The 72,089-nt window shown below is 38.6% G+C and overlaps 3 protein-coding genes, 1 long non-coding RNA gene and 1 pseudogene across 7 annotated transcripts in view; 3 read left to right on the top strand and 2 right to left on the bottom strand.

The window, feature by feature from the left end:
* LOC130733792 (pentatricopeptide repeat-containing protein At1g73710) overlaps positions 1 to 2,315 on the bottom strand; it is a 10,013-nt gene extending 7,698 nt beyond the window's left edge. For all 4 annotated transcript variants that reach the window (XM_057586050.1, XM_057586049.1, XM_057586051.1 and 1 more), the window contains exon 1: positions 1 to 2,315. This exon is cut by the window's left edge and continues 833 nt beyond it. In XM_057586050.1, coding sequence (XP_057442033.1) covers positions 1 to 2,150 — 2,150 coding nt within the window. In that variant the 5' untranslated portion in view covers positions 2,151 to 2,315.
* Positions 2,316 to 3,944: 1,629 nt separating this feature from the next.
* LOC130733790 (protein OPI10 homolog) lies at positions 3,945 to 6,034 on the top strand. Its single transcript, XM_057586048.1, has 2 exons — positions 3,945 to 4,284; positions 4,374 to 6,034. The coding sequence occupies exons 1-2, from the start codon at positions 4,182 to 4,184 to the stop codon at positions 4,844 to 4,846; spliced, it is 576 nt and encodes a 191-aa protein (XP_057442031.1). The 5' UTR covers positions 3,945 to 4,181; the 3' UTR covers positions 4,847 to 6,034.
* Positions 6,035 to 6,900: 866 nt separating this feature from the next.
* LOC130731632 (FBD-associated F-box protein At4g10400-like) lies at positions 6,901 to 9,280 on the top strand. Its single transcript, XM_057583907.1, has 2 exons — positions 6,901 to 8,161; positions 8,257 to 9,280. Exon 1 carries the CDS (start codon positions 7,032 to 7,034, stop codon positions 7,923 to 7,925), a length of 894 nt encoding a protein of 297 aa, XP_057439890.1. The 5' UTR covers positions 6,901 to 7,031; the 3' UTR covers positions 7,926 to 8,161; positions 8,257 to 9,280.
* Positions 9,281 to 13,566: 4,286 nt separating this feature from the next.
* On the top strand, positions 13,567 to 21,998 carry LOC130733789 (uncharacterized). Its single transcript, XR_009017637.1, has 2 exons — positions 13,567 to 13,826; positions 21,342 to 21,998. It is a non-coding gene; the product is annotated as an uncharacterized LOC130733789 (long non-coding RNA).
* Positions 21,999 to 22,303: 305 nt separating this feature from the next.
* Positions 22,304 to 59,386, bottom strand: LOC130733788 (aldehyde oxidase GLOX1-like; annotated as a pseudogene).
* Positions 59,387 to 72,089: the final 12,703 nt, after the last annotated feature.

Below are 72,089 nucleotides of genomic sequence, written 5' to 3'. Positions count from 1 at the left end.
CCCATTTCTTTCAAATTTTCAAAAGCCAACTTGGCTTCAGATACCAAGCCGAGATCTGCAAAGAGAGTAATCATACTATTACAAGCAACTAAATCAAGACCTCCTTCCATGTTCTGCATCTTCTGGTAGATGGCTTTCGCTCCGTCTAAGTTTCCAACTTTACAATAGGACTTCAATAGAGCTGTTAAGACAACTAAATTTGCTGATAATCCAGATTCTTCCATCATGTGGAAGTATTTGAGTGCCTCTTCAAGACTACCATGCTCTGAAAATCCATCTATTATAGATCCATAAACAATCTCATTTGGTTTCACTCCAGCACTTAGCATTTCATGATACACACTTACTGCATCAGACAGCTGACCAAGACGAGCATAGCATCCAATAACAGCAGAAAAAGTTTGACAATGAGGCTTAAACCCCATTTCCTGCATTTCAACTATGAGGTCCCTTGCTTGGTCCACTAAATCAGCACCAGATAACATTTGAATAAGAGAATTATAAGTGCTATCAATAGGCCAAGTCCCGTGGTTTTTCATTACCTTGAAGAGAGAAACAGCTTTCTCATACAGTTTTGCCTTGCCATATGCTTTGATCATGACATTGTACTCTAAGATGTCCCTTGACTGTCCTGCCATGTCCCTTTCCCTATAAAACACATTCTCCGCTTCAGCCCAGAGTCCCTTTTCAGCAAAAGCATCCATAATTGCAGCACATATAATTGATGATGGTTCCCTATTTAATTGAAACTTACGCAGCATGTCATTTGCTTTATCAAGAGCCCCTTCATTAATATACATCTTGACAATACCAGGAAGAGAATGCACATCAACAGAAACAGAAGATTTGTCCATTTCATCAATTAAGGCTTCCACAGCTTGAACCATGTTCTTTGCGCATAAAGCACTGAGAAGAGCTCTGTAAGTTACAACATCTGGGAAGAGCCCAACCTCTCTGATCCTTCTATAATAATCACGAGCAGCGTCAATATTCCCGGCTTTAGCATACAAAGACAAAAAAATGTTATAAGTTTTTGTATCAGGAGATATACCCTTCTCTTCCATTTTACCAAGCAAAGTTTCAGCTTCCGACATGTTACCATTACTTCCAGAAATAAAGATCATAGTGTTAAAAGTGTATGTATCCACAGCCACTCCCGATTTCAACATATCAGCAAAGACATCAGCAGCGTCTTTTAGCCGCCCGGCCTTGCCATACAAATCTATCAGGGTATTGTAAGTGGAAGCGAGCCGCGGTTTCTGGGGAGCGCTCTCTGCATTCGATGAAGCCATAGTATTAGAAGCAGAAATTCTCCCACCTATCTTAAATAGCTCAGTGGAAAGAAAATGCTTGAAACTAATAGGTATTGTTCTAGAACCACTGGCAGTACTAGTAACAGTTAAAGAATCCAAATCAAGATCATCTAACTCAACCTTCCCAGCACACCAATCCTTGTAAAACCTATCCGCCCTATCGAACTCCCCCACATTCTTCAAGACCTTAACAACCGTACTCATGGTAACCTCATCAGGGAAAAAACCTCTCATCCTCATATGCTTAATCCACAAAAGAGCTTCTTTCACAAGACCCGCTTTCCCATACACATCAACAAGCATGCTGTAAGTGTTGTTTGTTGGCAAAACACTGTTTTTCGCCATCTCTATCCAACAGAGCCTCAACTGGTCCCATTGCTGAGCTCTACCCAATGCTCTAAGCACCACATTATAGTGAATCACATTAGGAACATACCCTTTCTGAGCCTTAAACCACTCAAAAACCCTCACAAGACGTTCCCAGCTACCCTGTTCCTTGAGAATAACAGTGATTTCTTTTGGACCTAGATTCTCACCAAAGGAATCAAGGGCTTCTGAAACATCACTGGCCAACTCCAATGACCTCAAAATTGAAGGCAAAACACCCCCATATTTCTTCTTCTTCTTCTTACTACTACTACTACCTTTTGTGGAAGATGAAATTTTTGTGGGTAAAGGTAGAGTCTTTGAGTGGCAACAGCTCAAAGGAGGAAATACCCACCTCACATTCAACGGTGGGAACTGACCCCAGAAAGGTTTTGTGGAAATATTGGTGAAATTTGAAGAAGACAACGAGGAAAATGAAGAACTTACATAGAATTTATCTGCACACGACATGTTTGATGTGTGGCCGCAAAGGCACGACCAGTGAAGCTGGAAGAAGAAAGGGAGGTTGAAGGAAAACGGCGGTGAATGGTAGGAGAAGTATAGTACAGGCTCAGCAAATGGGAGGTACTAGCACCAATTAGTCCTTACAGTTTTGACTATGATAGGTTTATGAAATTTGTGAAATTGCAATTTGCAAAGAAGAACCATTTGTTATGGATGAAAACATTTCCTCATACATTATTCATAATTCATTTTTAATTAATTTCTATAAATAATTAATACTTAATTAATTAGAATTATTTACTAGTGTCAAATTTATAAATAAAACCACCAATATTAGGGCTTGCCTACCGTTATTAGTAAAATTAAGTCCCAAATTTTCAGTTTTGTCCGGACTGTGTATGGATGAAACTCAAGATTAGTAAGTTCCCAAATTTTTAATTTTGTTCGGGACTGTGTATGAATGAAACCGAAGAGGTGGAATGAGAAGTCCTTGCTCAAGGTGGGTAGGGAGGTGTTGATTAAATTTGTGGTTTAGACTATTCCATCTTATGTCATGGATTGCTTTTTACTACCAAATTCCTTGCGTACCCTAATTGAGTAGATGGTTAATATTATTTTGGGGTGAAGATGTCACAACTAGGAGGATCCATTGGATGAGGTGGGAGAAGCTTGCAAGCCCGAAGCGTAGTGGAGCTTTGAGTTTTTGTATGCTCTATTCTTTTAATTTGGATGTCCTTGCAAAACGATGGTGGAGACCGAGGAAAGAGGATGTGGGTGTCATGGTAGCTATGGAGAGTAAGGATCTCTCTTGGTCAATGTGTAAGGATATTTGTAGCCTAAACCCATCTTAGGTCGAGTACAAGGTAATAACAACGAAGAATTTTCATCCTTCCATGGTCAAAATCATTTTAAATGTAATATTAGGGTAAAAATAGATAACTCAATTGAAGAGCGCAAAGATTAATTTAAACTCTATTCAAATATATTTTGCTTAATAAGTAAAGAAATGCGTATTTTTATATTTCCGTTGAACTCAACTTCAATTCATGTTTAAGTTGAAGTGTCAAAAGTTTACTTATACGTTAATCCGTTGGAATGTATGTTTTCATGTTGCATGGCGGGAAACCAAATGAGCACCTTGAGCATTAATTAATCTATCACTTCCCTCTTCTCTCTGAAAGCTTTTCCACTTGCTAAATCCCCTGACCACCTGGAAAGAGATTGACTTTGCAAATTTTCATTGAACTAACCTGTCTTTAACGAGGAGAACATAAATTAATGAAGAAAACAAGAAATCAGGAATCTTAGAACACAGAAAAAAATTGCACCAAGGCAATCTTTACTAGAGATGATGAAAATTACAGGTGTACAAGACTCGGCCCGACTCATCAACTTGTCCTAAGCCAAAGTCATCATGTTGTATTTTACCAAATTTCTTATTTTATTTTTCCTGTCATTATCATACTTATTTATAAATATTTATATATTCATGGTAAGAATGTCATTTTATATAAAATCAATCTTCTTTCTTTCTACTTTCAATTTAACCAAACGAAGGGAAAGATTTATGGATTAACTTTCAATCTTCTTTCTCTTCTATTTATCTTTTCTTTCAATCATACTAAACAATCTACTAAATCTATTTTATTTTTCACCTCTTTATCCCTATTAATTTTTCTCTTCTCTATTATTCTCCTAAACCAAACATACCCTATGTACTGTGTCTGTGCTGGACATTAGAGTTTGCAAACATATCTTGGAGTCAAATCCCTCCACTCCAACCAAATTACCAAAATTAGATTCCATGATAACCTAGAATCTAGTTTCTTCCAACACAAAAACAAAAAGACCTATCTATCCCCACGTATATCCAGAATCTTCTAGACCACGCAGGAAGATGCTTCTTTCCCTTTGCACCCTGTACAATGAGAAAGAAGAAACACTTCAAGGTTTAAGTAACACCCACTTGCTTGTTCAATTTCCCAGCCCCAAATTCTAATTCTTCAACCACAACAGAAACTGCATCAAAATTTCAAAATGTTTGGAGTAGTTTTCCCAAATCGAAGCTTCCCAATCGACATCTCAACCTTCGCTCAAATCGACACCTTCCACTGGATCCTCGACATGAACCATTTCGTAGGTAAGCACCATAAACAACACCCATGCGCATGTTAGCATCTTCCACTTCCAATTAACCTAACTTCTCATCACCCCCTCTAACGTGCGCAGGTGAGGCGTACGACCAGGTCACCGAAGTCTGCATCTTCCTCCTCAACGGCTTCACGCTGCCACCGGAGAAAGCCCTCGCCGTCTACGTCCAGTCACCAGGCTCCCCCTTCGTCTTCTGCGGCGCCGTCACGCTCGCCCGCCCCTCCGCGGTGCTCACCCTCCCGTGGCCGGAGCCCGGCGCGGGGTCCGGCCAACCTCCGCAGCTGACCGCCGACGCGCAGCCGCTGTCAGCGAAGATCGGGGTGTCGGTGGAGGATCTTGCAACGCTGCCGTCGCTTGACGTCGCCGGGGAGAAGCGGATCGAGCGGTTGGCGATGAAGGTGGGTGAGAATTTGTTCAACTTCATGCAATCGTTCTGCGGCGTTGATGGGTCGAAGTTGATTGTTCCGATGGATATCTTGGATCGGTGGTTCATCAAGTTTCAAGAGAGGGCCAAGCGTGACCCTGAGTACTTGAAGGGTTTCGCTTTGTAAGTTAAAGTTTTCATGTTTTTCTTCTTCCCCTTTTGAATTAGATTTTGGAAACTTTTTTTTCAATGTTGAGAAATGAATTGATAGTGAATAGAAAAAAATGGGTCCTCTTTGTGTTGTGATTCTAATATGGATGTGTGTTTTGTGGAAAAATTGCATTTCAATTTATGTTCATGATGTGGTGTTCTGACTGAAAGTAACAATGAGGGAAGAGATGGTGGATAGTTTAGAACATGGTGATGGTTCATTCTACTTCTTCATGTATATTTGGATACAATTGAGTGCAGTGTGAAGAAGAGATTCATCTCTATTAGCTTTTGTTTGTACTAGTGTCAACTATTATCCAAACATAGTTATTTTTTTTTTCTTTTGCAAGATTTGAATTTGAAGTGTGTGTGTGTGGTGTTTTTGTGATAGTAAATGTTACTAGAGAGGTAGACACTGATAACATGAGCTTTGTTGCTGAAAGTTGGTCATGAAAGTTATTGTTTCGAACTTCAGGACAGGGAAATGTGATCCATATTTGAAGATTCTAATAATAATTTTTATGTTGTTGGTGGTGGGTGATTGCTGTCTTGGCGCGCTCCCCCGGATGGGTGGGTGGCCCTCAACGTGGATGGATCGTCACTTGGTAATCCGGGGCCGGCTGGAGCCGGTGGTGTTGTTCGTGATACAGCGGGAAGGTGGTGCGTGGGGTTCTCAGCCTTTGTAGGGGTCTCAGAGATCCTGAAGGCTGAGTTGTTGGCCATTCCTTATGGGCTTCACCTTTGTTGGGAGCGTGGGTTCCGTCGGATTGTGGTCTTCTCTGACTCGCAACATGCCTTATTGCTCTTGGAGCATGGGTGCGGGAGGTTTCATGCTTATGCAGCTGTTTTGGGGTTGATTCATGAGCTGGTGAGTAAGGATTGGGTTGTGAGGTTTGAGCACATCCGTCTTGAGGGCAACGCAGTTGCGGATCTTTTGGCTAAGGATGGTGCTCGCGGGTCTTGTCGGATGCGTTGTTTGGATTCTCCTCCGGCAGAAGCGGCTCCTCTGCTTGCGGCTGTGGCACTCTCTTTATGAGGCGCTAGTGTGTGGTCCTTTTTTGCTTTTCTTTAAGCTGTTATGTACCCAAAAAAAAATATAGTTAATACTTGTTGTGTATGGTACTAGATCATGTTTTAGCTTTTAAAACAAGAATTCTACTTTTAATAGTGGTGCTGCTGATACATTTGATGTAACATACGAGAGTCAAATGGTGAATGTTTAGAAATCAATTATGAGAAAAAGTGAGAAAAAGCTTACGTGAGCAGCTTTTGTTGAGAATTCAAGTGAGTTGAAGTTTCATATTGATTAAAAATGAGTGAGGTGAAGACTTTAGTAGAGATGTGACACATAAATTTAATCCTTAATGTTTTGATATTTTTTTGAACAATGGTTCCATCAATTGAGCCCGTTACGGTGGATCCATGATTCAAACTGGTTGGGCTCATTGGTTCATTTGATTTTCGGCCTACAGGCACCATCGTTCATTTATAGTGTGTTTGGTTTTAGAAGAGAGAATGAGAAGATAGAATATGAGAAAAGAGAAGATAAGAAGAGAGAAAAGGGTGATCAAATCACATGGCTTCATAAGTTTGTAACTAAAATTCAAAACTTTATTTTGAAAATTTTAAGTGATATGATATCAAACGAAATTATCATATTGTATTATTAATCTTTATCTTGTATTTTTTAGTTTTTTTTTATTTTTTTTTATCGTTACATACAAACGAATTCTTGTTCTTTTCTTGTAAAGGAAGCTGTTACTTTACTTATACCCCTAATCAGAATAAGAAAAAATAGGGAAAAAACGTGGTATATGATATGAAAGAAAGTAATATATATTTGGAGTGAATCTTGACTTGAAATTGAAATCCCTGATTAAATGTACCAAAAAAACTGACTGGTTTTTTTTTTTAAATAAAATATTAAGTAGTTTGTTTATCTCAAAGTTCACTCATTTACTATTTCATCTTATTGTTGTTTATTGTTGTTTTTCTGATGTTAACCAGGTATCCCATAATGCTAGGGATTAATCTCTAGTGCCAATTGTTATCTGTCTACTGAGTCTATTGTCATTATGTCTTATTCATAAGCTAATTAAGTCACCCGTGAATGCTCTTCAAATTCAGCTGCTAAATTGTATGATCAGAGACAACAACAAAATATGTCAGAGGAAGATAGGATCAGCGATTTACCGGATGAAATATTGTGCCACATACTCTCTTTTCTCCCGACCAAAGTGGCATGCACCACCACTGTTCTTTCTAAGAGGTGGATCTCACTCTACTACTCACTCACCACTCTCCACTTTGAAGATGAAGAAGAAGAAGGAGGAGATGTGCCTCCAAAAAAAGATGATGAAAAAGACATTGGTGCACACTTTCGATTTTGTTGCTTCGTAGACAAATTCATGCTCTCCCAGCAGCACCACCCCATCAAAACCTTTCGCCTCACGTGCCGCTCTGAACTCTGGGGTGAAGACCATGCACCCCTCAATGTTGATGAATGGGTTGAAGTCACGAAAAGGTGTCACGTCGAGGATTTCCAGATATGCTTCCAAAATCTCATCATCTCCCCGGAAAATCGTTGCTACCAGGATAACTTGTTGACCTTTGATCGTCTTTATGATCAGCCTCGTGACCAGAACGTTGACACTACAATTGAAGTCTTGAAAACGAGTTTGTCAAAACGGCGACGACTCGTGGAGAATCTCAAGCTTCCGCCTAGTATTTTCACGTGCAAGAGCCTTGTGGTTTTGAAATTGAGCGGGTTAATGGTGGGTGAGGTTGGCTCTGTTGAACTTCCCTCGCTCAAAACCCTTCATTTGGTGGAGGTTTTTTTCCAAGAAAGAAAGGATTTCATGATGCTACTTTCTGGGTGTCCTGTTCTTGAGGATTTACATGCTTCCTCAGTTAACCATTTACAAGATACCTTAATTGATGGGTTTAAAGACTTTCCCAATTTAGTGACAGCAGATATTCGTGTACTTCATGTTCCTTTCACCATCTTATACAATGTCCAGTTTCTGCGCATAGATCGGGTAATGGTTCTTAATTAATATTCTCTCATTCAATTTTATTTTCTTTGATCATATCTTATTTTGCATTTCTGCAGATAGAGTACTTATCTTGCTGTCGCATGCCTTGGTTCAAACAAAACCCCAAGCTGGACACCTACACTGTCATTCCCATGTTTCAGAACTTAGTAAACCTTGTGCTATGTACTTTTCCCTTTGACGTGGTATTAAGGTTTCTCAAGTATTGTCCCAACCTTGAACTTCTTGTCACTAGAAGGGTCAGTGGTGATTATGGATTCTTTTAATTGGTTTATCCTTTTCTCGACCTATATATTTTTATTATAGTGAATCTTATTTTGTCTATGTTTAACAGTGTTTTGGCAGTCACATTAATCCAGGATGTGCTCTTCAATGCATTTCATTACCCCTCAGAGTATGTTTTATTGTAAACTATGGGAGGATGGATAATTCATACGATCTTCAATTTGCTTCATATATTATGCAGAATGCGAGTCTTTTACAAGCAATGACAATATACAATCCCAGGTATGATGATCCAAAACAAAAGTTCCAAGATTTAGAAAAATTCCACTCGTTGTACCCGAGTATCCCTTCAGCATGTAAATTTTTATTTGCTAGTTGCTCGTATTGAATTGAATCCACTTAGTAAATTATGTATTTTTTTTTTAAAGAAAACTTGGATGGGTTCGGCATTGGTTACCACCATAGATGGTCGCCGCCGTCTTGAGCGAGGAGCAGATTTCATAGCGTGAATCCAAGGTGCCGATAAAAGAATGAATCAATTGGAGCATGCTGTCGCAACCGGGGTCGCGGCGAAAAAATAACATAGAGCCGCCACCAATTTATTTAGGGAAATTGGAACCCTCAAAATAAACTCAAACTAGTCTGCGATTAGAGTTCTGGATTCGGGAGTCACTTACATGTGGGGAAAGTTTTAGCACCCCACGATGTCCGTTTAGAAAAACGGTACCTGTAGTTAATTGTGCAAAATCTAATGACTTTAAACCTACTTATCTAAAAAAGGATTTTATATTATTTTATATGAGTCTAATTAAATAAAAAGGATTATTTATTGATTGGGCCCGACAAGCTTTGAAGCTTGCGCCTACGTATCCCCCCATGTGCAATAGGGTCTTCAAGGCCACGTAGTTCTTGTGCATATTTTTGGGTTGGTTTGTATTTTTTTTATTTTGAAAAAGATTTAACATATTAACATGTTTTACTTGTGTAGAAAAGAGATTATTTAAGTTGGTGAGTGTTTTTATTCTATAGAAAAAAGCCAACCATTAACAAGATTCATGACGTTATTTTAAAAGGAAATCTAGGAGATTGGATTTAACTATATTTTTTTGAATATAGTTAAAAAAAAAAACTAAAATGAGAGCAAAGAAAATAAACCCACCGTAACTAATATATTTAGATTATATTGTTTTTTAAACAAAGAATCAAATCCTTCCCTTTTTGTTAAAAGAAAACGAATCCTGTGCTTGGAAAGGAATGACGAAAACAGTGGAGAGCGGAGTGAAAAATCAAATCTGCTTTCCATAGTTGCTCTAGGCTTTGACAAAAGAAAAACAAAGTAATTTTACACACACGGAGAAGAAGAGAAGAAGCAAATCAGAGGGCAAAGTTGTGAGACTAGAGACATTGAAACCCAACCCATGAATTATTCAATAGCATTTCAAAATAGATTCCTTATAACAACTAAATTAGCAGGCAATTTGTCTAAACCATATTCACATGTGTAGAGAAGGTAGAGCCATTCATTCATTAAGAAATTAAATCATCATGGTATCGTTTAGAAACAAACTCATGCACGCGGAGAAGGCAGAGGTAGATATGGAGGGTCACCTCGATGATGAAATACTGAATTCTTCTTCTCTAACTTGTTATTTTCCTTACAAACGAAGCAATATGAAATTTACTCTCTCACTCACTTGATATCTTGTATTTTAGAGTTGCAGTTCAAAGATGAGACTACAACTCAAAAGTGATCACTCTCTTCTGCCTCTCAAGGATGAAAATGCAACTCACAAGTGGTCACTCAATTTCTCCCTCACTCTGAACATGATCTCACCACCAAACCTTTCCCTCTATTTATAGCTGCATGTCTAGGGTTTCTTGCTCACCACTTCTAGAATATTCTTGGGAATCATTCCTTACCATTCTTGGAGAGGAAGAAAAGCCCATCTAGAATAATTAATTTATTTTTGGTATTTATTACTTATTTTCGTTTTTAATTAATTAATTAATATTACAATTCTGAAAATTTTAATTAACTACTATAAATATAATTTCGAGTGCTATTTTTTTATAATAAATTATTTTTATTAAATGTAGGACAAAATTGGGTGCTGACACATGCCCTCTATTCGATGGTGGCGGTTGATCTTGTTTGGTCCCGAGACGCGCCGCCTCGAGCTTCTGGAGGAGCCGTCGCTCCTTTTCTCCTCTTCATCTGCTTCCTTTCATCTCATGCTCCTCTATTCCTTTACCGTTCTATCTTCTTCACCGTTGCAAACCGCGCCGCTACGAGTCGCCGTTATGATTTTCAGATCCGCGTCACTGTGGCGGGAAAGGATGGAAGTACGAGTACGACGAGTGAGGATTAAGGTATACGAAGGAGAAATCTTTCTGATTAGGATTAAATTTGTTGAAAAATTACCGGGGGGGGGGGGGGGGGGAATCGGGTCGATCAATTGGGGGGATTATTTTCATGGAAATTTTTTTAAAGGTATTTTTATGACACGTGGACGCCACGTCATTTAATGAAGGCAGATCTGTTTGGTCAACTGACGGAACCAAACTGATATAGACGGAAGGGTATCCATCTCACAGTTTAGATAGATCAGGGAGTTTGACCGCACATTTTAAACACGGGGGTGCAAACCGCACATTTGTGAAACATCAGGGGGGGCCAAACTAGAATTAAGCCTAATTTTTATTTATATTAATATATAATAGACATATATGGTCGATTGAAACTATTTTACATTGATGCTTGTATTATATTAATATACTAAACCAGAGGAAGTGCCCTTTGCCTCCACCATCTCCACCACTTGATGATGAGCACATTGAAGAAGAGAATGAACCACAAAGAGAGGATCTCTCACAGGTAATAAATATAAGCCATGATGCATCTGATTGTGCTTTTGTTGTGTAAAGATGTCTAAAAATGTCTTGTGTACAGGTCTTTGGTGCTCCTACATCACAAGAAACTATACAATTATAGAAACTACTTCATCTACAAGAAACAAGCACAAATATAGATCTACAAAACATTCTAAATCCAACACACCCCATTCCTAGAAGAACTTTGACACTGCTACAGCCAAAGTAACGCCTAAGAAGAACAAGAGCACATTAATCTTCAATCCTTCTCTTTCCAGCTTCATCTTCATCATCTCAATTTTCTTGTCCTTCTTATTCATGTCTTCACATAACTTGACAATTGCCCTGTGCACTATTTCGTGAACATCTTCCCTCAAACTAGCAATCCTTTTTTCCATAATGTCATTTATGTCTTCATTCAGATTTGAAGAACCCTCCATACCATCTTCAGCAGCAACACCTCTATCCCATTTGAAAAAACCACAAGTCCCTTTCTCCTGGAACAATTACAAGCAGAACCAGAGGTCAGAGGAATGAATATACATGAATCAGTAGAGAAGAAATTACCTTCCAATCAGGGCATCTCCAAAATAGCTTTCCTGGGTTATTCTTGGAATTGGATCGGTAGAGAATTACCTCTTTCCCACAGCCATAGGTCTTGCATGAAAGTGAGGGTGAAGGACAAGAGGTGGATGAACGACCACTGAGCCTTGGGTTCTTCAGGTTCTTCGATGTTTCGTGGTTCTGAGAATTCATCTTCCTCAGTCGACCCAACAAGCTTCATTCGCTTCTCTTCTCGTCGTTCTTCACCCTTCGTTGAGCTCCTTCCTCCGTCAACTCTCTCGTTTTCTTCGCTCTCTCTCTCTCTCTCGTGTTCTTCGTTCTTCAGTTAGGGTTCAATTTGGGGGAAGATTTGGGATTGGGTTCAATTTGGGGTGAAATGTTTTAATTAGGGATTGGTTATAAGGATTATTAGATTAGATTATCAGATTAGTTTATTAGTTAGATTATTAGATTGTTTAGTTAAGGATTATTAGATTAGGTTTTTTTTAAGGTTTAAAAAAAAAATTCTGATTAAATAATTGAGTTGGAATTAAATTTTTTTTTTAATTTTTTAATTAAAAAAATTATAAAAGCCACGTGAAATTGATGACTGGGATAAAATAGAAGGCTGACACACTTTGGCCTTAATTGAATTAATTTTTTTTTTCTAGGGACCCAATTTGATGCAAAATTTTTCCATGCCCTGGATTTGATTCCCTTTACAATTACAGGGGCCTTCTGATGTATTAAGCCTAATTTTTAAGTGTGTTTTAATGTGATCTGAAAATCTATCAATCTATCTTCAGAAAGAGTTTCTGCAGCCTTGAGGGCAATTTTGTCATTTAATAACTCATTACACTATAATTTAATTATTTACATGGGCATTTAAGTAAAAAATCACATTTTTTTTTTCTAAAGATGCAATCAAATTACAGCCGCTATTCTCTTGCATGCAATCTCTCACCTTGTGTCCGTTTCATCTATGCTTTGTCATTTATTCCCTATTAGTATTACGGTATTACTACGTTCAAAAAAAAAAGTATTACGGTATTACCGTTTCACATCTTCTCAAAAAATTTCCTCTGCAATCTCTCATCTTCCATCCGTTTGTTTATTCTGCTTTAATGGACACTGGCCTTTGCAATTGCAGTGCAGCTTTCTCTTCCTCTAGGGTTTGGCCGCACGAGATCTTCAACTCTTCGATCGTTCTCCTGGGATTATGTTCTTCCTCCTGATCCCAATTTTCGTTAGTTTTAGAGCCCAAGGCTTCTCATTTTCGTTAGTTTTTGGGTATGAATTTTAACATATATTTTGTCTTATCTATTGATTATATTATATTATATTTGGTTGAACAAGCATATTGAAAATCTGCATTTCACTGGATTGATGCAGATGGGGCAGAGGATGGGAGATTGAGAAAGATGGAGGAGAAACAGTAAAAGCTGAAATCCCCAGAAATAACAATAGCCTTTTGCAACGCTTCAAAATGTAATGCAAACTTTTCCTTACACTATTAAACATGTTTTCATTAACAGGTTCTCTGATTTTGGCTGAATAGTAGCCAACATGAAGCAGTAGGTTGGAGGGAAAATTTGAGTCATTTCTTTTCATTGATCATTGCTATAATTTGAAAGGTAACATGCAATTTGTAATTTTTTTAAAGATTGTGCTATTATTTGTTTTATATGCTATAATGTTAATCATCCATTCATGACAGTTTACTTACTTTGTCTAGGCTTTATGATTTGTGCATATACTGTGGTCTGTTTTGTTTAAAGGTAAGTGCGGGTAAATTTGGTTGGTTAAATAGTAACTAATGAGACATGATATCTGAGGAGGAAGTGATGAGGAAGAAAAATAATTTTTAAATTTTTATCCTTAATAATATCAACTTTTATATGATAAAAAATACTCCTCCATTATAAAACAGTTCTATAATAACAGATTAAAAATGGATTTATATATATATATATATATATGTGTGTGTGTGTGTGTGTGTATATAAAAGAGGTTAAGTAATTTCATATCAAGAAATCGTCACACTCACAAGCTCTCTTTGCTTCAGCTTGTCTCTCGTTGGCTTGGTCTCTTCTCATAGAATTAAATTCTCTATTCTCTATCTCAGAGCTGAGAGCTTCTTGGTTCATTGTTTAATTTGTGGGTTTTCCCCTCTTTCATCTCTTTCTCATGGAAATCTTTGTTTCATCGTTTTCAGAGCTGCATCTGCGTCTTCTTCCACAAAAGCTATCCTCGCTGCAATTGCTGGTTCGTTTGCTTCTTCCACAAAATCTTTTAGACTTGATGGCTAGAGGTCCTAATGAAATAATGACTTACCTTTACTTTTGTTAAATGACATTTAGTATGTCTATTCTTTATATCAAAGGGATAATAGAAGAGAAATGGAAACAATGTTTAAATTTGTTGGCATTTAGTAAGTCATTTCTTTGTTAAATTGCTTATGACTTACGTTCTGGTTTGTGCATATGTTCTTATTATTTTTGTTATTTTACTCATTGTAGTTTGATTTTGTGAGTTTATGTTTAAGAGTGATTCAAGAGCATGTTGGACGCCATGGTGTTGGATGCCTTGCACATGTGTATTGGGCTTGTTTGGTTTTTTTTAATGGACTGAATAGGTTGTTGCAGCTGTTAATATAGTGTCTTTATAATTATGGCTACTGCTTGTGCTTTCAAATCTAATTCTTTTGGTACTGTGGGAGAATGGATCATTTCAATTACTAGGGAAACCGGTTCCTCCAAAAGTAAGATGTGATTCTTACTCTTGTTAGTGATTATTCCAAGAAACTAGTAGTTTGAGTCCTTTTTTCTTTTGTGGGGGGCTTGGGGGCAGCATTGTTCTGGATAATTATTGATGCAGCATATTAATATGACCCCTGAAAGCACTTATGCTACTGTGGGTGCAAACATAGAGACCCCTTGATTTAGTAGCTGATGTGGAGCAAGTGGAGCTACAGTATCTGCAGAAGCTGGAACACCTGAAGAATTTACGCAGATTGCTTCCAGTGTCCGTTTCTGATGAAAAACCAGAGTTTTTTGGGTAGAAACGGGCTTTTGAGCCAAACCTCATGACAAAGTCATGAGATCAGACGTTTTTTGGGCGAATTCCTTCATCTTGAGGGTCAAATTTGCAATTTTCTATTTTCGTTTTTGTTTTTTTCAGTTTTAGGGTTATTTTCGTAATCTACTGCATCTAGGGTTTTGATATTTAAACTCTTGTTATTTCGTTTTGGAGATGATTGATTAGTATTATTGAATTAAGTGAGACGTTTCTCCTTATCGTCAATTTTCGGTATTTCTTTGAAAATCAACGAATCTTGATCTTCGCTTTCGGTATTCTGCGGAATCAACGAAGGCTTGCACCCTTATCCGCGCGCACGCTGCATCAGAGTGGTATCAGTTTCCTGTCGATCCAGCAGTATGCCTCCCCGGAGACAACGCCGACGCGCTCCAGAAGAACCCGCCGCTGGTTTGCCAAACCGCGACGCTGACGATCTGCGCCGCCAGATTGAACTTTTGACGCAGCGCCTGGATGCTTTGACGGATGCAAATCACGCTGATGATGCTACTGTTTCGGATGAGAATCCGTTCTTTGAGGAGCACCGCACTCCTTCCCCTGAACGCCATGCTCGACGTTGGGAGAATGGCTTCAAGGTGGATATTCCGGCGTTCGATGGTGGCCTTGAAGCAGATGAGTTTCTGGACTGGCTCGCCCAAGTTGAAGAGATTTTGGATTTCAAGGAGGTTCCTGATGACCGTCGTGTTCCGTTGGTGACGATTCGTTTGCAAGGCCGTGCGCAAGCATGGTGGCAGCAGTTGAAGAAGAATCGTGTTCGCCAGGGTAAGACTAAGCTTGCGACTTGGGATAAATTCACGAGGCAGTTGAAGGCTGCGTTCTTGCCCTACAATTATGAGCGCGCACTGTATCAACGCTTTCAAGTGCTTCGCCAGGGGCCCCGTTTTGTTGATGAGTATACCACTGATATCTATCAGTTTCTTGCTCGTACTGATCTGAACGAGACCCCCACTCAGTTGGTGTCGCGCTATATTGGTGGGTTGCGTTTGCAGTTCCAGGATGTCCTCAACATGTTTGATCCCCTCACAGTGGCTGAAGTGCACCAACGTGCTTTGCAGGCAGAAAAACAGTTGGCGCGCCGTGTTCCCACTGGCTCTCGGCAATCTTCAGTTTCTACCGGTAATTCGCCTACCCCACCTGCTCGTAGCTCTACTGAACAAGCTCCACCAGCAGCTCGTGGTTTTTCTGGTCCTGCGCAGGGTCGTAGCGGTGGTGGACTGCGCTGTTTTAATTGCGGCGAACTCGGACATCGCCAGTCTGAGTGTCGTAAGGCACCTTCTGGTACTCGCGGCCTCTTTGCTGATGCTCCTGAGGATGATTCGCCTCCTATTCTTTCTGATCCTATCTATGATGATGATACTGCGGACATCGCTGATGAATATGTGTCAGGTGATGTTGGGTCCCCTTCTTATGATGCGCCGGATCTTTTTGACTCCTCGTGCGCCTGAGACTGAGTGGTTGCGCCACAATCTATTTCAGTCAACTTGCACTATTGGTGGGAAAGTTTGCACCTTCATTATTGATTCGGGTAGTTTTGAGAATGTGATCTCTGAAGTGGCTGTTTCAAAATTGGGGCTTTCTGTTGAAACTCATCCTAAACCTTATCAGCTTACGTGGCTCACAAAGGGCACCGATATTACTGTTTCCAAACGTGTTTTGGTGAGTTTCTCCGTTGGTTCGACTTATTCAGATGATATATATTGTGATGTGGCTCCTATGGATGCTTGTCACTTACTACTTGGTCGGCCATGGCAATTTGACCGTGATGTTGCGCATGCTGGGCGTTCCAATACTTATTCCTTTTTGTTTCGGGGGAAACGAATTGTGTTGGTACCGACAAAGCCTCGTGCGGTGACGTCTGCCGATAATCAGTCACCGACTACTCTTTTATCTCGGGTTCCTTTTCAGGCTGCGATGGAGGACTCGGGTGTGGTCTTTATGTTATTTGCGCATCCTCTTCCTCCTAGCTCTGCTTCTTTTGTTGTCCCGGTTCAAGTCCGGCCTTTATTGGAGGAGTTTTCTGATGTGTTCCCAGAGTCTTTACCGACTTCCCTCCCACCTTTGCGTGATATTCAGCACCAAATTGACTTGATGCCTGGTGCTGCATTACCCAATCGCCCCCATTATCGTATGAGTCCCAAAGAACATGAAGAGCTTCGGCGACAGGTTGAAGAGCTTCTAGCTAAGGGCCATATTCGCGAGAGCCTCAGCCCTTGTGCCGTACCAGCACTTCTTACTCCAAAAAAGGATGGCTCTTGGCGTATGTGTGTGGATAGTCGTGCTATTAATAAGATTACGGTCCGTTACCGTTTTCCCATCCCGCGTCTGGATGATTTGCTGGATCAGTTGGGTGGTGCTTCTGTGTTCAGTAAGCTGGATTTGAAGAGTGGGTACCATCAGATTCGGATTCGTATGGGTGATGAGTGGAAAACTGCCTTCAAGACCAGAGAAGGCCTATTTGAGTGGTTGGTGATGCCCTTTGGTCTTTCTAATGCACCCAGCACCTTCATGCGTGTTATGAATCAGGCCTTACGCCCGTTCATTGGCAAATTTGTTGTCGTTTACTACGACGACATCCTGATATATAGTGCCAATCCTGATGTGCATCTTGACCACCTGCGAGAGGTATTGCTGGTTCTTCGCAGAGATAAATTCTATGCTGCTGCTCCTAAGTGTGCTTTTCTGACTGATTCCATTCAGTTTTTGGGTTATGTGGTTTCTCGCGAGGGACTTCAAGCCGATCCGAGCAAAGTTGTCGCCATTGAGCAGTGGCCACTGCCTACGTCCATTACTGAGGTGCGCAGTTTCCATGGCTTGGCGTCTTTCTATCGCCGTTTTATTCCCCACTTTAGTGGCATTATGGCTCCCATCACTGATTGCATGAAGGGCACCAAGTTTCTTTGGACTTCTGAGGCTGCTACTGCTTTTCTTGAAATTACGCGTCGCTTGACATCAGCCCCTATTCTTGTGCTTCCTGATTTTTCTCAACCCTTTGAGCTTCACTGTGATGCTTCGAAGACTGGTATTGGTGCTGTCCTTAGTCAATCTGGACGTCCTGTGGCTTATTTCAGCGAAAAGCTTTCTGGTGCTAAACTTCGATTTAGTACATATGACTTGGAATTTTATGCGGTTGTCCAAGCAGTGAAGCATTGGCGTCATTATCTCTTTCAGCGTGAGTTTGTTCTCTATACTGATCACGACTCTCTCAAGCACCTCGGCAACCAAGATAAGATATCCCATCGCCATGCTTCTTGGCTCTCCTATTTACAGCAGTTCACTTTTGTGATTAAGCATAAGGCTGGTGTTTCTAATCGTGTGGCTGATGCATTGAGTCGTCGTCATAGCCTTCTTTCTGAGATGCGTGTTCATGTTCCGGGCTTTGATTCTTTCATGGAGTTGTATGTGGAGGACCCTATCTTCTCTGGTGTGCTTTCCAACGTTCAGCAGGGTGAACCTACAGACTTTATCTTGGACAATGGCTTTCTTTTTCGTGGGGTTCAGTTGTGCATCCCTGCATGCAGCCTCCGCTTGAAGATTATTCAAGAGTTACATAATGAAGGTCACGTGGGGCGTGATCGCACTTTTCAGCTGCTTGCTGGTTCATATTTTTGGCCTTCTATGCGCAAGGAAGTTGGTCGATTTGTGGCTCGTTGTCGTACTTGCCAATTAGCCAAAGGCGCATCGACTAATGCCGGGCTCTATATGCCTCTCCCTATTCCCACACAGCCCTGGTCGGATGTTAGTATGGACTTTGTCCTTGGCCTTCCACGTACTCAACGTGGGAAGGATTCTATTTTTGTGGTGGTGGATCGTTTCTCTAAGATGACTCATTTCATCCCCTGTAAGCGCACTGCTAACGCTGTTCTTGTTGCTCAGCTGTATTTTCGTGATGTGTATCGCCTCCACGGCCTTCCTGCTTCTATTGTTTCTGATCGTGATAGTCGCTTCCTGAGCCACTTTTGGCGGAGTTTATGGCGTTTGGTTAACACTCAGCTGAACTTCAGTACTGCCTATCACCCTCAGACAGATGGCCAGACTGAAGTTGTTAATCGCTCCCTTGGTAATCTTTTACGCAGTTTGGTGGGTGATCATTTGAAGTCTAGGGATTTGAAGTTATCGCAGGCTGAATTTGCCCATAATCACGCCACCAATCGCAGCACTGGCTTCAGCCCTTTTCATGTCGTGTATGGCTTATCACCACGGGGTCCTCTTGACTTGCTTGCGTTGCCTAACAAAGTGCGCGCGCATGCCACAGCAGCAGATTTTGTTGCCCATTTACAACAGGTTCATCAGCAGACTCATTCTCAGCTCACTACTAGCACCAACAAATATAAGGCGCATGCAGATCAGAGGCGTCGTGCCGTGGAATTCGAGGTTGGTGATTATGTTTGGGCTATTCTCACTAAAGATCATTTTCCTGCCCACACTTATAACAAGCTTGCTGCGAAGAAGATTGGTCCAGTTGAGATTGTGGAGAAGATCAACTCTAATGCCTACCGCCTACAACTGCCGAGCCATATTCAGACATCTGATGTATTTAATGTGAAGCATCTTATTCCTTTTGTTGGTGATTCTTCTTCTGACGATGAGGCCGGTTCGGATTCGAGGGCGAATCTTCTCTACCTTGGGGGGAATGATGTGGAGCAAGTGGAGCTACAGTATCTGCAGAAGCTGGAACACCCGAAGAATTTACGCAGATTGCTTCCAGTGTCCGTTTCTGATGAAAAACCAGAGTTTTTTGGGTAGAAACGGGCTTTTGAGCCAAACCTCATGACAGAGTATGAGATCAGACGTTTTTTGGGCGAATTCCTTCATCTTGAGGGTCAAATTTGCAATTTTCTATTTTCGTTTTTGTTTTTTTTCAGTTTTAGGGTTATTTCCGTAATCTACTGCATTTAGGGTTTTGATATTTAAACTCTTGTTATTTCGTTTTGGAGATGATTGATTAGTATTATTGAATTAAGTGAGACGTTTCTCCTTATCGTCAATTTTCGGTATTTCTTTGAAAATCAACGAATCTTGATCTTCGCTTTCGGTATTCTGCGGAATCAACGAAGGCTTGCACCCTTATCCCCGCGCACGCTGCATCAGTAGCTCTGATCTTTGATCTTTAAATTCAGATTTATGCCACTCCATATTAGTAATGCCAGTGTCAATTTGTGCAAACATGTATTTGCCATCCTTGTTAATAATCTGCTAGAAGGGAAAAAATAAGGTCTTATAACTGTAAAAATCCTTCAAATGCTTCCAATAATTTTGCAACTCACAACTTGTGTTGACCCCGTCAGCTCCATTTCAGGGGTTTTTATTTGAATTTTGATCATCAATGCAAAATTTTCTGTCACTCATCCACTTCCTAGCTAGCTGTTATCCATTTTGAAAGCTATCTGATATTATCTGTCAAGTGCTCAATTTTTTTTTTCTAATGTGTACTGTGAAGAACAGGGTGAAGAAATATGTTATATGCTTCTAGTTCAAAGAGTGAACACTTCTTTCTTTGGGAATTATTGAAATCAATTTTATCAATTTCATGCCTTCAGAATATTTGGGTCATGCCTGATTGACTGTCTAAGTTTGAGGTTTTCCTTTTACCTTTTAAGAAGTAGGTCCATGTTTGTTTAGAAGAAAAGCTTGCTTAGAATTGAAGTTTCTGTCACAATTTTGTTAAATTTTGAATCACTTGAATGATTTAGGATCTACATGCTACTTCGGTGAATTAAAACTCTTTTTTTAGCTAATTGAGTAGAAGGTTTCTATAGAAAAAGGCTTTAACCCTAGAAGCAGAGTATGTTGCTTATAGAACCTATAAATTTTCTATAACTAACTGCAGTATAAATATAATTAGTGGATGGTTTTTCTGTCTTCTTTTAGGAAACATGTTGACACATTAGCAGAGACATCCTAGATTTATGAAAAAGTTATTATCCCCTTTTTCGTCAATTTTTTTGTCATTAGGTGATCACAGTGTGCTTTGAGGAGAGCCTATTAAGTTATATTGTAGAATTAATTATACTTAAGCCAGTTTCTACTTTACTCTGCTTTCTTATTTTAGTTATTCTTGAAGATTATATTTAGTTAATGTTTGTTCTCTATGGTTTTAAAGTCTTAGTTGAAGCTGTTATTTTGTTCAATTAGAGGCTAGCTTTCTAAAGCAGTTTGTAATTGTAGATTAGATGAAGAGCACTAAATACCACAACAAAAGATTTTGGCTTACCCATGAACTTTTTCTTTCTTTATTTTGAGGTCAGTAAATTTCAGATTTATGATGTTGAAATCATTTTTTATATATCAAGGGGAGCTTGCAGTAGTGGAATTCTGTGTTTACTTGAATAAAAGAGGTGACTTGGTCAAATTATTTTTTACATTTATAAGTAGATAAGTTGTGATATCATTCACTGGCCATTTCTGATGATTAAGCTGTCTGAATTTTGGGTGTTGACAAGAATGGCTTGAAGCTGGCAAGTTACAGAGGGTTCCATCTCTATCCCTTGTGTTTGCTGTCTAGTTATAGCAGTTATATTTTAATAAACTGATTAGGAATAGTTATAAATAGGGAGTTGTACCCTATGGCCATGGGGGATCAAAATCTGTCAAGATAGTAGGAGAGGTCTGGCTCTCGAACATCCAGACTCCAGAGTTGTATAATTATTCCTTAATACTAATCTGTTCTTATCATTTTGGTAACAGAGCACCATCCTGGTTCTGTGGTATTTTTCACTCCAATCCTGGGCAAGAGTAGGACAGAGGGAAGCCATGATCCAATGGAGAAAATCTTTGAGATGCTGACTACCGAACGTGAAGCTCGTGAAGAAGAATGTCAACAACTGAATTACACTTCTAACGCTTAGAGACCATGGTGGAAAACATGATGTAGTAAGATGAAGAATGCTCTTTACAAAGAAAACCATGAAGGAGAAGGCCCATCCAGGCGCATCACTCATGAAGAGGAAACTGCAAATGACAGCAACAACAAACAGTGGTGAAAGTTGAAAATTCCTGTTTATGATGGAGAGTGGAGACACTGATACTGATAGTTGGCTGAACAATTTGGAGAGATTCTTCCAAATATGAGGAATTCTAGAAGGAGAGAAACTGCAAGCAATTATGGCGCCATTGGATGGAAAAGCTTTATCTTGGTTCCAATAGTGGGAAGCATGCAATCCACACACATCACTGCAATCCACAATTTGGAGAGATTCTTTGATGTTTAGAATTGATAATATAGCTTAATGACTGGTTTAAATTTTTCTGAGTTTCATATTTGTTTAATTGCTTCCTAAGTTAGCTTGGACCCTACTTTTACATGATTCAACAAGTGTATTAGTAAGTGTGATTATTTTGCAACTTAGCTGTGAGCAATTCTGTTGATATACATGCTTAGATTATTTTGATTTATGGCTTAAGGGAGACATTTTAATCTTATTCTAAATCATTTTTGTGATCATGGATGTATAATGTTTACATTATGTTAATGGTTGAGCCTTTATGTTCAAACTACTCTTACTGTAATTTATATGTAAACAAAAATTAATATGGGTAATAGATGTGAGCCAAGAACAAGAAAGATTTAGTGACTGCTAATTAGTATGAACCTCATTTCAATTACCTGGCCAGTACTTAAATGATTAATCATCCCCAATGAATATTAATATTAGCAACTTGAATATCAAATCAGATTTCAAATAGTTAGTGCAAATTGAGCAATCAAATTAACAAGAGCAAGAATCAGATTTCAATACAATATTATCCTAAATTAAAGCAAGTTCTTTTCTTTTGTTGACAGAGACCACAAGACAACAATCAAACTATACGGATCCAAATTCCTTTGCTTGGAATTGCCTGATGAACAACAAATAGAAGGTAGTAGCCTGCTGGTGCCAGTGTTGGTGAGGGAGGAGCAGTCACCTCAACCTCATAGGTTGATTCCCCGACCCCAACATCATTGGAATTCTTTATCTTCAACACGAGAAGCCTTTGGCTCATGGAGAAAGTGTGCGTGTTGAAAGGTGGTGCTAACAGAGTCACCAACACTGGAGCAGAGAGCTTTGATTTGACTTGGAAGCTGATCTTGAAGTCTTGACCATAGGTCACTTCATTTGGCGGCTGGGCAGAAGGTTCCACGATGGTGGGGCAGAGATCGCCAAATTGAGCATCTAAGTAGGAGGGAGAAAAAGCTTCCAATCTCAGCTCTGTGGGAACATGACATTCCTGAAGTCATATCGGAAGTGGGGGTTACTGCCCGCAACTAGCACCCTCCCATCACGAAGCAGCACCGCCGTTGAGTGGTACATGCGCGGGATGCTGCTCCCGTTCTGTTCTTCAAAATCACCAACCTGGCATTGTTTCCATCTTCCATCTTGGGTTCTCGTCAGTAATTTTCATTCTGGCACATGAGTTCAGTGCTCTCAAGAATGTCCCTTCTGCAGAGATCCCGCCGGAGCACCGCCGCAGATCATCACCTCTGCCTCAACGTTGGAAGAATTTGAAAGGGAGAGAGGGAGGAGAACTGCCGAGCCGGTGCTGGGATAGTTCCGAGGATCTCCGCCGGGGATGGTGCTGTCTGTAATTTCTGACGACCACCCCTGTGGTGTAGTTGAACAGGATGGCTCTGTTGTTGGCAAAGATAAACAAATTTCCATCCACGTTTAAAAAAACGAATGGATAGAGATTGTTCTTGAGCCCTGGTTCATCCGTTTCTTCTAGAAAGGGCATATAAAAAGTTTCCTTCACCTTGCTGGGGTAGAATTCATAATTGTGTTGCTTGTCGCCCCCCACAATGATCTGTCTCCCGTCCGGCAGAGGATGGTTGGTGGCGTACCAGCGGCGAACAGCGAGCTCGTTGGCGTGCTCGACCCAGTCACACCCTCCGCATGGCTGCAATGTCCTCACCACCTGCTTCCCATCATTAAGTCTGTGCGGTCGAAGATTGCCACCGCGTCGTGATGGAGCAGCTGCATGTGCATGGCGACTATTCCCATCGATGGCTGCAGCAGCTCCCATCCGCCGCCACCTTCTGCTGCAGCGGAGGCCTTGATGAGAAGAATGAGAAGCAGGGCAAGGGGGGTCATGGTGGCAGGGGTTATGGTGGAAAGTGGAAAAATGTTTTCTGTTGAGGGAGATGATTTTCATGCTTTGTTGAGGAAGATGGAGCCAAAGACTATTTATTTTGGATTCTTTACTCAGCAGGTCAATTTTGCTTACAAACTACCAAACCTAGTGTGTAGTGTGTACTACTCCCTCCGTCCCTAATTATAAGCTAAACTTTTAAAAATCACACTTATTAAGAAAACCATAATTGATGCATTGGTTTTTTACAAAATGGTACAACCTTCCATCTTTACCCCTATTTAAGACAAAACTTTCTAATCATTATACTTAATGGTGCTCCACTATCAATTTATTGCCATCCCACTGAAATTAGAGAACGAGAACTTGAAGCTATCAATATGGATGCTTTAGAAAAAAAGAAGAAGATCAATGGGTGAAACGTATCCAATTTTTGAGAACAATTAAATTCTGGATTTGGATTTGAATTAAAACAGGGAAAGTTTTAATTCCCCCTAAATTTTCATCTCCCACCAAATGCTTCAACGTTGAGTGATGTTCAAATTTTTAAGAGAATGAAATTCTGAATTTTGAAATAAAACAATCAAATTTTCAATTCCCCCCAAATTTTCACCTCCCACCAAATGTTGTGAGACACAAACAATATAAAAAGAACATGGATTTACATTAGAAGCATTTTAGTCCTGCTAACAATGGAGAGAGAAATAGATGTGAGAAAAAGAAATTTGCAATTTGATTTGAACAAATCATGGTGCTCAGATAATGAAGATTCTGTTCATGACATAGAAGAGGTTGTGGAAGAAGAACTGGATAACAACCAAATAGAGGCTAGCTTTGGCATGAACATCCAATTGCTCCCAGAAAATGAAGAAATTCAAGACACTGTAGAAGGAGATACAAATGATAGGTTCAAAAGGCAAAGTGTAACATTAAAAGAGTTAGTTGGGTAGTAGGAGGAAAAAGAATATAAAAGTGGGTTTTAATTTCAAAATGTTGGAATTGTAAAACCAATAAATTCAAGGGTAAATATGGAAAGAAATTTAGCTTTTGCAAGTTTAGCTTATATTTAGTGACAAAAAAAAAGTTCCAACTTTAGCTTATAATTAGGGACGGAGGGAGTAGCTTGCACCTAGAAAATAAGAGCAAAACAAACATTCCATGCCTTGGAAAAATGTTTTGTATTGTCACAAATGCAGTTTCCTCAAATTTGCTACTTGGAGTAACTAGTTTGTAGTTCTAGCCATAGGTGTTACCTTTTTGTTGCAATGCATTAATGGCAAATTCAGGAAGGCATAAATAGTAAAGTTGGCTGGCAGTGCACATTCTTAATGCTCCTTCGAAACTAATGCTTTCGTTTGGTGAGATCTTCAATGCATATACCATTACCTCTCATAGTCTCATCTAAATACAATATAAAAGAGACCTTATAAGAAGGAATCTTTTGACACTTGGCAAGTAATGGAGTAGCTTTCAGCCTATTTTCCAAGATTAAAATAAAGCAAAAAGAAAATTTTATTTCTACTTTTGGAAACTTGAGAATGACTCACTTGATAATTACAATTTTAGTTAAGGGTAAACATGTAATAACCCACCTAATTTATTTTAATTTTGAATTTTTTAATCACTAATATGCTTGCATTAATTGCTAATTCAAATTTCAATCCCACTAACAAATTGTTGGCCAATCAAGTTTTTTCTGCTGAATAATTTTAAACATATATGTATTTATATATGATAAAAATCACCACATCAATAGCCAATCATAATTAAGCATTGTGAGTGCTTTTTCAAACCTCATTAAATCCTTTCTGCTTTTTCAAACCTCATTAAATCCTTTCTGATTTTTTTTTCAATTCAATGCATACAAATCCCTTTCTCAAGCCACTCTTCTTTTTCGGTTGCTTAGATTTCCCTCTTGCTTAGAATCATCCATTTTCTAAAGCTTATTTGATGTATAAGAGAATTGTTATGCATTAGACGTGATTTTCTTTGTGTTGTAGATATCACTACAATGTGTCAGATACAAGGCTATCCCAGCACATTCAGAAAGGAAATTAAACAAGGATGACATATATATTAGTTGTGTTGCTTTTTCTATGAACTTGTGGGCCTTAATCATGGATGCTGGGACGGGTTTCACTTCTCAAGTCTATGAACTTTCCCCTTTTTTCTCCCCATGGTAAATTTCAATCGGTTGTCTCTGACATTGTTCTATTTGTGGATTATTAAAGCTTTCTTCTTAATATTTATTGTGCGAATATATAATTTGTTCACATATTGTGAGTTATTGTTTTAACTTTAGGATGTTCAAAGCAAATGCTATGATGACACAAAGTCAACTCAGGTACAGATTATGTTATCTATATTTATCGAAAAAAATATTATGTTATTTTTATTTGTGTTAATCTTTAAAATTCATGAATGTGACCTAATTATTCATATTTGAAGGGTACACCATCACAACAACCATATCATCTATCAAAGGTATATAGAAATGAGTGTTCAAATTTATATAATTCATGTGACTATTTAATATTTACACAATGTCTTTATGAAAAAAAACTTGCATAGGATTGTACACATGGAGTAAATGACATTGGTGCTTCAACCCAAGTACGTGAGAAGTGAGATTCTAATGTCGCAGACTTGACTTTGCTAGATGAAGATGGAGAATTGCAAGCATCTACTATGAAGAAAAAATTCAAGATGGTCATCGTTAAAGTGGAGCTAAATTCAAACAAAAACACATTATGTGTGTTGCGAGTGGTTTTTTATGCTTTATCTTTTGCGGTTGCTTTTGGATATTGAAATTTTGTTTGGATTCTGAGGGCACTTTCAGTTTAATAAGTTGTAACCACATTTGTTCTTCTTCACTCTCTTAATTATTAATTTATTTTTTAAAAAAACTTTTTTGCATATAAATGATTGTAGTTCATAAATATCCTCAATATGTACAAGTCTCTCTGCCAAAACACCATTTAGATTTTTATTTTTATATATTGCTTAAAATTTATATTACATTCATCTGAAGTAACAAAGTTTTTTTAAACAGAAATAACAAATTAAACATACATTACATATGATATTTTTTTTTAAAGTATATATGTAGAAGTTTCCAAGCTTTTGAAATTATAAAAATGCAATATCGGGATTTATAGGATTTTTCAAATAAAAAATTAATTGAAAGCATTTTAAAAGATAACTTAATTTAAAATATCTGATTAGTTAGTTTTTAAAAATATTAAATAAGAATTCTTGAAACTGATTATAAAAGTTTTAAATTTTTATAAATTTATCAGTAAGGTAATCGCAAGCTGTGTAATGACACGATCATGGATATAATAAAATTATTTTTTCGATGTTATAAAAAAATTATCAGTATAACTTTTAGATTAATTTTTTTAACTAATAAATAATTTCATGTACCAAAAAAAAGTAGAATTAATATTTAATTAGTATTATTTAGGCTAAAAAAGCACTTTTGGCCCCTAATGTTTCAAGTTTGTGCAAATTCTGCCCCTACTCTATTTTTGTCGATGTTTCTACCCCATGTTTTCAAACAGTGCATCGTCTACCCCTCATGTTTTCAAACAGTGCATCGTCTACCCCTGACGGAGGGGTAGACGGTGCACTCTTTGAAAACATGATGGGTAGAAACATCCACAAAAATAGATAGGGGCAGAATTTGCACAAACTTGAAACATCAGGGGCCAAAAATGCTTTTTAGCCTATTATTTAGCACTACAACTACACTTTAAAATTTCATAAGATTTGGACCAAAAACTTACTGAACTTTAAATTTTCATAATATCAACTAATTTTAGGGTGCGACAATACTATACGTGCAATGCAAGATTAAACACTAAATAAAATAAAATAAAATGTTTTCTCTGCTAGGGTTTGGCAGCAGCGGCACCGTTTCCTAGGGTTGGAAGTTGATACTGTTTGACTTTGCTGGAAGTCTTCGAGTGGTCCTTGTTTTCAACGCTGAGTTCTCTGGTCTGCATGTATTTATGAGGATCCTACTCTCTAGAACGAATTTCACGTACTCCACAATAAGGTAGTACGTTGACGGTCGTCTTCTTTTCCATCTTTGCATCAGTTGCTATTTCTGTTCGGTTTGCGACTCCTGCCTGAATATGGATCCAATTATTGAACTGGAGGGAGATGAGAATGAGGTGTTGGTGGTGGGGGCACTCCCAGCGGATCCTGATGTGGGGTCTGATGTTTGGCTTGTGGGGAAGGTTCTGGCCCATCATAATGTTATTGTTGCTATGTTCAAATCTGTGATGCAAGATTTGTGGACGTCGAGGAACTGTTTGGAGGTAAGGCATGCTGGGCAAAACCTGTTCACGTTCAAATTTTCCTCTACAAAAGACAGGGATCTAGTATTGCAGTCAGGGCCTTGGTTCTTCGACCGCTACATGATATCATTGAACGTGTATGATGCGAGGGGTGATCCAACTCAAGTGCCACTGATCCGGGTTCCTTTCTGGATCCAAGTGTATAACCTCCCAAGGGTGGGACGTACGGAGGAGATGGCAAAGGCTCTTGCGCGCTCATTCGATGGGTACCTTGGTTGGGACCGATCTGAGGCTAGCCGCTATGGAAGCTTCTTCCGTATCCGGGTATGGGTTCGTGTGGATGTCCCTCTGAAGAGAGGGAAGATGCTGGCTGCAGGGACTGAGCCACCTTTCCAGGTGACTTTCAAGTACGAAAAGCTCTGTAACTTCTGCTATCGTTGCGGCTTTCTTAATCATGTGGATCGTTTTTGTCAAATGGAGGCGCGCGACCCACTGCCATATGGGAGTTGGATGCGGGCTAATGAGGGCCGGGGACAGTGGCAAAGATACAGGGGTCAGCCACGTGGTGGTGGCCGAGGGGTGCAGGGGAGGAATGTAGACAACGCTGAGCACGAGGGTGAGGGTGATGATCAGGGTAATGATGATGGGGGGCCAGTGCATAATGTTGAGGTCGAGGATAATCCAATAGTGAATCAAGAGATGGATATGGTGGTGCCAACGCAGCTAGTTAATGATGCTGGTGGTCCTCGTGCTAGTGCTGGGGAGGTTGCAAGGGGAAAAACTTTGACTCTTCCGACGATTGGTGGGGGTGAAGACCTTTCCTTCTCTTTCGATGGCCAACATCGCAAGCGACCAATTGGTTCTTCAGGCTTTGGTTGCTCTAGTTCGGGGGTTTCACCTCCTCTGAAGAAAACAAATTCTGAGATTGGATTGGGATTGGCGGAGCCTGTGGTTCAGGCCTGCCCACCTCAATGAGGATTCTATCGTGGAACTGTCGGGGGCTTGGGAACAAACCGACAGTTCGAGTCTTGTAGAGACTCATCCATTCAGAAGTTCCCGATGTGGTTTTCGTTTCGGAAACCAGGTTACTTGAGGCCGAGATGCTGCGACATCGTGGTATTGGAGGTCTTTCGAATTTATTTCCAGTGTCGTGTGTGGGAGGTGGGAGAGGAGGGGGCCTATGTTTACTTTGGGGGACGGATGTGGAGGTGGAGGTGATAAATGCATCTTTGAACCATATTTTGTTTAATCTGCCTCATCCTAATCATTCTGTTGTCATGCAGGTCTTAGCCGTGTATGGCTTTCCAGAGGCGCAACATAAGGTTCGGACGTGGGAGCTAATCCGCAGGATGAAACCTCCGGACCTAGTCCCATGGCTGTGTATTGGTGACTTTAATGACATACTTTCCCCAGCTGATAAGCTTGGTGTTGATATCCCAGACTTGGGTCATTCGCAGTTTGTTAATCAAACTTGTGTTGATTGTAGTCTCCATGATGTTGGTTTTTCAGGTGCTAGATTTACTTGGAATAACAATAGAGGCCAACCTAATTCAATTCAGGAACGGCTAGACTATGCGCTTGTGAATCAAGAGTGGGAGGCTTTGTGACCTGCTATGCGAGTTTCTCATATCATAAAGCACAGGTCTGACCACAACCCTATCTTGCTAAGTTGTCTTACTCGTAAGGGGCGTAGGGAGTTAAGGCGGACACACTTGTTTAGATTTGAGGAACTTTGGCTTCAAGAAGGGGATGAGTGTGCTGAGATTGTAGCGGAAACTTGGTGTAGGTCAAGGGCAGACCTGAATTCCAAACTTGGGGAGGTTGGTGGGGCTCTAGGGAGTTGGGGGAAGGAAAAATTTGGGGATATTCCTAAACAGATTTCAGATTTGAGGGGAAAGTTGCAGAACCTTCAGCGGAGTGTCCAGACAAATCATGTCCTGGAGCAGATGCATGAGGCGGAGAGTCAATTGGATGTGTTGCTTGAGAGGGAAGAGATATGGTGGAGTCAGAGATCGAGAGCTGTTTGGCTTAAAAATGGGGATAGGAACACCCGATTCATCCATCAGAAAGCTAGTCAAAGGAGGAAGAGGAATTTGATCGAGGTGATAAAAGACGATGGGGGTCATGAGTTTGAGGATGATGTTGATATCTCTAGAGTTTTATCAGACTACTTCAAGGTCTTGTTTACCTCTTCTAGTCCTTCAGGTATCGACGAGGCTACGAATTTGGTGGTTGGCCGTGTGTCTCAACAACACCTGATAGTGCTTAATGATCCATTTACACGTGAGGAGATTGAGGAAGCCTTATTTCAGATGCACCCGACCAAGGCGCCAGGCTTGGATGGCTTCCCAACGCTCTTTTATCAGAAGTATTAGAATATCATTGGGGATGAGGTGTCTCAGTTTTGTCTGCAGGTCTTAGCCGGGGAGATTTCGCCAGGTATCATTAATAAAACTCTCATTGTTCTTATTCCTAAGATCAAAGAGCCAATGCATGCTACCCATTTTAGACCAATAAGTCTTTGTAATGTTATTTTTAAAATTATTACTAAGGTGATAGCAAATAGGTTGAAACTTATTTTGCCTTATTTAATCTGTGTTTCGCAAAGTGCTTTTGTTCCTGGGCGTTTAATTACAGATAATGCATTAATAGCCCATGAGTGTTTTCATTTCATGAAGAAGAAAATTTGTGGCCGGAATGGCATGATGGCATTGAAATTGGATATGTCAAAGGCTTATGACAGGGTCGAATGGCCTTTCCTTCGGGATGTTTTAATTAAGATGGGTTTTCCCATGACGTGGGTTAATCTGATTATGAATTGTGTGTCCACTGTGAAATTTTCAATTATGTTAAATGGCAATCCTCAGCCTGGTTTTGTTCCGTTCAGGGGTTTAAGGCAGGGAGATCCTCTATCTCCTTATTTATTCATTCTTTGTGGGGAAGTGTTTTCTGCTCTTATCCATAAACATGTGGCATCTTCTGCTTTGCATGGCATTAAGATTGCTAGGCGTGCGCCTATTATATCTCATTTACTTTTTGCAGATGATAGCATATTGTTTGCTCGTGCTTCTGATGAAGAGGCCGAGTTGGTGAAGCATATCTTAGTCACCTATGAGAATGCTTCTGGACAAATCATTAACTTAGAGAAATCAATGCTTTCGGTGAGCCGAAATGTGCCTCAGAACCGTCTTTATGAGCTTAAACAACTTTTGGGTGTTAAGGCAGTGGAAAGCTTTGATAGATATATGGGACTTCCAACTTTGATTGGTAAGTCAAAGAATCAAATTTTCAATTTTGTTAAGGACCGTGTCTGGAAGAAGCTCAAGGGGTGGAAAGAGAGATCTCTTTCTAGTGCAGGTAGGGAGGTGTTGATTAAAGCTGTGGCTCAATCAATCCCGTCCTATGGTATGTCTTATTTTTTACTCCCTAATGGTTTATGTGCAGAGATTGAGAGAATGATATCCAAGTTTTATTGGGGTGGTGATGTTGATAAGAGGAAGCTCCATTGGGCTAGTTGGAACAAGCTTTGTAGGTCTAAATGTGATGGAGGGCTAGGTTTTCGTGATTTTCAATCTTTTAATACAGCTTTAGTGGCAAAAAATTGGTGGCGTATGCATGCTTTTCCGAATTCTTTGTTGGGCCAGGTGTTCAAAGGGGTGTATTATCCTAATGGTTCTATTTTAGATGCAAAGCGAGGCTCCCGGCCTAGCTATGCTTGGTCGAGTATTTGGAGAACAAGGTGGGTGTTTGAGCGGGGAGGAAGATGGCAGATTGGGGATGGTCGGTGTGTGGATGTTCGCCATGCTAATTGGCTTCCGCATGGGTGCCCGGTGAACTTTCGAGAGGACCTTATGGTTGAGTTGGGGGTTAACACTGTTAGTGATTTAATGACCAGGCAGGGGGTGTGGAATCAAAGTTTAATTGAATTTATTTTCTGTCCAGCTACTGCTGTCCAAATTCTTTCCATACCTCTCCCTCTCCACATGGAGAGAGACGCTATGTATGGGCCCGGTATTGTTGATGGTTTTTATTCCTGCAGGTCAGGTTATGCTTTTATTCGTAGCATGGTGGCTTCGGCTGCTGGAAGCTCTTCTTCTTCTAGCTCTCCGTTGAACCCCCGCCTGTGGAATTTTTTTTGGCATAGTCCAGCTTTGCCCCGGTGTAAGGAATTATCCTGGAGAGTGATCTGTGGCTTCCTTCCTGTCAGAATAGAGCTGGTTCGTAGAGGGCTGGACGTAGAGAGGGAGTGCCCGTTTTGCAGTGATGGAGAGGAATCGGTGGAGCACCTTTGGCTCCGGTGCCCGGCGACCCGCAACTTCAGGTTCGGGCTTCCATTGGCGCTGCGTGTTGAGAGCTATGCCTCCATGGCTGAGTTCGTTCAAGCTTTTCTTCAACATGCAGAGGCCGAGAGCATTTCTCAATGGCAGACGGCGTCGTACATCTTGTGGGAGGCGCAGAATGGTCTGGTATTTGATGGTCGACGGTTCTCGTGCATGGCAGCGTTGCAGCGGGCGCGTGATCTCACCCAGGTGCCAGCCGTGAAGCTTCCTTCTCATAGACAGAGTGCAGCTATGGCAGCAACGTGGCAGAGACCTATGGATGGTATTGTGAAGGTGAATTTTGATGCGTCTTTTAAATCTCCTTCTTGCACTGGTGCTGGCAGTGGCGGAGCTTGACCATAACATATGGAGGGGCCAAATTATCAAAGAACTTTTTTCAAACACAAGTTTCTAATTTTTGCATAAGAAAGCCAGTTTGTAGTATGCTTTCTAATGCTCCAAAGTGATAAGAGAGTCCCTCTGTCTACTCTATCTGTATTAAATGTCGATTTAGAATGAATAAGAAATAAAAGAAACGAAGTCACTAAACAAGTCTCATATGTGAATCTCATGTTATTAGAACCACCAAATATTTGTATTGAAAATAAACAAGAGTGAATAGTTAAACTGGTCCCTGAAAGTGTTGGGCGCAGTTAAGTTAGTTTCAGAAGAAAATATACCCCTCGCGGTTACCAATTGTGTAAAATATACCATATGAACTAAGTTTGACCAAATTTTATAGAGTGAAGAACCGTGTGAGATATTTCCTATAGAAGTCAATTTGCACACTAAAAATAACACTACAACTCCCTCCAAGACTCACTAAGCTCGTTGGAGCTTTTTTCTGTTTTTTTCTCCCAACTTGTTTTTCTTTCTCACAATTATATCACAATAACATGCATGACATCTATTTATACTATTTACAACATCATCATCATATTGATCATTTTGACTATTCAAAACAAATTTACTACATTATTCTACAATAAAGTTGTTCAGTTTTTTACCAATAGATGGATTAAATACATTTAGGCTTCTAGTTGTTCCATGGTTTGCCACGTTAAATACCTAACAGATAGAAACAACCTCTCAATATAATCATCATTCAAACAGTCCAAGACACAATTTCTCAAAGGCTGTATATACTATTAATTTTTTTAGAAAAAAGATGGGAGGGCTGAGGGCACGCCCTGTCCTCATAATGCTCCGCCACTGGGTGCTGGGGTGGTTGCTAGGGACCATGAGGGGTGCATTCTTGCATCAGCTGCCGTGTTTCCGATGTCAGCTCCTTCTTCAGTCTTGGCGGAGGCGATGGCTTTCCGGTGGGCGATTATTTTGGCCGCGGAGCTCGGGTTTAGGAGGGTCTGTTTTGAGACCGATTGCTTGCAGTTGTTCCAAAGATGGAAGAAGCCCCCAGATGGCAGCTCTTATTTGCTTTCCCTTGTTCGTGAATGTTCTTTTTTATGTCGTACTTTTGATTTTGCTACTTTATCTTTTGTTCGCCGTTCAGGCAATGCTGTTGCAGACTTGCTCGCTAGGAGGGCCTCTTCTTATGCCGGTTTGGTTTGGATAGAGGAGGTCCCTGCCGAAGCTATTTCGCTTGTTTCTATGGATGTTTCGGCTTCCATGCCGGTCCAAGTTTAATAATATCGTTGGCATATTTCAAAAAAAAAAAAAAAAACTAATTTTTTCCCAATATTAGCATAATAAGCGTTATAATATGATGCTAAAAACATAACTTTATCAAATTAATTTAATAGGTTCGGTTTACTGTCCATTATTTTATATTTACTATTTACTAATATTAGTAATATAACGTTTTTTTTATTTGTGCATAAATGACATAGATGTTTCTATGTCAATTCTTTAACTTCTAATATTTAATAGATAAATTACATTCAATTTAAAATATTATCCTACTTTAAAAATATAAAAGGTGAGCTAGGTTCCATCACTATCTCCTTTTTTTTTTTTTTTTTTCAGATTTTGTTATTTTCATGGCCCCCTTCAATTAATTTAAGGTTTAATTTCTAAGAAAAATTGAATCAGTTCTTTTTTTTTTCATTAACTTCAAGTAAAATCCTTCATATATATATGTAGTAGCATAAATTTTCAACACGTTTCAAGGAGATGCATCATTTTTTGGAGATACTGATAACTTTTTAAAAAAAATTAATTCTATAAGAATGAAAGTATTCACCTACAACTGATGTACTTGGATTATTGACAGAATGTATGTGGTATATATTTTTTAAGAAAATAATCACAATAACAAATCAACAATATTTTAACATTTAAATGATTCAATTCCTGTATTAAAGGCGTGTTGAGATCTTAAATGTCCACATTGAGATAAAACTTTCAATCTTTTGGATTCTCAAATTAATAGCTTACAAACAATTCTTAATCTTTTTTCAAAACTTAAACTTAGAAATTAATAGTTCACACGTCTTTTGAACATGTGGGTATTTTTTTGAATAATATATATATATATATATATATATATATATATCGAGAATTTTAAAACTTGATTGGATTTCACAATGGCAATTAATTTTAGTCCATTGAAATATAGAAAGTGGTGCTGATGATTTAAAAGAGTGTAATTAGATGGTATAATTATCTCCATTTCACGTCATTTGAAGATAGAAGTATATTACTTGATTGTTTACACGTTTTTTTAAATAGGGAAATTTAAATTAGAAATTTTTCTTGATAGGAATTGTAGCGGCTGCATTAAAGGAGAATAATTAGACGGTTTACATATAGAAAAACTCATACGGGTAGAAACATTTTACAACAAAATACTTTCAGTTTGGAATTAATAGAAAATATGTTTTAATTTAATTTTGTACTTTTCCCACTCTTTTTAATTAATTTAAGAGTAGATATACAAAAACATTATAATTTGATTGTAAATATAGGGCTCCCACGGGGGATTAGAGAAGAATTAACATATTTAGTCTATATTCATTAATTATATAGTACAAGGCTCCTACACGATGAACATTTTGCATGAAAATACTTTAAATTGAAACTAATAGAAAAAAATTTAATAAAATTTTAGTACTTTTTCCATACTTTTCAATAATTTCAAGAGTAGACATACAAAATCATTTTAATTTGATTGTGAAAATATAGATTCCACGGGGAAGAACATTTATATTAAAATATTTTAAAGTTGAAAATAACAAACAATATAATTTTATAATTTTTTTCATAAGTTTAAATGTGTGTAAATATATATGTGTGTGTGTGTGTGTGAAATATTGACGACAATTGGAATAAATGAACATATATAGCTTATATTTTTTATGTTTAAGATTTTCGATAAGAAAGTAAAATAAATTATTGCAAGTTTTTTAAGCATCCAACCAGTATAACAATCTCACAACATAGATTAATTCATCTTTCAAATAAACAAGTTATTGGAATAACAAGTCCTTTGGATTCAGGGAGTGCTTCAAGTAGTCGTTACTGGACGCGAGCCACGAAGGCGTGGATGGTCGGCAAGCTTGTGGGTTGTACTTTTGATGGTGGGGATGAGGCGCCTATCTACGGCTTGACACAGGAAATGGAGGAGTGGTGGCCGCCCTAAGTGTGGTTATTGCTTTTGGTGTTGTCTTTGGTTGGTTTAGGTTTTCGGTTTTCTTCCGTTGGCTTTTCTCTTTTGTTTAGTGATGTTCTCATTGTCTATACTTTTTAGGTGGTTAAGTGGTTGTGTATTTCTATGGATGATTGAGGATTTTTGTTTTTGTTATCCTCATGGTCCTATTCTCGAGCTTAGCCTTTTCCTTCTTCATTATGATTAATATATTTGGACTTCCAAAAAAAAAAATCCTTTATACATGAGAGAGGGAGGGGGAGGGGGAGGGGGAGGGAGGGAGGGAGGGAGGGGGGGGGGGAGAGAGAGAGAGAGAGAGCAATCCCCAAATTACATGAAGGCTTCTCCATCTTTTTCCGCAAATCCCCATTTCAAAACCTTTGTTTCAAATGCTTTGAATCAGCTATCTATTGCCTCTCTTGCATTTTCGTTTGAGGATTGTCGAACAAATTGTCCGCGGAATCGAGGTTGTTGTTCAGCTAATCTCTTTCTGCTCTGATATCAAACCTTTTTATGAAAGCATGTCTCAAGTTGATTGTGAAAATAAAGACCACACGGGGAAAGACATTTACATTAAAATATTTCCAAGGTAAAAATAATCAAAATTAAATTTTAAGAAGTAAATATATATATTAAATTTTCATACTAAGATTGAAAATATATAGCCTATATTTATTGATGTTTAGGTTACAAAGTAAAAAGCTGATACGATGAGGAACATTTTGCATGAAAATACCTTCAAGTTGAAACTAATAGAAAATGTTTTAATATAATTTTTATACTTTTTCTAGACTTTTTCAAATATTTTTAGGAGTTATACAGAAGCATTACAGTTTGATTGTGAATATAAGACCTGACGGGGAATAATGTTTACATTAAAATATTTTCAATTAAGAATAACAAAAGAGCAAATTTTATTATAATTTTATGGGTTGAGTGGGAAGGTTCAGGGATCAATTCCTGGATGATGCAATTTATCAGTCCGATGTATCAAAAAATATTACATCTTTTATATGTTATAAATTGTGTAGAATTATTTAGAGAGGTGAAAAACGAAATAAAAAAACAAAAGTCATGTAATTTATTATATATTCAATTTTTATATCATAATCATATTAATTAAACATAGAATTATATTAATATCTATTTATTATTTATATAAAAAAAATCCATTTATCAAAAACAAATTTTAATATATTCAGAATTATGCCCCGTGCAACGCACGGGTAACCATACTAGTTAATTACTGTTTGTCTGGTTCGCTCCTTTGACACAAGCTCTCTTTGTTTTGCTCTTTATTTCTTGCCTTATATAGGTGCAAGCTAGTACACACTATACACACTAGGTTTGGTGGTAGTTTGTAAGCAAAATTGACCTGTTGAGTAAAGAATCTCAAGTGTGGTCCATCCAATAGCTGAATCTATTTTCCTTTACTTGAAGAGCATGATGTGTTGACCAAAAAAAAAAAAAATCAGAGCATTATGTAAGGCTCGCCAAATGAACATTCAGACTTTTTCTAGCACTTGTAGCTTCGAAATCCAATCCCAAAAATTAGCAAGAGTTCCCACTCGGTTTTGATCTTGCAGCCAAGCATAGGCATCTCTAACTGTGTACACTCCTTTTTCATTTTTCTCCCATGTTCAGTCATTCACTGAACTCAACATCATGTGAGAATCAACTGCCGCAAAAAGAGAACAAATGTCATGCTAGAGAGATGTAAAGAGATTATGCAGTGACTAAAAATTCAAACCTTAATGTGAAAAATATAAAATGAAAATTTATTTTAATTCACATAAATTTTAATCATGTTTCAGATTCATTTTGCATGTCTTTCTATTCTAGAGCTCTAAAGCATATTTTTCCTTGATATGTTTGCAATTGGCTAAACTCATCACTCTTGTATTGGAATAAGACATTCTTATGTCTTCCCTTAAACTAATCTCACTACCTGATCATCCTCAATATCTCGCAACATTTGACTGAGTGCCCGACTTACCGTAAATTTTGAGATGTATGAACTGTGTCTGCATATAAGAAAAAAAAAATTAACAACACTGTTGTAAAGTGACACTGAATATAATACAACACAATCCTAAATGTATCATTGCATGAGACAGGGGAGGGACGTCTTATTAGTATATATCGGCTATGATGCATGTCATATATAATGAAGTATATTGTCTTAGCGGTGAATTCTTGTGCATTATGACTAGCAGGTTGTGAGTTCAAATCCTCCTTCAAGCTATATTTCTTTTTGACAAACTTTTTTCTCTACTATTATGTAAACTAGGATTTTAGCCCGTCTCTGTGCGATGCACGGACGAGCAGTTCTACAATTTATCATATTTATTCAATCAATTTATTTAACTTCATCTAATTAACTTACATACCAAAATTTAATAATCACAACCCAAATATGACTTAAGCTAAACATAGGGGACAATGAACTCCTTATAAACATTAATATGTGTCACAAAGATATATTTTAAATTATGTTTGTCCAAATAACTTGAACACAATTACACTGTTATAGTTAGGATGCATGGACAAACGATTCTATAATTTGTTAAAGTTGGTTCTGCCCGTCTCTGTGCGATGCACGGACGAGCAGTTCTACAATTTATCATATTTATTCAATCAATTTATTTAACTTCATCTAATTAACTTACATACCAAAATTTAATAATCACAACCCAAATATGACTTAAGCTAAACATAGGGGACAATGAACTCCTTATAAACATTAATATGTGTCACAAAGATATATTTTAAATTATGTTTGTCCAAATAACTTGAACACAATTACACTGTTATAGTTAGGATGCATGGACAAACGATTCTATAATTTGTTAAAGTTGGTTCTGCAGTTTATTAAAATGAATTAAGAAATTTACATATGTGCAATAAAGAGCATCAGCGTTGCATGGTCATTCTGAATATTGAAGATGTCAACAACAATTGTAGTCTTAATTGCATGGGTAGCACCATTGTCATTAAGCTGTGTCGAGCGTCCTCCTAAATGTTTTATTATTTGACCTTATTGTATATAATAAATTTCTAATTGTATTACAAAAATGTTAAAGAGGTTGATCAAATATGAAAATGCTATCGCAAAGGGGATTTTACTCACTTTGTTAGGCACTGTCTGTATTATAGACCACTCTTTTTAGTAAATATTTCTACTTTCTAAAAAATTTTGTGACATGCTTACCCCAAATTTTTCATCTTTATACATGTTTTAGCAATAAAAATTATAAAATTATTATATAAGTAAAACAATATAGAACATCCCACTATACATCCCACAAGTCACTACACTGTATCTTAATCACTTTAAAGTCCATGCATTCTTTATTATGTTTGACGTGAATTTTTTTTTTCTTCATAATTTTAATGTATAGTACTCTTGGTTTAAGACTTTTTTTTCTCACTCTCACTATTAATTTATGCAAAAATATCATATGTAAATTAGAACGCCGCATTTGCAAAACAATCTATGCAACATACGATGAAAATTTGAGATATTTAATAAGTCATTGATATTGTTTGGTTGGTACTTGGCAACAAATGTAGATTATCAATAATGAATATGTCTTTAATCAAAGTCCTCAGAATTCAAAACTCCATGAAATAACATCGACAGTCTATTTTCTTTATCACACACTACCTAATATGTAATACCGCCACTACACATAAGAGAATGAATAAATTTCCTTTATCCATAACTACACATCATTAAAGCAATCAAGAAAATTGGCAGCCCTTGAGGAAGACTCCTCGAACTCAAGGAGCATAGAAATAGAGCCAGAAAACAAAAATTGATAAAAAAAAACGTCAAAAGATAAAAGTAACATTAGATATACAAAAGAAAGGGGGTTCCGATGGATATAGTTGGAGATAGCTGAATTGTGTCCACCAAACCCAAATGAATTTGAGAAAGCTTAGGAAGTACACTGAGATCAGAAACATTGGTTTTTACATTGTTACCACAATTTGCACAAATAGATATAGTACACACTAACATTAACTTCAGGCTGCTTCTTGATGTTAGGGATTGTGTCAATTGTAACATCATCAGCAAAGTTCTGAGGAAAAATGAGTAAATTAAGTTATAAAAGGGAATCAAGAAAATAAAACATATTTGATTAATAGGATGAGTTTCTGGCTGAGGAAAGTACATCTTGATTAATAGTTCGATGCAACCATCCAGTTGTTATTGCCTAGCTTACAAACTACCATAAGCCTCAAGACCACGATCAATCATTGACTGAAACCAGGATGTAATCACAAGATTCAAGGTAAAAAAGAGAATGTTGTTGTGGGTTCTGAAATATTTAAAAAGTAATTCTTACCTTAGTGGCATTCATTTTCAATTATGATGTGTCCATACAAACTTGTTTGATTGCATTAACCTCAGCCAAGTCACCTGCTAGTGTTGAAGTGGCATGAGCATTGATATATGTCACCTGTACAAAGCAGGATTCATCAGCTTTTACATGAACATGAGAATCTGAACTTGTTTTAGAGGAATGTGCCGATTTTGATCCTGGTTGGTTGCTATTACTTCCTCAGTTCCTATTTATAAGTTACATGTAACTAATTCGCACACATTTGATAGTCTTAAATAAGAAAATGATGTTAATTTTTTAAAACTACCTCCTATGAAAAAACTAACAGAATTTAGTGATAGCGTTAAATGTAAAGGGTAAACTTAGGAAAAAATATTTAATATCACACATATATTTTAAAGTGACTCATACTTAAGACTGAAAAACTTTTAGATTTTTATTTCTTACCTCTCCAGGAGAAACCCCAACTTTAGTCCATCAGACCTTGGATTTGCCATGTGACATCACACGTTATGGCACCCTCCAGATATTTTGCAATTATTTTGGCTCCCCTTTTTGTTGCACTCGCCAAGCTCTCCATTACCTGTTCTCAGTGATAGAAAATCAAAAGTTGTCAGCATTGGAATTTCATTAGGTAAATCAAAGATATATATATATATATACACACACACACACTTAGATATACTAAAGAAAATTTTGGGTTTGAGGTTCTACCAGCACACCAGAGCCTTCATCCAGGACAAAACCATCGCGATCTTTGTCCCATGATCTTTAAGCTTTCTTGGGGTCTTCATTCCTCTGAGACAAAGCCCTGCAAGAAATAAAGCCTCCAACACTGGTAGGAATGATTGAAGCTTCAGCCCCACCAACCACCATAACATCTGCTTACCCTCTTCTGGTATGATTAGCAGCTGCATAAAAGCAGTACTTTGCTGCTACAAAAGCTGCGGAAATGGAGTAATTGGATTTGGGACTCATTAGACCAGTGTCTATGGCCAACAAAGCGGAACCTATAATATGTGAAAATTTAAATTTAAAGATTATGTATTTTTCAAAATCTAATTTATCTGTCAAGTACCTCTGATACTACTTCCAAAGTAACCATAGAGCATAATAAATATGACCAATACTGTTTGCAGATAAATCTCTTGATTCCAGAGTATCCTCTTTTAACCACGCATCCTTTAGTCTACTCGGGAAAAGCTACATTAAAAGAACACCAAGCACAAACATAAATTCATATTTGAAAAGAAAAATTTAAAATACCAAAAAGTTAAGAAAAAAAATTGACAGACAAAAAAGTTGAAGAACTAAAGGAATTTTAAATAATCATACCACTTTTCAAAAAAAAAAAAAACTGATAAAGCAAAGGAGAGGCATGTCAGGGAAGTTACAAAAATTAGATCAATCAGTTAAAGACATAAGTGATTAAATATCTTCAACCAAAAAATATACTTGGAAAACCTTCTTGCCCCATTACCAAGTTTTTTTAAAGAGAAAAATTCAAATGTCTCTAATCTAACCAATTCACCAATGGACTTAAACTAAGAAATCATAAATTTTGGGTAACTGAACATATTCCAAATCACCAAGCTTGGCAAACTTACCATCTCGGTAATTCCTTGAATCAAAGAAGAAAGCTATGTCAATGAGACTACCTGAAAATTTTAATTTATATACAACGCAAGTTAATAAATCAAAGCAATAACCATGTGATAGGTGTAGCCTACCTAAAATAAGTAAACCGTTAACCTTAGTGCTAGCATGAAGAAGTAGATTCTAGGTGGAAAATCTAAAAATTCAAGTTAAGGAGGAACCTGAAGAAAGAGATTTCATAAAGTAAGTGTTTGATTTTTCATGTTATATGAGTGTCTCATTGCCTCCTATATATTATTATAGACTAAAATTTTTAACATGCTAACAATACCTCCAGTAAAACTCAACCGCGAGAACAATACACAAGTACCTGAACTGTACAAAGTCTAAAATAAGGGAAACTAAATTGCTAAAGTCTATTAAGGGCAACTTAAATTTAACATTAGCAATTAAGTTATCAAGAACCAACTCATGATTCTCTTGACTCAACTACAGAGAGTATTTGTCATTATCAGAATTCAGAAACCATAAAATTAGTTGCCAATAGAGCACAATGAAAGAAAGATCAGGTTCATTTGAAACCCAAGTTATCAAACTTTATTCAAAACCTAATCTAATGCAACAACAACTCTTTGACAAAGCAAGGAAGAAGAAAATTTATAAAGAAAACAAATGGGCCACAAAAAAAGAGCTCAACAACCAAATCAATAAACTATCAGATCATCATAAACGATCAAAACAGACAAAATAAAAGGGGAAAAAAACTTAACTTGAAGAAAATGGGATACTAATAAGGAGCTTAAAAATCAATGAAAGCTTGTCCATCATTTATTTGTTCTTCAAATTAGCAGGGATGCCATGTTTCTTGCACAGAGCTTGCAATCTCTTCCTCCTCATGGCATCAAAGTCCTCTTCCATCAATTTTTGAATGAAACAAACACCAACCTTGTGCATATTTTTAAAAATGATTTCAATGATTGGAAGAAGTGTGCAATAGCAACTATATATGAAGGATTGGGGGTTGGTTTCTCCTTGAAAGTCCATCTCTGTTTAATTGTTTTAATTTGTAATAAGAAAAAGTTAAAAGTTGTGACAATGAAATGAGGAAATAATCAAATACTATATGACAAGAATAGTTTTTACCAGGCCCTGTATAATCAAAGAAGTTGTTGCCTTTATTCAAAATCTTCATTGCAAACACACACAAGCATCCCCATTTATACAGCAGAACATAGCTGCTGAAACAGACATAGACAATTCAGCCATTGCCATATTTATACAGCATCCCAATTTATCAAGCGTCGGTGATGATGCAATCAAAGGAAGCTGATGAGAAACGCAACCAACGAACGCAAGTGAGCTGTGTTGGATGAAAAATACGATTCTCTTCTCCTTCAAATTCTACCCACTGTGTCTGTACTTACACCCATCAGCTACTCTCAAACCTAACCCATACAACAGTCAGGGAAGACGCATCAAACACTATTCCAGCAATTAGGCCAAGTGGGGCCACGAAAAGAAGAAATGAAGGGCCAGGATTGCAACTTCTCTTATGAAAAGTGTTTCTTCACACTCTCTATTCAAGTTTTGTAGAGTAGATTTGCTTAAGACTATTCATGTACATTATTTTATTTATCAGTATTACTTAGTATCTTCTATACAATTAATTAATTTAAGAATTAAAATATTATTTTATTGTAAGAGGAAAGCTTATAGTTCTTTTGTTTTTTAGTACAAAGAAAAGTTAATAATCTTAGAGCATAACATAAATATATAAATTTCTCTAAGAAACTAATAACAACAATATTATTTTTCAAGAGAAACATTTGAAAATACTGATAAAACAAAATTCCAACATTATTAACATAACTTATAATAGTATTTGATATATATATATATATATATATATATTTCATTTTGCTTTAAAAAAAAAACATAACTTATAATAATTTTTGAATGAGTATATAATATAGTTTAATCATTATTTTTGTGCATATATGAGTCAATTCCATATAAAAAAATCTGTAATTCATGTTTACTATCTTATTAATTAATTTTGGCCCCCTCATAATATTTTTCCTAGTTCCGCCACTGGTGTAAGATCATATATAACAAATCTTTGAAGCAAAGATATTTTTCCTTAGTTTTATAGTTTTTGTATGTATTTCTTATTTTTTATTCTTAAAAAAATTATTTAGTTCTACTTGTAACAAAAAAATAAAATAAAATAAGTTATTGGTTTCAAAATAAAAACATATTTTTTTTGGTACATAAATAAAAACATATGTTGAGATTAATACTGTTATAGATTTCAAAAAGAGAATTATTTAGGAGGTACCATGTGTCATAGGCTTTCTTCTAGAAAACCTTACTTTATGGATAGATAGATGAATGTTATTTTACAATTTCTGATTAACAATTTTCGTGCATATATGGTCATGGAAATTACATTATGTCCGTTGGTTAGAGTGGTTTATTAAATTTCTATAATGCTTTCGATTAAATTTTGGCAAATTATATATGTCGTTACTTTCAAAAAAAATTATGTATGAAGTTTTTCTTTAATTTATTTAATTCTCTCTATTAAATTTTCTCTTAAAGTATGTATGAGATTGAAAAAAAATACGCAAATGTTGAAAAAGATTGTACAAGTGTTGTGCGGCCTAGCTAGCAATAGCATTATGAAATGTGAAAATATACAAATTGGGCCGATTTTGGAGGTGTGGTCAAAAAATGAGAGTGAGCACGAAACATGTTTCCAAATCATGAAATACTCCCGAGATTTAGCCAAAATCAAATCTGCGAATAATGTCACAAATGGCCCGTTTGGTGGTCAGGATATGATATGATATGATGAGCCCGTTTGGTGGCCAGGACAGGATAATAATCATATCCTGTTGTTATTTGTTGTTTGTTGCGCCAGCAAGATAGGATAACACTATCCTATCTCCCATCCTATCCTGTCCATCATGTGTAAAAGTTATCCTGAGGGGGGAGCTAGGATAGAACATGATAGGATACCAGTTATATATTTTCTTTCAGTATCCTAACTCCAAATTAATTTTAATATTATATAATATATAATAATTAATAAATATAAAAATATTAATTTGACTAAAATAAAAATAAAATTATTATTCATAAATAGTAAAATAGACTACTCACTTACAAATATTGATTTATTAGTAATAATAGACTAATTTAATATTTTCATCTCCTATTGTTTAAAAATTATTTATCTACTTATAGAAAATTTAAATATAAAGTATTTTTGAAATAATAATATTTTTAATTTAGTTAATTTTTATTGTTTATCACGTGCAACAACTAAGTGAAAACCATTGATTACAAATATTAATTTTTTAATAGCAATAGATTAATTTTCTATTTTCATCTCCTATTATTTAAAACTACTTATCTACTTATATAATAATTTATATTTTAAATATAAATTAATTTTGAAATAATAATATTCTTACTTTAGTTAACTTTTATTGTTAATTATCACGTGTCACAAGTAAGTGAAAACCAATTGATTAACTGCATAATTTTATTTAAAATATAGACTGTCTTCAAAACAATAAAATATGCTAATTAATAAAATTTAAATTAATTTTAGTTATTTTAAAATATAGACTCATTCATGAAAATGTAAAGAAATTAAATTTAATAGAGTGATGAATTTTTAAATATATTTTTTATTCAAATATAAGTCTGATACATTTTTCCTTATCATATCCTGTCCTTATCATGTGCACCTCAAACACAGGATATGTCAAGGGTCTATCATGCTCTTATCCTATCCTGTTGCTATCTTGTTCACATATCATATCTTATCCTATCATATCCTGACCACCAAACGGGCCCGATATGTGAGCAGGATAGCAACATGATAGGATAAGAGCAGGATAGACTATAGACTCTTATCCTATCCTGAATTTGAGGTGCACATGATAATGACAGATATGATAAGGAAAAATGTTATATTTGAATAAAAAAATACATTTAAAAATTAATCATTCTATTAAATTTAATTTTTTTACATTTTCATGAATGAGTCTATTTTTTAAAATAACTAAAATTAATTTAAATTTTATTAATTAGCCTATTTTATTGTTTTGAAGATAGCCTATATTTTAAATAAAATTATGTTACTAACCAATTGGCTTTCACTTAGTTGTGACATGTGATAATTAACAATAAAAGTTAACTAAATTAATTTCAAAAATTCTTTATATTTAAATTATTATTAATTTATAAATAATAGGAAATGAAAAATATTAAATTAGTCTATTACTATTAATACATCAATATTTGTAGTCTATTTTACTATTTATGAATAATAATTTATTTATTTTTATTTTATTTAAATTACTATTTTTATATTTATTAATGAATATTATTATAAATTATATAATATTAAAATAATTTAATTTGAAGTTAGGATTTTGAAAGAAAATATATAACTGGTATCCTATCCTTTCTATCCTAGCTCCCCCTCAGGATAGCTTTTACACATGATGGACAAGATAGGATAGGAGACAGGATAGCGTTATCCTATCCTGCTGGTGCAACAAACAACAGGATATGATTACTATCATGTCCTATCCTGTCCTGACCACCAAACGGGCCCAAAGTGTAGTGTCAATTAAGAACCGTATAATTTGGTAATCAATTATGTAAAATTATAGCTATTTAATTTGTTGGTTCAAATAAAAACCGTACGAAATTCCAGTTTTGACTTTTGATCTGTATCAATTCCAATTTGGTAATCAATTATGTAAAATTATAGCTATTATTGTTATGTTTTTTTATTTGTTTTATTATCATTGATTGATTGGTTTTAACCTTGAACGTTTTTTAAAACTTGAAACAGTGGTTGACATCTAATTAAATGGTCAATTTGAAACTTAATTTATATTTTAACCGTTGTTTATTACACCCTCCGGTCACATATATAAGCAAAAAAACATTTTGTTAGGTTCATTCATTTAATGAATGCATCTAGTCATCAATAATAACTAGATACATTCATTAAATGAATGAACTTAAAATAGTGTTTTTTGCTTATGTGACCGGAGGGTGTATGTTATTAATTAATTCAAACTGCATGTCACTGATTATCTATATATAAGAGACCCGCACCTCCTAGGATTGAAACACTATCAAGTATATCAACACAAAAACAATGGCTAATTTTCATGGATTCTGTCTAGTCTTTATGATGATTTCATTGTGTTTTCTAAGCACATCATCATCAAGAACAACACCACATACTAATACTATTGCTAAAAACTCATCACAAATTGTGGTTAGCATAAGAGATGATTTGCGCAACCAGGAGCCTTTTGGAATCAATTGCAACGCAAGCTTCATTGATGTTGCTCTCTTGCCTGGTGAGCACTACAACCGCACCCTGCTTAATGTTGATGAAATTTTTGAATGCTATGCTTATTGGGCGCAAGGGTTCACCAATCAGTGGCACTTGTACGAGACCAAGAGGGACGAAGGCCATAACACCGTTTATTGGTCAGCCAAAGAGGACGGAATATACCATAGCTTTGATGGAATTACGTGGAAGCTCCTCCAAATCTGGCACGGTGAATAATCATAACAAGCATTCATCCATTGTTGTTTTGTTTTTATTATTATTATTATTATCTTAAATTATCTAAAATAAAACCATTGGGGTTTCCTTTTATGTGTGTACCGTGAGAAGTGTTTAATTCATTCTCACATGCACATCAATTTTGATTCCATCTTATTTTTAATCATTTTCACTCATTTGTTTTTCTCTTTTACTTTTATCATCTCTCTACAGACATGGTGTATTTGAAGATTCACTCAATCATTTTACCGATATGATATGAATTAATGTGATTTCACGCAATGTTGCATATATTAAAACGTACAATATTAAATGCTAAATAGAGAAGAAAATTAAGTCCATTCGCATTGTATTGTACTAGGATGGTATCAGTGCGATGCACGGGAGGCTTCATTTGTAGTTTTTTTGGAGTTTATACCTAATCGAAATTTATAGCAACTAACTGCGCGTACGTTCATAGATAGGGGCAACATCTTCAATATTAGTAAACTTTATTTCAGACAACTTTCGAACACTTCATAATTATTCTCATAGGCAACAACTCTGGAATGAAAAAACCAACACCAACACAACGACACAAAAACACCGTAAAGTACATTCATCGACAAACCCAACACAGACGGACTTTTAGTTTTGTGACAAAGAGACGACACATTTTAGTGACATATGACTACAACTTTAATGTATTGGCTAGGATTGTACCCGTATGTTGCACGGAGCATAAATTCTACAATTCGTTAAAATGTGAGTTAATCAATTTTCCAATATATACTATTAATTATTAAATTAAATTAAGTAATTTAGATATTGAACTTGCTTCAGCAGCTAGCTTTCCTGTGGTGACTTCCTCCCCGGTGTTGGTGGAGGCTTTCGCATTACGTTGGGCTATTTACTTGGCATCTCCGCTTGGTTTTAGGCGAGTATGTTTTGAAACAGGTTGCTTACAACTGTTTCAAAGGTGGAAGAAGCCTCCGGAGGGAGCTTCTTATTTAGTTTCAATTATTCTTCTTTTCGCCGTTTGTTTGATGTAATGACATGAGCATTATATGGGTCTTTCTGAGTATTGAAGATGTCATCAACGATGGCAGTGTCATTTTTATAATAGTACCATTGTCGTTGAGCTAAGCCCACAATCCTGCAATAATGACTAACGACCTGTTTGTTAGAGGGTGGAAAGGTGAGAGAAATAGGGTAGAGAGAGTTTGATAGAGATTACAAAGTACCCTTGTTTGGTTTGACAAAAGAGAGGGGAGAGGGGGCAAAATGGTGGGCAATACCCCCACTTTTTCAAGTCTCTTCCCTACTCTCTCTCTTCTCTACCAAACAGAGCATAAATGTGTTATTATTTGTCCTTATTTCATAGAATAGAGTCAATTTCCAATTGTATTAAAAAATATATTAAATAAGAGATCCATCAAATCGGAAAATGAGATTGTAAACATTTATGAGAATTATTTTCAATTAATGTTTCATTTTTACGAATGAGATAAGTATTTTTATGTTGATTCATAAGATTAAATTAACATATCACATTTTTTGTATAGGTTAGGTTGTGAATAGAAATCCACTTTATAATTGAAAGATACAGAGTAGTAGATAATCGTCCGCATGAATGTAAAGGTTTAGAAAAATTATATAAAAAGAAAAATAGAAAACTGTTGTGAATAAAGAGTACACAAGTATATGAAGAGAGGATGAGAGATGTAGGAGAGATAGAGAAATAGTGTGATGGGGATGCTCTGCTAGGTGCAAACTCCCTTGTATTTATATTATTAGGTTTGGAGTGTTGAACAAGTATACATGTGGGCCTGGTCCATGGACTCTTAACTTTGATGGGCATCCAAATATTCATAACACTCCCCCTTGGATGATCATCCCTTAAGAATGTGCCTCATTAAAACCTTACTAGGAAAAACCAAGTGGGATAAAAACCTAGTGAAGGAAAAAGAGTACATCATTCTGTAGTTCGTCTTTGTACATTGCCTCATTAAAAACCTTACCAAGAAAAACCCAATGGGAAAAAAAACATGGTTAAGGAAAAAAGAGTACAATGAATTTTAATTAAGATCTTTGAGCCGACGAACTCGCATATTCCGCACAAGCTTTTCAAATGTTGAAGTTGGAAGAGCCTTCGTAAATAAGTCTGCCAAATTATCACTTGAACGGATTTGTTGGATGTCTATGTCACCATTCTTTTGTAGATCATGAGTGAAGAAGAGTTTCGGTGATATGTGCTTTGTTCTATCTCCCTTGATGTATCCTTCTTTAGTTTGAGCAATGCATGCAGTATTATCTTCATATATAGTTGTTGGCAGCATCTTTCTAGAGGACAGACCACAAGCATCAAGTACGCATTGAATAACAGATCTCAGCCAAACGCATTCTCGACTTGCCTCATGTAATGCTAATATTTCTGCATGATTAGCTGAGGTGGCTGTTATAGTTTGTTTCATAGATCTCCATGAAATGACTGTTCCTCCACATGTAAACAAGTAACCTGTTTGAGATCTCCCATTATGTGGGTCAGACAAATATCCAGCATCTGCATAACCAATTAGGTCTAGCTTGGACATATAGGGGAAAAATAAACCCATATCCATTGTGCCTTTAAGATAACGAAAGACTTGTTTTATTCCATTCCAATGTCTTCGTGTAGGTGAAGAACTATATCTTGCTAATAAGTTAACAAAAAATGATATATCAGGTCGAGTATGGCTAGCAAGATACATTAATGCTCCGATAGCACTAAGATATGGTACTTCAGGACCAAGTAATTCTTCATCCTTTTCTCGAGGTCTAAAAGGATCTTTATTTACATCTAATGAGCTTACAACCATTGGAGTACACAACGGATGTGATTTGTCCATGTAGAATCTTTTTAGTACCTTTGCGACATAAGTCTCTTGGTACATAAATACTCCATCATTTAGATACTCAATTTGTAGGCCTAGACAAAATTTAGTTCTTCCCAAGTCTTTCATCTCAAATTCTTTCTTTAGGCAATTTACAGCTTTTGGAAGCTCTTCTGGAGTTCCAATAATGTTCAAGTCATCGACATAAACAGCTATTATGGCAAACTCATGCCCAGACCTTTTCATGAATATGCAAGGGCAAATTGGATCATTTTTATATCCTTCTTTCAGCAAATATTCACTGAGGCGATTATACCACATACGCCCAGATTGCTTTAGACCATAGATTGATTTATTCAATTTAATTGAATAATCACCCCAAGGGTTAGAAATGTGTGCTTCAGGCAACTTAAACCCTTCAGGGAGTTTCATATATATGTCAGTATCAAGTGATCCATACAAATAAGCTGTAACAACATCCATTAAGCGCAAATCGAGCTTTTCACGTACTGCCAGACTAATTAAGTATCAAAAAGTAGTTGCATCCATCACTGGTGAGTATGTTTCTTCAAAATCGATCCCAGGCCTTTGTGAGAAACCTTGGGCAACAAGCCTGGCCTTATATCGGACAATCTCACCATTTTCATTTCTTTTTCGTACAAAAACCCATTTATATCCAACTGGGTTTACACCCTTAGGTGTACGGGCTACAGACCCAAAAACTTTACGCTTCTCAAGCGATTTTAACTCAGCCTCGATTGCGTCTTTCCATTTTGACCAATCATTTCTTTGTTTGCATTCATTAACAGACTTTGGTTCATGATCCTCATTATCATTTATCACGTCTAGTGCTGTGCTATGTGCAAAAATGTCGTCTACGTTGACTTTGCTTCGGTCCCATCTTACTTTATTCAAGACATAATTAATTGAGATCTCATCATTTTCAATAATTTCAGGTACCTGAGTTTCTTCTGAAACTGTATTTTTAAGTATGTCTTGTTGCTCTTCTAGAGCTATCATATCCTCGTTTGTGTCATCTTGGTTCTTAGCTCCTTTTCTTTTCCGAGGATTTTTATCTTTGGAACCTGCAGGCCTGCCACGCTTCAGGCGTGTGATAGATTTATTGGCAGCACTAGGTTGTCCAACAGGGACATCAATCTTTAATGGAGCATTAGCAGCTGGTACATACGATTTAGTGACTCTTTTTGGATCAGCGAATGCGTCTGGCAATTGATTCGCTAATCTTTGCAAATGAATTATCTTTTGAACTTCTAGTTCACATTGTTTTGTTCGAGGATCAAAATGAGATAATGATAAAAATTAAAGGGATTTTTATGACACGTGGACGCCACGTCGTTTAATGAAGGCAGATCTGTTTGGTCAACTGAAGGAACCAAACTGATATAGACGGAAGGGTATCCATCTCACAGTTTAGATATATCAGGGAGCTTGACCGCACATTTTAAACACGGGGGTGCAAATCGCACATTTGTGAAACATCAGGGGGGCCAAACTAGAATTAAGCCTAATTTTTATTTATATTAATATATAATAGACATATATGGTCGATTCAAACTATTTTACATTGATACTTGTATTATATTAATATACTAAACCAGAGGAAGTGCCCTTTGCCTCCACCATCTCCACCACTTGATGATGAGCACATTGAAGAAGAGAATGAACCACAAAGAGAGGATCTCTCACAGGTAATAAATATAAGCCATGATGTATCTGATTGTGCTTTTGTTGTGTAAAGATGTCTAAAAATGTCTTGTGTACAGGTCTTTGGTGCTCCTACATCACAAGACGTGCCTGCTTCTGCTCCATCAACCCAAGAAGCTCCACCACCTCCACTGCAAGTCCAACCTGCTTCAAGGGCAAAAAAACAAGCACCACCACCTGCCACTGGAAAAGCCAAAAAACAACCACCACCATCTCAGCCTGCTGCAGCTACCAGAGCTACAAATCAAGCACCATAACCTCCACCATCTCCAGTTACAGCTACCAGAGCTAGACATCAAGCACCACCACCACCTCCACCATCTCCAGCTGCAGCTGCCAGGGCAAGACATCAAGGAGAACCTGCTGCTCAGCCCACCAAGAAGCCTGCTACACAGCCCAAGAAACCAGTTGATGCTGCTCCTAATCAAAGGGGGAAAAAAAAGAGGAGCAGACAATGAGATTGGTCATTGGATTCCAGGGGAAACTGCTAGTGGATCTAATGGAGCTGCTGGAAAAGGAGATAAGGGCAATGCAACTGTTGCTAGTCAAGACTAAGGAAAGAAGAGAGTTATCAAAAGGAGGATATGGATCTGAAGAAAAAGAGGATCACATGATGCTGCAGGACAACAAAAGATGCTCATATCTTTCTTTTTTGTAATAGTTATGTTAGATATAGTTATTTAGTGGAACATGGGACCACCACACCAACTATTGTAATGAAATGCTTGGATGATATTACTTTGGCTTTGGCTCCATTACTTTTTGTATTAGCTTTATGGCTCACATTTGCTATGTTCAAGACTCACATGTTTTGAGGTTGTGTTTTCTATAACAATTGTTGTTCATTAAGCATTTACTTTACAATTATGCATCATGTGCATACACTGCCAAAACAGGGCAGCAAGTATACTTTATTGTGTGCATGAGTTATGGAACATTGCAGGGGAAAACATAACAAAATTGAAGACCATAAATTATGTTCAAAACAACCAACACACATTGCATTAAATCATGGCTGGATATTGCATTCATTACATAGGACATTTTCATTCAATTCATAACAACCTAAAACACAGAAGTTCAACTTCAACAACAAAACACATAACAACCTAAACCCTAAATCCAACACACCCCATTCCTATAAGAACTTTGACACTGCTACAGCCAAAGTAATGCCTAAGAAGAACAAGAGCACATTAATCTTCAATCCCTCTCTTTCCAGCTTCATCTTCATCATCTCAATTTTCTTGTCCTTCTCATTCATGTCTTCACATAACTTGACAATTGCCCTGTGCACTATTTCGTGAACATCTTCCCTCAAACTAGCAATCCTTTTTTCCATAATGTCATTTATGTCTTCATTCAGATTTGAAGAACCCTCCATACCATCTTCAGCAGCAACACCTCTATCCCATTCGAAAAAACCACAAGTCCCTTTCTCCTGGAACAATTACAAGCAGAACCAGAGATCAGAGGAATGAATATACATGAATCAGTAGAGAAGAATTACCTTCCAATCAGGGCATCTCCAAAATACCTTTCCTGGGTTATTCTTGGAATTGGATCGACAGGTAATTACCTCTTTCCCACAGCCATAGGTCTTGCATGAAAGTGAGGGTGAAGGACAAGAGGTGGATGAACGACCACTGAGCCTTGGGTTCTTCAGGTTCTTCGATGCTTCGTGGTTCTGAGAATTCATCTTCCTCAGTCGACCCAACAAGCTTCGTTCGCTTCTCTTCTCGTCGTTCTTCACCCTTCGTTGAGCTCCTTCCTCCGTCAACTCTCTCGTCTTCTTCGCTCTCTCTCTCTCTCTCTCTCTCTCTCTCTCTCTCTCTCGTGTTCTTCGTTCTTCAGTTAGGGTTCAATTTGGGGGAAGATTTGGGATTGGGTTCAATTTGGGGTGAAATGTTTTAATTAGGGATTGGTTATAAGGATTATTAGATTAGATTAGGTTAGATTATTAGATTAGTTTATTAGTTAGATTATTAGATTGTTTAGTTAAGGATTATTAGATTAGGTTTTTTTTAAGTTTTAAAAAAAAAAATCTGATTAAATAATTGAGTTGGAATTATTATTTTTTTAAATTTTTTAATGAAAAAAATTATAAAAGCCACGTGAAATTGATGACTGGGATAAAATAGAAGGCTGGCACACTTTGGCCTTAATTGAATTAAATTTTTTTTTCTAGGGACCCAATTTGATGCAAAATTTTTCCATGCCTTGGATTTGATTCTCTTTACAATTACAGGGGCCTTCTGATGTATTAAGCCTAATTTTTAAGTGTGTTTTAATGTGATCTGAAAATCTATCTATCTATCTTCTATAATAAAGAGAGAGTTTCTGCAGCCTTGAGGACAATTTTGTCATTCAATAACTCATTACACTATAATTTAATTATTTACATGGGCATTTAAGTAAAAAATCACATTTTTTTTTTCTAAAGATGCAATCAAATTACAGCCGCTATTCTCTTGCATGCAATCTCTCACCTTGTGTCCGTTTCATCTATGCTTTGTCATTTATTCCCTATTAGTATTACGGTATTACTACGTTCAAAAAAAAAAAGTATTACGGTATTACCGTTTCACATCTTCTCAAAAAATTTCCTCTGCAATCTCTCATCTTCCATCCGTTTGTTTATTCTGCTTTAATGGACACTGGCCTTTGCAATTGCAGTGCAGCTTTCTCTTCCTCTAGGGTTTGGCCGCACGAGATCTTCAACTCTTCGATCGTTCTCCTGGGATTATGTTCTTCCTCCTGATCCCAATTTTCGTTAGTTTTAGAGCCCAAGGCTTCTCATTTTCGTTAGTTTTTGGGTATGAATTTTAACATATATTTTGTCTTATCTATTGATTATATTATATTATATTTGGTTGAACAAGCATATTGAAAATCTGCATTTCACTCGATTGATGCAGATGGGGCAGAGGATGGGAGATTGAGAAAGATGGAGGAGAAACAGTGAAAGCTGAAATCCCCATAAATAACAATAGCCTTTTGCAACGCTTCAAAATGTAATGCAAACTTTTCCTTACACTATCAAACATGTTTTCATTAATAGGTTCTCTGATTTTTGCTGAATAGTAGCCAACATGAAGCAGTAGGTTGGAGGGAAAATTTGAGTCATTTCTTTTCATTGGTCATTGCTATAATTTGAAAGGTAACATGCAATTTGTAATTTTTTTAAAGATTTTGCTATTATTTGTTTTATATGCTATAATGTTAATCATCCATTCATGACAGTTTACTTACTTTGTCTAGGCTTTATGATTTGTGCATATACTGTGGTCTGTTTTGTTTAAAGGTAAGTGCGGGTAAATTTGGTTGGTTAAATAGTAACTAATGAGACATGATATCTGAGGAGGAAGTGATGAGGAAGAAAAATAATTTTTAAATTTTTATCCTTAATAATATCAACTTTTATATGATAAAAAATACTCCTCCATTATAAAACAGTTCTATAATAACAGATTAAAAATGGATTTATATATATATATATATATATATATATATATATATATGTGTGTGTGTGTATAAAAGAGGTTAAGTAATTTCATAGTTGTGCTGCTTGTCGCCACCGACAATGATCTGTCTCCCGTCCGGCAGAGGATGGTTGGTGGCGTACCAGTGGCGAACAGCGAGCTCGTTGGCGTGCTCGACCCAATCACACCCTCCGCATGGCTGCAATGTTCTCACCACCTGCTTCCCATCATTATCGCCACCGGTCTGGAACAAGGTTCCGTTCGCAGAGACGGAACCTGACGAACAAGTGTTCGTTTGGACGAACAGTGCCCGGAAAGTGTTGGTGGCGACGTCGTACTCCACCGAGTGGGCTGTGCAGTCGATCTTCACGGTGGTTTCAGTTGGATCATGGCGGCACCTGCTGTTTGGCAATGTCAGGTTGGATGATAGAAACCCAAATATTAGTAGTCCTAGTATTGCTAAGGTATTTGTTAGGAAGGGTAGAAGGGGAAATTAAATTGATTCCCACTAGTGATAACTGCCAAGCTGATGTGGTAGTATCTTCAGGGTGCTAGGAGCGTGAATGAGAGAGAATGTTGTGGTGAGAATGGATATATAAGCATGTAGTGGGAGAGAGGGGGGTAGGCTTGATTTGGGATTAGGCTTGGGAGAGTAGAGGCATTCTCGAATTGCCTCAGTTCTTTTTTCTGTTATTCTCTGTAAATTCCCTAAATTGGATCTGAGGTCTTCTCAGTTTCCAGTATCAATCAATAGAAAACCCTTTCAATTCATTTTCCTTTCTCTGAATTTCTGGGTCCTAACATTGGTATCAGAGCACCGATCTAGGTGCTGTGGTAGCCATTGATTTATGAAGATGTTTCCAGAATTTGATGGGAGATGGGCTTATGGATGGATCATCACGGTGGAGCAACACTGTGAGGCCAAAGGAGTATCTGAAGAGAAGAAATTCTCAGAGGCGGAGAAGGCGTTGACGCGTGATGCGTTCTTTTGGTGGTATTCCTGGAAAAAACGAAATCAGAGGGCAAAATGGTGAGATTTTGTGATAGCATTGCTGAGAGAATTCGAACCAGAATCGGAACTGTATCTGCCAGATCCATTTGAAGATTCAGGGGAGGAAGAAATTCCTGGAAAAGAAGAAATTCAGAAGGAAGAAACCAGAAACGTCAAGGCAACAGACCTGGAAATCAGGAGGAATCGGTGTGAAGAATGGATAAACTCCAGTGGCTTCGGCGGTGAACAACATGAAGGAAACGAAGTTTCAGAGCACCGAAGGAGTGAAGTTACTCCGACGGAGATCGTTACGGCAACAGAAGAGACGGTGGAATGCCTCTTTCTTGCTGGATCAAGAAGAGATACTGCAGCAGCAACAGATCTGGAAGTGAATAAGAGAATTCAGATTCCACCAGAGAAGCAGAACCGAGGAGTGGTTCCGGCCATGCACTCCACTCCGCCGGCAGAAATGACAAAGGCTACCGGCGGTACAGGGACGACAGAGATGAAGGGACATGCGGCTGAAGTTTCTCGGCGTTGCAAGAAAGGGAAGGGTCGAGAAGCCAGACCGAAGAAACTACACAAACGGCCACCACCCAAGCCACCGGAACTTTTGGATTATGGGGTTGTACCGGCGGCGCACACTACATCAGCGACGGCGACGGCAAGGGTGGAGACTCATGCTACAGCGATGGAGGAAACGAGAGACAAGGAAGGGGCTAGCATGATGAAGCCGGAGGTAGAGATGACTAAGCGGCAGCCACCACCCAAGTCACCAAAATCGATGGACAGTGGTGCTAGTCCGGCAGCGTTTACCGTACCGACGGTGGCATCGGGGTCGGAAGACCAAGCTACTCCGGCGACGAGAATGCGAGAGAAGGTAGTAGAAGTCTCTAGATGTCTGAAAGCAAGTGCATGGGCAGAGTGGGTGAAACAGGAATTGGACCCTTCTCTTAGCATAATGGGCCTGGCCCAACAGGTTAGTAGCTGTGTTGTAATACAAAAATTGTTTCAAAAACCTCAAATTGCTCAGGGCAGAATAAAGTATTATTTAAATAACTTGGGCTCAGCGTTTGAATCAAAATATTGGGGCCCGATAATAAGCAAGGGAATTGGGCCCTTTGGAAAAGGGAATTCTGGAACCATATTAGATTTGGCCACGCCACTAACTCAGCAGAATGGTGGCAATGTTGCAGCACATGAGTTCCTTCACGAGCTTCTTATAGCTATTGGCACAAAATGGGAATTAGAAAACCAAGGATCATTGTTTAGTCAAACAGTTCTAGTGGATCAACTACTCTGTGGATCAAAAGGAGATGAAGAACCACCTCTTGGGCGTTCAAGAACTGGTGCTAAAAATGCTGGCCAAGGATATACATTTGAAGAGGTCAAGATATTTTTTGCACTTTTGGATCTTTGTCGCCAAACCTCTGGGTTGCAACATTCTTTGCCGGTTTCTCAAGTGGGTTTTATATTGCATCTGACTAAAATGTATGTTGTTCCACAAGCTGGGATTCAACAGTGGGAATTCAAAGATTTTGGGAGTGAGAGGCAGGAACAGTTCTTGTGGCATCAACCTGATGGGAACACTTTGATATCTTGCCACTTTTATCCACATGGAAGTAGGGGTCTGATTTTTCGTAGTGACTCCATTACTAGTCGAGTCAAGGAATTGTGGGGTCAGTACATGTGTGGTAATGGGAAATACTGCTGCATGCTTCTTGCATCATGGTTAGAAGAAGAGCTAGTACCTGAAATGTTGAGTAATATTCTGAAGGCACAAGATCAACTAAGTGCTCAAGCATATCAGCTGCAAAGACCACTGGAATTGCTGACTGGAAATTGGCTAAATTCTCTGTCACAACTTCATAAATCAAGGTTACTAGCTGTGGAACCCTATCAGGAACTCAATGTTGATTCTCATGGAAATTTTAAGGAGATATTGAGCATGGGAACGGAGGAGTATGAGCTGAAGAACGTTTTGTCAATTCCACAGCAAAACCAACCTCTTTCTCTTAATTTTTTTTTTTAGCAGGGAATGAACTGTCAATAGGGACTGCAAAAGTGAAGACAACAATTCTAGGTTCTCTGGTTGCATTACATGGACTGATTACATGGCAAACTCTGCTGGAGCAAGATTATTTGGCAGTTGAATCAAAGGGAACTTATGGTCTCGCATATGTCCGAAGCTTGTCATGTTTTACACATTGGAATTCAAGGGGCTGTTCTGATTTTTCAGCAACAACCTTGCCTACATCTTTTCATCAATGGGATCCCGGTGAAAGAAGCTGTTACAAAACATTTTTGGGACCAGCAACCAACATAACTCTTTGGGAACAACAATCAAGATTCAAAGAGCACTTCAAGTTTCCATCCTTGAGGACAAGGATGTTTTCGAGGAAGGGAGAGATGATAGGAACCCAAATATTAGTAGTCCTAGTATTGCTAAGGTATTTGTTAGGAAGGGTAGAAGGGGAAATTAAATTGATTCCCACTAGTGATAACTGCCAAGCTGATGTGGCAGTATCTTCAGGGTGCTAGGAGCGTGAATGAGAGAGAATGTTGTGGTGAGAATGGATATATAAGCATGTAGTGGGAGAGAGGGGGGTAGGCTTGATTTGGGATTAGGCTTGGGAGAGTAGAGGCACTCTCGAATTGCCTCAGTTCTTTTTTCTGTTATTCTCTGTAAATTCCCTAAATTGGATCTGAGGTCTTCTCAGTTTCCAGTATCAATCAATAGAAAACCCTTTCAATTCATTTTCCTTTCTCTGAATTTCTGGGTCCTAACATTGGATAACCCGAAGTCTGTGCTGTCGTGATGGAGCTGCATGTGCATGGCGACTATTCCGATCGATGGCTGAAGCAGCTCCCATCCGCCGCCACCTTCTGCTGCAGCGGAGGCCTTGATGAGAAGAATGAGAAGCAGGGCAAGAGGGGGTCATGGTGGCAGGGGTCATGGTGGAAAAATGTTTTCTGTTGAGGGAGATGATTTTCATGCTTTGTTGAGGAAGATGGAGCCAAAGACTATTTATTTTGGATGAACCGCACTTGAGATTCTTTACTCAACATGTCAATTTTGCTTACAAACTACCAAACCTAGTGTGTAGTGTGTACTAGCTTGCACCTATATAAGCCAAGAATATAAGAGCAAAACAAACATTTCATGCCTTGGAAAAATGTTTTGTATTGTCACAAATGCAGTTTCTGATCAAACGGCCCCAAATTTGCTACTTGGGGTGGCTAGCTTTGTAGTTCTAGCCATAGGTGTTACCTTTTTGTTGCAATGCATTAAGGGAAAATTCAGGAAGGCATAAATAGCAAAGCTGGTTGGCTGTGCACATTGTTAATGCTCCTTTGACACCAATGCTTTCGTTTGGTGAGATCTTCAATGCATATACCATTACCTCTCATTCTCATAGTCTCATTACTGTTTGTCTGGTTCTCTCCTTTGACACAAGCTCTGTTTGTTTTGCTCTTATTTTCTTGGCTTATATAGGTGCAAGCTAGTACACACTACACTACCGCTATGGTATTCTTCATTTATTCTACATTCGTAGCTGAAAAATAGTAGGAATAGTATCATCATGACCGTGGGGTCTCCCTAACCCACGTTTAATTTCATGAAAATACTGGTATATCGTGGGTGTTAGCGATTGTTTGAGTTGATCAAATCAAATTGTACATGTAAAACGATACATTTATACTTGTACCATGCATGTGAAGTTTGTGAACACCAAGTAAACACAAATGCATTTAATTTGATACTAATCGTATGACATTGAGACATATCAGTTGGGTAAGAATATTGTTGCTCTTATTCTCATTAGTACCAACATTTTCTATTGTACAAAATAATTTGAGCTCAGTGACATTAACCTCTCAAACTTGCAACAAGTTCCCCACATTGTTGCTCTCATTCTGCTGCAGCGGCGACGGTAATGAGCAGAGTAAGAAGGAAGAAAGCAGTGATCATGGTGGAAGAAAAGGTGGAATGTTAAATGCTTTCTGTTGGGACGATGATGTTTCTATTGATACTAACCGTATGACATTCAATATGACATATCAGTTTGGTAAGAATATTAATGTTGCTTTTTATTCTCATTACCAACATTGTACAAAATGATTTTGACCTCATTTACAAAATCTCCTGATCGTTGGATATATCAAACGGTCCAAATAGATCAATGTGAGAAGAAAAAATACGTTTGTGACACGATCGCAACTCTCTCGTTCCTTTCACCGATGTTGCTCACGAACACCATGCTCCCCTGCGCCGTGCCACGCCGCTCATAGAGCATGACCGACACGTTTCACTGTGATGCAGGTATCTATTCTCACTCACCCTTTCACTGTAAATGCTTTCTGTCGAGAAGATGGTGTTCCTTTAACAAGCCAGGGACATTCATAATTATAGCCACCCTAAAAAACTACTTTCTATTGTCACGGGTTGCATAGGATCCAAGCCTAGTCTAACGTACACATCCAATTAATGTGTGTTGTGTTGAACCATACATGTGAAGTTGTGAACACCAAGTAAAAACCCTATGACATTCATTACGAATAATGTTGCTCTTTATTTTCATGACCAACACTTTCTATTGTACAAAATGATTTGAGCTCATTGACATTAATCTCTAAAACTTGCAACATGTTCTAAACATTAATGCCACAATTCGACTGAATATATGGGATGGAGAAATTTGCAAAGAAAGTGACGAAACATGAAGACCAGGGAGAAAAGTGCAATACCGTACCATATTCACATGTATCATCTTCACATATTTCCTATAACATTGGAAGAACTGTGGTAGAAGGCCCCAATCTACTTCTCTATGTGATGGGTCAGTTGCAACAAGATCCACGAGACCCATACCAAAGTGGTTTAGAGACTATGTTTATCCCTTTCATACAGAAGTAACCTTAATTCCATAGTTTCATTCATGAACCTCACAACATCATCAGCCAAGCCCTTCACCTCATGGCCATCTTCTCCAACCAACAGACCCAAAGCCTCAAACCAAACCCCAATAATCCTTGTCAAAGCTCATACCTTTCACACCATCGCAGGAGCTAGCCAATGGTCATCGTCGTCGGAGCAACCGTGTCGTGTCACAACCACAGCAGTTACAGTACTCCCCTTGATCCTGTTTTCTCTTTCAATCTCTCTTACTCTTGATTATTTCACTCTGTTTCACTTGGGTTTCTCTCTGTTGTGTGTGGCAACTAGGTTCAAAAGTACATTGGTGTGTGATTTGTGTTGTGCGTGTGTGGTATGTGCAATTGTGTCATTGTGTGTGCGTGCGTACTATATTGTGCTAAACAGAAAAAGACAAAGAAAGGGTTGTGCTACATGTTTCAAGTTGAAAGAAGAATAGTTGCAGCATGAAAGAGAGGAGGAAGTTAAAGTTTGAGAAATAAACATTGAAGGGGAAATTGAGTGAGATAAGAGCATGCTCTGCATTAATTATTTCAATATGAGCAAAATTGAGTTGAAAGAGACTTCACATTGTGCAAGAGAACATAGGAGCACAGCAACATGTGAACCTCTAGAGGAGTCCAAGGTTCACATGTTGTTGTGCTCCTATGTTCTCTTGCACAGTGTGAAGTCAGTCTTTCTTTCTCCAGGAGTGAAAGAAGAAAAATCTTCATCTTTCTCCAATTCTTTATCCCGTTCAACAGAAGTAACATTAATTCCATAGTTCCATTCATGAACCTCTGGAAATCAGGAGGAATCGGTGTGAAGAATGGATAAACTCCAGTGGCTTCGGCGGTGAACAACATGAAGGAGACGAAGTTTCAGAGCACCGAAGGAGTGAAGTTACTCCGACGGAGATCGTTACGGCAATAGAAGGGACGGTGGAATGCCTCTTTCTTGCTGGATCAAGAAGAGATACTGCAGTAGCAACAGATCTGGAAGTGAATAAGAGAATTCAGATTCCACCAGAGAAGCAGAACCGAGGAGTGGTTCCGGCCATGCACTCCACTCCGCCGGCAGAAATGACAAAGGCTATCGGCGGTACAGGGACGACAGAGATGAAGGGACATGCGGCTGAAGTTTCTCGGCGTTGCAAGAAAGGGAAGGGTCGAGAAGCCAGACCGAAGAAACTACACAAACGGCCACCACCCAAGCCACCGGAACTTTTGGATTATGGGGTTGTACCGGCGGCGCACACTACATCAGCGACGGCGACGGCAAGGGTGGAGACCCATGCTACAGCGATGGCGGAAACGAGAGACAAGGAAGGGGCTAGCATGATGAAGCCGGAGGTAGAAATGACTAAGCGGCAGCCACCACCCAAGTCACCAAAATCGATGGACAGTGGTGCTAGTCCGGCAGCGTTCACCGTACCGACGGTGGCATCGGGGTCGGAAGACCAAGCTACTCCGGCGACGAGAATGCGAGAGAAGGTAGTAGAAGTCTCTAGAAGTTTGAAAGCAAGTGCATGGGCAGAGTGGGTGAAACAGGAATTGGACCCTTCTCTTAGCATAATGGGCCTGGCCCAACAGGTTAGTAGCTGTGTTGTAATACAAAAATTGTTTCAAAAACCTCAAATTGCTCAGGGCAGAATAGAGTATTATTTAAATAACTTGGGCTCAGCGTTTGAATCAAAATATTGGGGCCCGATAATAAGCAAGGGAATTGGGCCCTTTGGAAAAGGGAATTCTGGAACCATATTAGATTTGGCCACGCCACTAACTCAGCAGAATGGTGGCAATGTTGCAGCACATGAGTTCCTTCACGAGCTTCTTATAGCTATTGGCACAAAATGGGAATTAGAAAACCAAGGATCATTGTTTAGTCAAACAGTTCTAGTGGATCAACTACTCTGTGGATCAAAAGGAGATGAAGAACCACCTCTTGGGCGTTCAAGAACTGGTGCTAAAAATGCTGGCCAAGGATATACATTTGAAGAGGTCAAGATATTTTTGCACTTTTGGATCTTTGTCGCCAAACCTCTGGGTTTCAACATTCTTTGTCGGTTTCTCAAGTGGGTTTTATATTGCATCTGACTAAAATGTATGTTGTTCCACAAGCTGGGATTCAACAGTGGGAATTCAAAGATTCTGGGGGTGAGAGGCAGGAACAGTTCTTGTGGCATCAACCTGATGGGAACACTTTGATATCTTGCCACTTTTATCCACATGGAATCCATTACTAGTCGAGTCAAGGAATTGTGGGGTCAGTACATGTGTGGTAATGGGAAATACTGCTGCATGCTTCTTGCATCATGGTTAGAGGAAGAGCTAGTACCTGAAATGTTGAGTAATATTCTGAAGGCACAAGATCAACTAAGTGCTCAAGCATATCAGCTGCAAAGACCACTGGAATTGCTGACTGGAAATTGGCTAAATTCTCTGTCACAACTTCATAAATCAAGGTTACTAGCTGTGGAACCCTATCAGGAACTCAATGTTGATTCTCATGGAAATTTTAAGGAGATATTGAGCATGGGAACGGAGGAGTATGAGCTGAAGAAGGTTTTGTCAATTCCACAGCAAAACCAACCTCTTTCTCTTAATTTTTTTTTTAGCAGGGAATGAACTGTCAATAGGGACTGCAAAAGTGAAGACAACAATTCTAGGTTCTCTGGTTGCATTACATGGACTGATTACATGGCAAACTCTGCTGGAGCAAGATTATTTGGCAGTTGAATCAAAGGGAACTTATGGTCTCGCATATGTCCGAAGCTTGTCATGTTTTACACATTGGAATTCAAGGGGCTGTTCTGATTTTTCAGCAACAACCTTGCCTACATCTTTTCATCAATGGGATCCCGGTGATAGAAGCTGTTACAAAACATTTTTGGGACCAGCAACCAACATAACTCTTTGGGAACAACAATCAAGATTCAAAGAGCACTTCAAGTTTCCATCCTTGAGGACAAGGATGTTTTCGAGGAAGGGAGAGATGATAGGAACCCAAATATTAGTAGTCCTAGTATTGCTAAGGTATTTGTTAGGAAGGGTAGAAGGGGAAATTAAATTGATTCCCACTAGTGATAACTGCCAAGCTGATGTGGCAGTATCTTCAGGGTGCTAGGAGCGTGAATGAGAGAGAATGTTGTGGTGAGAATGGATATATAAGCATGTAGTGGGAGAGAGGGGGGTAGGCTTGATTTGGGATTAGGCTTGGGAGAGTAGAGGCACTCTCGAATTGCCTCAGTTCTTTTTTCTGTTATTCTCTGTAAATTCCCTAAATTGGATCTGAGGTCTTCTCAGTTTCCAGTATCAATCAATAGAAAACCCTTTCAATTCATTTTCCTTTCTCTGAATTTCTGGGTCCTAACATTGGATAACCCGAAGTCTGTGCTGTCGTGATGGAGCTGCATGTGCATGGCGACTATTCCGATCGATGGCTGAAGCAGCTCCCATCCGCCGCCACCTTCTGCTGCAGCGGAGGCCTTGATGAGAAGAATGAGAAGCAGGGCAAGAGGGGGTCATGGTGGCAGGGGTCATGGTGGAAAAATGTTTTCTGTTGAGGGAGATGATTTTCATGCTTTGTTGAGGAAGATGGAGCCAAAGACTATTTATTTTGGATGAACCGCACTTGAGATTCTTTACTCAGCATGTCAATTTTGCTTACAAACTACCAAACCTAGTGTGTAGTGTGTACTAGCTTTCACCTATATAAGCCAAGAATATAAGAGCAAAACAAACATTTCATGCCTTGGAAAAATGTTTTGTATTGTCACAAATGCAGTTTCTGATCAAACGGCCCCAAATTTGCTACTTGGGGTGGCTAGCTTTGTAGTTCTAGCCATAAGTGTTACCTTTTTGTTGCAATGCATTAAGGGCAAATTCAGGAAGGCATAAATAGCAAAGCTGGTTGGCTGTGCACATTGTTAATGCTCCTTTGACACCAATGCTTTCGTTTGGTGAGATCTTCAATGCATATACCATTACCTCTCATTCTCATAGTCTCATTACTGTTTGTCTGGTTCTCTCCTTTGACACAAGCTCTGTTTGTTTTGCTCTTATTTTCTTGGCTTATATAGGTGCAAGCTAGTACACACTACACTACCGCTATGGTATTCTTCATTTATTCTACATTCGTAGCTGAAAAATAGTAGGAATAGTATCATCATGACCGTGGGGTCTCCCTAACCCACGTTTAATTTCATGAAAATACTGGTATATCGTGGGTGTTAGCGATTGTTTGAGTTGATCAAATCAAATTGTACATGTAAAACGATACATTTATACTTGTACCATGCATGTGAAGTTTGTGAACACCAAGTAAACACAAATGCATTTAATTTGATACTAATCGTATGACATTGAGACATATCAGTTGGGTAAGAATATTGTTGCTCTTATTCTCATTAGTACCAACATTTTCTATTGTACAAAATAATTTGAGCTCAGTGACATTAACCTCTCAAACTTGCAACAAGTTCCCCACATTTTTGCTCTCATTCTGCTGCGGCGGCGGCGGTAATGAGCAGAGTAAGAAGGAAGAAAGCAGTGATCATGGTGGAAGAAAAGGTGGAATGTTAAATGCTTTCTTTTGGGACGATGGTGTTTCTATTGATACTAACCGTATGACATTCAATATGACATATCAGTTTGGTAAGAATATTAATGTTGCTTTTTATTCTCATTACCAACATTGTACAAAATGATTTTGACCTCATTTACAAAATCTCCTGATCGTTGGATATATCAAACGGTCCAAATAGATCAATGTGAGAAGAAAAAATACGTTTGTGACACGATCGCAACTCTCTCGTTCCTTTCACCGATGTTGCTCACGAACACCATGCTCCTCAGCGCCGTGCCACGCCGCTCATAGAGCATGACCGACGCGTTTCACTGTGATGCAGGTATCTATTCTCACTCACCCTTTCACTGTAAATGCTTTCTGTCGAGAAGATGGTGTTCCTTTAACAAGCCAGGGACATTCATAATTATAGCCACCCTAAAAAACTACTTTCTGTTGTCACGGGTTGCATAGGATCCAAGCCTAGTCTAACGTACACATCCAATTAATGTGTCACTTGTGTGTTGTGTTGAACCATACATGTGAAGTTGTGAACACCAAGTAAAAACCCTATGACATTCATTACGAATAATGTTGCTCTTTATTTTCATGACCAACACTTTCTATTGTACAAAATGATTTGAGCTCATTGACATTAATCTCTAAAACTTGCAACATGTTCTAAACATTAATGCCACAATTCGACTGAATATATGGGATGGAGAAATTGGCAAAGAAAGTGACGAAACATGAAGACCAGGGAGAAAAGTACAATACCGTACCATATTCACATGTATCATCTTCACATATTTCCTATAACATTAGAAGAACTGTGGTAGAAGGCCCCAATCTACTTCTCTATGTGATGGGTCAGTTGCAACAAGATCCACGAGACCCATACCAAAGTGGTTTAGAGACTATGTATATCCCTTTCATACAGAAGTAACCTTAATTCCATAGTTTCATTCATGAACCTCACAACATCATCAGCCAAGCCCTTCACCTCATGGCCATCTTCTCCAACCAACAGACCCAAAGCCTCAAACCAAACCCCAATAATCCTTGTCAAAGCTCATACCTTTCACACCATCGCAGGAGCTAGCCAATGGTCATCGTCGTCGGAGCAACCGTGTCGTGTCACAACCACAGCAGTTACAGTACTGGGCTGGGCGGGCCTAGACCAACATGAAGCCCGCCCAAATACAGCCGCAAGGTACGGCGAGCTTAACGACGTATGGCAGCTGGCGACCTTGGAAATGAAGCAAACGCATCCCCCATTGGGACCCACCAGCCAGCTGTGATGAAAATATCTCTTTTGTCTTATTTGCATAGAGGTTTGGGCCTTGTGTGTAAGGCCCAAATCTGGGAATATTCTAGATTAGGGTTAGACCCACTATATAAGGGAAACTTTCATTGTACAACACACCTTTTTGATCATTAATGACATAACTTCCTTATTCTTGCATCATTCTAGTACATTTTTGCTCTGCTAGGGTTTATTAAGGTTCTCTTTATACTCTTAGTGGATCTCTGACAGGAACAGTGGCGCCGTCTGTGGCTCTGACCTAGTCTCTTCCTGCTGACTTGAGACGGTGATTGTCACAGTTGATGGAAACACGATCTTGCGGTGTTGGACGTCGTGACGGACGCCGTAGGGGCGGTGGCCGGCATGGCGGTCGGAGCGGAGATCGAGGTAATTTTCAGATGATACGTTCGAAACCGGAGCAAGAAGCCTCTTCCGATGGTGCGCACTCGGTGGCGGCGCCTTCACACGCCTCACCGACAAAGGCCCCAGCGTCGGCTAGGCCTTCAGAGCTGATAGCAAAGTCAGATCTGAATGGCCGGCGGCGTGAACCAACTCCGGTGCACCCAGATCTGGTGGCTAAGCAGACGGAAGAACGTGCGGCACGGGCAGATCCGGTGACGGGTATCACTCCAGTAGCTTTGAGGCAGATGTTGGACACTCTACAGACCGTCCAACGCCAGAACGAGCGCCTACAGGCTCAGGTTGAATACCTGAATCAAATCCGAGATTACCGCCATGGTCAGCGCGCAGACGCTGAAAACGTGGTGGAATTCCAGCCTTTCATGCCCACCGTAGCAGCGGTTGAGATCCCGGAGCATTTGCAGACTATGACGCTGGACACATTCTCGGGCGACTCTGACCCAATGGATCATTTGCGCTATTTCAACACAAAGATGGTCATTGGTGGAGCAACTGATTCTGTGAAGTGTCGCTTGCTACCATCAACGTTCAAAGGCATGGCAATGACATGGTTTATTAAGCAGCCCCCCTTTTCCATTGATAACTTCACTGATTTGTCCACTAAGTTCCTCGCACAATTCTCGGTAAATCAGACACAAAAGGCGACCATTTTTTACCTCATGAACATACATCAACAATCAGGCGAGAGGTTGAAGACATACATGGCGCGATTTAGCAAAATGGCGGTGCAATTGGAGGATGAAAACCCGGACGTATGTGTCGCCGCGTTCAAAAATGGACTTAGAGCGGGCTCGTTAAACCGAGATTTGACGCGCCGACCAGCGCGTGACATGATGGATCTGCGCTCTAGAGTTCAAGAGTTTATTCTGATCGAGCAGGATGATCAAATTAAAAAGGAAAGGGAGGATTGGAGAAAGGGCGCCCCACAGCACACATCTGCATCTGATAAGCAGAAGGCCAACAAAGAATCGCGCCCAACACCCACGCTTCGCCCGCAACGGCCGGGACCTTACCAACAAGCGAAGACAGGTTTCCAAAGTAACACGTGGTATAGAAATGCTCCAGTGGCACCAACAACCCAGGCGACCCAGCCAGGGGCCGCACAACATGGCCCATGTTGGTAAATCCGCAAGTGTACGGAATCCACCCGGTTTTAAATATCGAACCACAGGGATTGTGAGTGACTAAATTCAGCTTAAGCCTTGAGTATGAAGGTTTGTATTATTGAAACAAAGAAATGTCGAAGTAGTAATAAGGAAAAGGAAAAATAAAAAGACAATTCAGAAAAATAACATGCTTTGGGTTCTTGTTCAACTAGTCAATTCAAGTACATCATTCTAAGCACATGTTCTCATGGATCTCTCCTTGATGCTATAGCCTAGTTACTCACTTATTGATTCCTCACATAAGCAATTCTCCCATACTAAAAGCTAAGCCCAATTCCTTGTGTACTTAGTCATTTATATGAGGTTTTAGATCATGCAAATTCAGGCCAACAAACCCCAACCCTTCCTCTATTCCTAGTAGCAAGCAAAGAAGGGGTAATCCCAAATCGGTTCCCTAATCTATAACAAACTTCCGTTCTGATTATAGAAAAGCAAAAAGCAAGCATGCATACAAGCTTAGATTGAAATTCAGAAAATGGGATTCAAGGAAAGAAGAAGAACATGTGGGAAAGAACTTAAGATTATAACTTAAAGATGAAAAGTCTTACAAAGAAATCCAAAGCAAAAGAAGAGAGATTAGCCAAGCATGGCAAGAGCCATGCTTGGCTAAGAACCTGAATTACAAGCTTGGAAGCCCTCTCACACTCTCCTAGATGCTCCTCTACCTCTGAGTTTATGTAAAAATGAAAGTAGTATCAAAGATTACAAAAGAAAATGACTAAAATCCTATTTATAGGCAAAATTCTCGAGTCTGGGCTGTTCTGGGCGCTCAGGCGCCAATTCAGAGCGCCTGAGCGCCAATTCCATTCTGAAATATGGCCTCTGGACCTAATTGGCGCCTACCCAGCGCCTAGGCGCTCCAGCTCGCTTAGAAAAGACTCTTTGGCTTCTGTAACCCCTCTTTCAATCCTCTTTAAGTCCTCCTTCAATTCCATGCTTCTTGGCCTTCTATTACCTTCAGTTTCTGCTCTCCAAACCTAACCAACAAGTCAAGGAAGAATCTAGAAGCTTCAAAGAGCTCATTAGCACAAGAGGTCCTTCATAAAACAAAAGAAAATCATGCAAGTCCTAAACTTAACTTAAAATGCAAGAAAACTCCCTATAAGACTACAAAATTACCAAAACAAAACAAAGACTCAAGAAAAGATAAAAATGCATGAGAATGCATGAAACACTACATGAGACACAAGAAAAAGACTCAAAACCTACAAGGAAAAACCCTAAAAACATCATATAAACCCGGGTCATCGGCCCACCGTTGACAAAGTTGAACGCCCCTCTAAGTACAATACTACGGGCTGTTGGACAGACAAACAGTGTCCAATATCCACCGCCTCCCCGGAGACCGCCCCCAAACGTTGATACTAGCAGGTGGTGTGAGTTCCACAAAGCCATGGGTCACTCCACTGACAATTGTTGGACACTGCGCCGCGAGATTGATCGCCTGATAAAAGATGGACAGTTGTTGAATTTTGTCAAAGATACGGCAGAACAACAGCCCGCCAAAACAGCGCCTAATGACAAAGGAAAAGGTAAAGAAATTGTCGAAGACTTAGGGGAACCTGCGGGTGAATGTTCCTCGATTGCGGGAGGCTTTGGAGATGGCGAGTTATCAAGCAAGGCGCGAAAAAGACACGTTATGGCGGTCAATTCTATTCATAACACTTACGAAGGAGCTTGCTGGCTTAATCACACGCCAATCACATTTTCCCCTCAAGACTTTGCGCATGTGGTACCGCATAACAACAATCCAATTGTGGTGACAATTCGAGTCAATAATTACAAAACAAAAAAGGTCTTTCTAGATCAAGGGAGCTCGGCTGATATAATTTATGGTGATGCGTTCGACCGCCTGGGACTCAAAGAATCAGATCTGAAACCTTACCCAGGAACATTGGTGGGATTCACCGGCGATCGAGTTCATGTACGAGGCTATGTGGAGATTCCCACTGCTTTTGGGGAAGGAGAGTATGTCAAGAAGTTTCAAGTGAAATACCTTGTCCTTGCCTATAAGGCAAATTACAATGCATTGCTCGGACGTGATACGCTCAACAAGTTGTGCGCAGTAATTTCCACGGCACATTTAACTATAAAGTATCCGGCGTGCAATGGAAAGATCGGTGTACTACGAGTCCATCAAGAGGCGGCGAGGGAGTGCTATCTCAAGAGTGTGGCTTTGTATGGGAAAAAGGCCGCCAAGGAAAGCCACCGAATCACGGAGATTTTTCCGCAGGAGGGGTTTACTCTCGATCCAAGGGATGACGTGGAAGATCTTCGCCCTCAGCCTAGCGAGGAAACCAAAACCGTGAAGATAAAGGATAAGTTTTTGAAGGTGGGCAGTAGATTGACGCCCGAGCAAGAGGCTCGCCTCATCTCCTTGTTAAAAGAAAATCTGGATTTATTCGCTTGGACGATCCAGGATGTACCGGGAATCGATCCGAGCGTCATTACACACAAGTTGGCCATTTACCCTGGCTCAAAGCCAATCATGCAGGCACGAAGGAGGATGGGCGAGGAAAAGGATAAAGCTATCCAAGTTGAAACAAGAAAGTTGCTGGATGCGCGGTTTATTAGAGAAGTCCAATACCCGGCGTGGTTGGCAAATGTCGTAATGGTAAGAAAGGCGAATGGAAAATGGCGAATGTGTACGGATTACACCAGTTTGAACAAGGTGTGCCCAAAGGATCCTTACCCGTTGCCTAACGTTGACAAGTTAGTTGATGGGGCCTCCGGAAATGAATTGCTAAGTTTGATGGACGCCTACTCAGGGTATAACCAAATCATGATGCACCGGTCAGATGAGGAAAGCACGGCGTTCATGACGAGTCAGGCGAACTATTGTTACAAGACAATGCCGTTTGGTCTGAAGAATGCAGGGGCGACCTATCAGCGCCTAATGGACAAAATCTTTACTAGCCAAGTGGGGCGAAATATGGAAGTTTATGTGGATGATATGATGGTAAAATCAAAGATGGCGGGGGATCATCATACAGATTTGGCAGAATCATTCGCCCAGATTAGAAAATACAACATGCGATTGAATCCAGAGAAATGTTCCTTTGGAATCCAAGGAGGGAAATTTTTGGGGTTCTTGATCACTTCCAGGGGAATCGAAATGAACCCCGACAAATGTGGGGCCATCCTAGAAATGAAAAGCCCAACAAAT

The sequence above is a fragment of the Lotus japonicus genome, chromosome 1, assembly GCF_012489685.1.
Source record: "Lotus japonicus ecotype B-129 chromosome 1, LjGifu_v1.2".
Classification (NCBI taxonomy): domain Eukaryota; kingdom Viridiplantae; phylum Streptophyta; class Magnoliopsida; order Fabales; family Fabaceae; genus Lotus; species Lotus japonicus.
Note: the sequence above shows the minus strand (reverse complement) of the source record. Positions and strands in the feature narration are given on the sequence as shown.

Coding starts and splice junctions, on each gene's coding strand:
- LOC130733790 (XM_057586048.1), top strand. CDS start 4,182: ATGTTTGGAGTAGTTTTCCCAAATCGAAGCTTCCCAATCGACATCTCA. Junction 4,285..4,373: donor CGACATGAACCATTTCGTAG/GTAAGCACCATA, acceptor TAACGTGCGCAG/GTGAGGCGTACGACCAGGTC.
- LOC130731632 (XM_057583907.1), top strand. CDS start 7,032: ATGTCAGAGGAAGATAGGATCAGCGATTTACCGGATGAAATATTGTGC.